The sequence below is a fragment of the Lygodium microphyllum genome, unplaced genomic scaffold, assembly GCF_053477565.2.
Source record: "Lygodium microphyllum isolate KBCC unplaced genomic scaffold, Lygodium_microphyllum_v1.1.10 scaffold_98, whole genome shotgun sequence".
In the NCBI taxonomy this organism is placed as follows: Eukaryota; Viridiplantae; Streptophyta; class Polypodiopsida; order Schizaeales; family Lygodiaceae; genus Lygodium; species Lygodium microphyllum.
In genome coordinates, this window is record NW_028229581.1 from 145,094 (window position 1) to 217,182 (window position 72,089).

Consider the following 72,089-nt stretch of genomic DNA (forward strand, 5'->3'; position numbering starts at 1 on the left):
TCCAGCGAGACGAGCTTCGTCATCCGCGCCTCACTCCCTTCCCTCCAAGACGGCCTTTGGCTGGGGGGAAAGAAGGTTAATAATTTTTATAAAGAAATTAAAAATCCATATATCCATCCATTATCCCTTTGGCCTCCTACCAAGAGGATGTTTCCCCGTAGGTGATGCGGTTTTTTGATCCTCGGTCCCAGTTGACCAATGCGGAGTACTCCTTTGCGTACGGTCATAAGTCAACTACAGGAAATGGAGATAATATTTTCACAAATTTACGGTGTGCGGGAGGTTGGTCTAGTAATATTTTTATTCAAACGGAAATATTACATTCTCTCCCCCTTGGAGGAATCGAGATGTCCTCATCTCGAGATGAACTGGGGATTTTTATGGTCGAGAGTGCTTTCATCTATCCAAGTGACATCCACTTCAGGATAATCTTTCCATTGGTCGAGGCATTCTCTCAAGGTTCTGGATCTCAGTTATCTCTCCCTAACATCTAGGACCCTATCAGGCCTTAGTTCAAGGACTCCTTGACTAGGCATTACAACTTATTGGTCATCAAGTAAATGGTTAGGATTAGGTATATACTTCTTCAATAGACTGATATGGAATGCATTATGAACCCTTAGGTTCTCAGGGAGTTGCAGTCTATACGCATTAGGTCTTAAGTACTTGAGGATCTTGTATGGTCCACATTACCTTGGACTTAGCTTCTTGGAATCTCCTAAGGATAGAGAACTCTTCTTTGGGCATACATGAATGAAGACCATGTCTCCTTCCTCAAATATTCTATCTTGACACTTCAAATCCGCGTATGCCTTCTGTCTATCCTTTGCAGCTTGGATGTCCCGAGAAAGGGAAATCATGAGCTTCGCACAATATCTTCTGCTTACGTGACTGGCTTGCTGGTATACATGCTCTCATTCTATAGTAGACAAGTCCACTATTGATAGAGAATTCATGATACTTAGCCTATAGCTTTTATTCATGGTCCTTAATAGAGATCTCCCTTAGCATCTTTTGATAGGCTGGATCATGGCATGCTTCTTCTCTAGCTAGCTCAAGTATTGGGTTGTTCGGCATGGACACCTTTGTGGCTAGAGATCTAGCTATTGATGGATTTTGCAAGATTAGGGAATTTAGGAATGCCTTGCGACTGAGTGCATCGGCAACTACATTCTCCTTCCCTGGTCGGTACTTGATTTCAAAATCATATTCCTCCAATACTTCAATCCACCGACGTTGCCTCATGTTGAGCTCGTTCTGGGTAGAAATCCATTTGAGACTCTTATGGTCAGTCACTAGTGTAAACTTGTTACCCAGCAGGTAGTGTCTCCAAGCTTGACAAGTAAAAGTTCAAGATCATGGGTAGCATAATTCTTCTCATGGCTCTTCAGTTTCTTGAAGATTATGCTATAGGATGACTTTCCTACATGAGCTTACATCCTAAGGCAAGCATGCTAGTATCAGTTACTACCTCAAGCTCCTTACTGTGGTCTAGAAGTTCATGCAATGAACGTCCATTACTGTGGTCTATCCTTTGTTCTGTAGTTGACCATGCAATGGACGTTTGCTTCTTCAGTAAGTCTATCAAAGGTGCTGCAATCAAAGCATAGTTTTTTATGAAGACCCTATACCATCTTGTCAATCAAGAAAGTTGCGTATTTCTTTGACAGTTGTTAGTATTTGGCCATCCTAGAACATTTCTGACTTAGGCCGGCTCCACTGAGATTCCTTCTGCTGATATGATGAATCCCAGATAACCAATCTGATGTTTGAGGAACGCACATTTCGTCATCTTAGCATACAGCTTGTGTGACCTCCTTGTCTCAAGAAAAATCCGAAGTTGGGGTTCATGATCTCCTTCCTGTTTGGAATAGACTAGAGTGTCATCAAAGAAGACGAGCACGAAGTTATCAAGATATGGTCTAAAAATATCTTGCATTAACCTATTGAAGGTGGCCGGCGCATTCGTAAGCCCTAATGACATAACTAGAACTCAAAGTGTCCATATCTAGTGTTGAAGGTCGTCTTTGGGATATCTTCTTCCTTGATTCTTATTTGATAGTAACCAGACCTAAAATAATCTTGGAGAAGATCTTGGCACCCTGAAGACTATCAAGAAGTTCATATATTGTAGGAATATGATATTTGTTCTTGATTGTTGATTGATTCAACCCACTGTAATCACTACATAGTCGAAGTGTTCCATCTTTCTTTTTCTGGAACAGTACTGTTGCTTCCCAAGGTGAACTGCTAGGACGGATGTAGCCCTGATCTAGCAGTTGTTTGAGTTGTTCCTCTCAGCTCAATTGCTTTCGGTATAGACATTTTATAGAGTCTCTTCGCAATTGGCGCAGCTCCTATTACTAGCTTGATCTCATGATCTAATTCTCTTTGAAGCGAGAGTTCTGTTAACTTTTCAGGAACTACGTCCGCGTATTCCTTTAGCCAAATGACCAAATCACTTTACTTATTTATCAATATTCACAGTCAAGACAATCGTTGATTTTTAACAAAAATTTATTCCATTCATATCAGCATAGCCCTTACAATTATTTCTTTGGGCGATGGAACAAGTTAATACATTAATTCGAGGAGAATAAGATGTTGTTGTATTCAGCTACAGGAACTGAGTAGTAGTATGGGTTGGGGTCATCGATTTTCAGGAATCGATAGTTCATTGGAAGATTAGGGTATCTTTTCCTTTGATATCCATTCTTCTCATGACGTCCCAAAACCTTGATTCGGTCGGCAGGGATTCTTTGAATCACTTCCCCGTACACATACTTATTCTGGTTAACCCTTCGACCCCCGACCTGTAGGGTTGCGTTTGCGTGAGCCTCAACAAAGACGAACAGCTTCACGATCTTGAAATCTTCCATCCACTTGATTCTCTTCAAGTTAATTTGAAGGTACGCAGGTCGATAGGCAGTTATGTAATAGATCCCTGAAACACCCATCCATCTCTATTCCATGTACACAGGTGATGGATTGTAAATGCGTCTAGGATGTTCATAATCTCAACCCTTTGTCGATAATTCGTGGAATGCATCGCGGTCATAAACATGACTCGGAACACTAAGAACCTGTTCCATGCTTTATAATTCTGCAAGACAGCATTGAAAGTAAGGAAATGTTTGGGACAGTAACATTTGCTTTACTTCTTCTTATTAAAATTTCTTAAAAATAAGTCTTTTGTTGGTTTGCTCTGATACCAACTGTAACGTGCCTAGTAGAATCATCCAGGACACGTCTTAGCAATCCATCGGAAAGGATGTCTAGAAAGCTCCGCCTGGCATTCCCATGGAATGTTACGGGACTTGCGATCTAGGTCTTCCCGCATCTGCCACGTAGCGGAAGTATACTGGTCGTTCCCACTTAGGATCGACCTGAATTAGGGTTTTCCTGATTTGGTCATCAACTAACAGCAACTAGCGTCAGACCCGAGCGAACTACTTTACGCAAAAACGCCAGGTCCGAAGCAGATTCACACTGCACTTGGTTTAAGGAGAATGGGAAATGAGAGGGATGCAAAGCTCAACCTCTCTGCCATAAGGCATAGTCCCATTCCGTTCCCCTAAAACAGCATAAAATGACGTAACTCTAGGTCATCGCTCTCGTTATTCGTTTTGATGATGATGATCATCCCGCTGTTCTTCGAGATTTTTGAGAAAATTTCCCGGCTAACCGGGACCACCCAACCACAGGACGGTCCCATGGTCCATCCTCCGCACTTTCCTCGGTTTGTTTTAGTTATGTAATTATCTAACACATTAATTTGACATATAACAATCAGCTTCTTTAATTAATCTTGTTAAGCACTGGTTCCTTCACGTAATCTTATCACGTGACATAGAAAAACAATATCAGACAAATTATTTATTATCATTTCATCATATTATCTTTGAAATACAAGGAGTTCCGCCCGTAGGCTTGTCCATAATCCGCCCGAAGGCTATCCAGTAATCCGCCAGGGATCACTAATCCAAGCTTCCGCCCGTAGACTAGTATGCGGGCCTCGAGATCCAATCCCGAGTCACGTTAGCCTCTTGTGCAGGACCCGGAAGGCGAGGGATTTAAGGCCAGAGCCCCCCTGGCACCCAAGTGTCCTCCTGCTCCAAGTAGAGCTCAACGGAGAGACCTCTCGTGGTGGGTTCGGTCCACGTTCCTGGCGCGGTCAACAACCCCCTTGGTTAGGGTCAGGCAGGCAGTCGGGGGTAACTAAAGCTTCCTCTCCCTTCAGGCCTTCAACCTGAAGCTTTAGATATCTTTTCATCCTTTAGTTCCTTGAGCAAACAATGCAAACAGTGCTTTCTAAAGTGTTACAAGCACAATCAATTCCAGTGGTCGTTTATTCGGCCAACTGTTAAGGAGTGAATCCTTCTCTCCGAATGCATCCAGCATTCGATCCGGGATCAATTGCGACTTGGCAAGATCCCCAAGGTTTTGTTTGTTCACCCTTTTGTCCTTGGGTTAGGGCCATACCCAACTTAACCAATACCTTAGGTTTTATTAACAGTAAATCTTGGCGACCATGTCGCTTCAATTTATTGATTGATCATTTTCTTCTAAGCAAATACCTAATTTCCCTTTACTTGGCAATTATTCCCCAAGAAAGGTGATGTAACAGGATGATTACTCATCCTCTTGCAAGTTAAACTTGCGCAAGAACTTGCCAACCTCATTTCAAGAAATGGCAAAACTCTCTTGTGAACAAATCACAAGTCTATGCGACGTTGTGACTTTTTGCACAAGTGTCACATCTATTCCATGGGATCATTTCACCCATTGAATGGCGTTTTCTGGTCACGGAATTATCTCCAAACGAGAAGCAAGATTTAGGGTGTCTTCTTACCCAACATTCCTAATTACACTAGGCCGACAACGTTCGGTCCTAGGAATTCCAACTCAATCCGAGTTTCATCATTTGAACGAGTGATTCTCAGGGTAGAAACCTTAGATCGTCTTATGCATGAGCGTCCAATTGTGCCCTACATTCCGTGAATGTGGGTAGGACCTTTGGTTTAAGGGTTCGTCTTGGTAACAGGTGCCTGAAACTAGGTCAAGTCCTTAATGTGCTAAACCCTAGCTAGCACTTGGAGTATATTGTGTCGATTTAACCATCCTACATGAGTCCTTTGCGGTTTAGGTGTTTTGGGTAAACCCATTTACTTGTCTTACGACAAGGACAAAACATTCCTAAAGATATTGTCTTGAACTAAGAGGGGAAAAACTAGTTGCATTACGTCATAACTCACGTAAGCACGCGATTCATTTCCTCTAGATTCGCAATCCCTAACTACTCTTTTTAAGACCAAGCACCTGCTAAAATTCACATAACTTCCATTGATCCTACTAGGACCTGGATTCACGATTCATGCTACTAAGCTTTTAGGGTTTTATGTTAAAATGAACCGTGTAGCCTTTCCCTAACTACATTTACACTGAATGAATAAAATTCTTACGTGCGATGAGTGTGCAACATGCAATCCTTTCCTAACTACACATAGTTAAATGAGATTTATGCCAATTGAAGTTAGAGTTAATCTATTTAATGCAGCCCTTAGAATTATTCCCATGCTTTGCTATTTCCTACGGGTGATAACGACTTCCTTAATGAATCATTACCAAGAAGATTTATCTAAAAATGTGACATGCCATTAATCTTTCCATGCCTAGTACAAAAAAGTGTACCTCAATAATTTCAACCTTGTAATGAGGCAACAGTTGACCTAGGCTCATCACTTTTGAATGCACAAAAGGAAACTTACTGGTAAGGTCCTAAAAATGCATAGACACCTTATGTTCTTTCCATTCATTCCATTTAACATACCAATGACCAATTTTCATATCTTGAGCTAATTCTAGTAAATGTTCAAATAGCCAATTTATTTTCCACTTGCATTTAACTTGACTAGTTGAATTTGAACATGCATGAGTGCTTCCTAATCCATGAAGTTATCGTGACTAATTCAATAATTTTGTGTGGAATCCAAATAGATAAAACCTAGATATGTGGACTCCGGGAAATATCCACGTATATACTAGGAGAAGATCCTCCCGCAGGCGCGCCTTGTGACTTTTTATGGCCATTGTAGGCATGATCTCGGCTTGTGGTTTGCCTTTGCGGTCTACCAATTTACTCACCTTGGTATGCAGCCTTATGATCTTTGCCTTTCCCCATCGTACATAGGAAATTCCTTCGCGGGACTTCAGATAAATGGTGCTTGCGAAAAAAGGGGCTTTATGAGCTTCTTAGGAAGAAACCGAGGTGGTGGCTAGGAATGGGTTTACGGACGGCTTGTGGGCTTTGAAGCCTATTTGCGGAAAGGCTCTTACGATGGGTCTCACGGGAAGGGAGCTTTATAAGCTTCTTCTTCTTCTCTTCAAAATTCCGAGGCTAGGAATGGGCTTGTGTGTGTTACAATGGAAAAGGGGTTTAAAAAGAACCCGTGGGGGTAAAATGGGCTTTATGGGGAATCCATGGGAAGGGGGTTAGAAAACGGAGGAGGGGTATAAAGGCTTGTGAAAGTTGTAATGGAAAAGGGGTTTAAAAGGAACCGGGTGGTAAAGTGAACTTAAGGGGGTTTAGTGGAAAGAAAGGGGGTTTAAAAACCGGCTAGTGTGAGTCTACGAGAAGGGGGTTTAAAAAAACCTGAGCTAAGGTGGGCTTTATAGGGGATGCAAGGGGGGAAAGGGGGCTTAAAGAGCCCCTTAGAAGCTTCCAAGAAGCTTCTTGGAAGCTTCTGTAATGCTGTACGTGGCGTGGAGGGAAGAGGATTCGATGACGGCTCTTGGCGACTGGATGGTGGTATACTCCAACACGATGATGGAGATTCTATCAACGACACGCTCCACGAACAATAGTGGTTCTTCCCTCCTCCTCGCGGCACCACGACAGCATCCACAGTCAGGGCGTCGTTCTCCCTCTCTCACCCCTCATGCTCAGAATTTCCCACCCTCTCTCTCCAATCCCTCTTTCCTCCCACTACTTCAGCGCGGCGTCCTCCTGGTCCTGCAGCATGGCCGCACGGCATCGACTTCCAATCCTCCTCTCCTTTCACAAATACGGCACAGTTTCTCTGCTCCCTCCCTTCACACGACGTAGCACGGCCTCCTCCTTCACGGCAGCCAGCGTGTCTTTTAGCTCTTTTTTCCCCCTCATGATCATTCCTCATGATTTATATAGGTGAGGGGAGGGGATTCTCCCTCCCCCCATGCGGCATCCTGCATGGGTTTACCCCTTGTACGAGCTCCAACGAGATGTTTTGATCAGCTTGTTATCCCACAGAGTCAGTCTTATTCTAAGAGTGACGGCTCTTCCACTTGGTTAGCACCGTTAAATCATAGCAGACCAACTTTCTAACTATTTGACTGATAAGTATTGCAATCAATCTCCCGCACTCTTTGGCTGATTCCTGTCTTCTGCATTTTTTCATTACTTTCTATCTAAAAGGCCTACGCGCCAATCGCTTGCCATCACTGCATATTGCTTTGCCAGGCCAGACAATGCAGTTGATCGCAAATATGGCTTATCGCATGAGCTTAGTCATCAGCGCCTCACTCCCTTCCCTCCAAGACGGCCTTCGGCTGGGGGGAAAGAAGGCTAATAATTTTTATAAAGAAATTAAAAAGCCATATATCCATCCATTATCCCTTTGGCCTCCTACCAAGAGGATGTTTCCCCGTAGGTGATGCGGTTTTTTGATCCTCGGTCCCAGTTGACCAATGCGGAGTACTCCTTTGCGTACGGTCATAAGTCAACTACCGGAAATGGAGATAATCTTTTCACGAATTTACGGTGTGCAAGAGGTTGGTCTAGTAATATTTTTATTCAAACGGAAATATTACAGCCATGGATGAAGAAATGGATGCCTTGGAAGCAAATGCTACATGGGAATTGGTACCTTTGCCTAAAGATAAGAATGCAATTGGTTGTAAGTGGATTTATAAGGTGAAGCACAATGTAGATGGTTCTATGAATAGATACAAGGCAAGATTAGTAGTCAAGGGGTATGCACAAACATATGGCATTGATTATGAAGAAACATTCAGTTCAGTTGCAAGGATGGCAACCAAAAGAGCAGTCATTGCTATGGCTGCATCAAAGGGATGGTATTTACATCAGATGGATGTAAAGAATGTATTCTTGCATGGTGATTTGCAAGAAGAGGTCTATATGGAGCCGCCACCAGGTTATGTGCATGTTGTTCATCCTGAGTTTGTTTGCAGGTTGAAGAAAGCCTTGTATGGCTTGAAGCAAGCACCTAGAGCATGGTCTGACAAGATAGGACAGTATCTTGTCACTATTGGCTTTCAGATTTCCAAGGAAAATTTCTCACTTTATGTGAGAAAAACAGAGAAATGTATTATGCTGCTTGTCATTTATGTTGATGGTATGATTATGACATGTAATAGTGATGAAGATATCCTTCATGTGAAAATGCTAGTGAAGCAAAAGTTTGAGATGAAGGATTTGGGAGAGCTGCGTTATTTCTTGGGCATTGAGGTGATTAGATCACCAACTGGGATTCGGCTCTTGCAGAGGCAGTATGGATTGGACATGCTGTCCAAATATGGGATGACAGGCTATAAGCCTATTTCAGTTCCTTTGGAGCAGAATGTGAAGCTGAGCACAGATGCAGGTGAGCTTCTGGAAGACCCTACTATGTACAGACGCATAGTAGGAAGTTTGATTTATATTACTATTATCATGCCAGATTTGAGCTATGTTGTTGGATTGGTAATTCAGTTTATGCAGGATCCAAGGAAACCGCATTTGGATGCGGCTAGACGCATACTCAGGTATGTGAAGTCCACATTGCAGTATGGACTATTTTATGAGACTGGGGTTCAGATACAGTTGCATGGATATAGAGATGCTGATTGGGCTGGTCGTATTTCTGATAGACGGTATACTAGTGGATATGTGTTCTCTTTTGGGAGTGCTTCAGTCACTTGGAGCAGCAAGAAACAGCCTACAGTTGCCTTGTCGAGCACGTAGGCTAAGTACAGCGGTGCAGCAATGGCTGCATGTGAGGTAGCTTGGTTGCATAAGCTACTTTATGATATGCATCAGCCCCTACAGATGGGCCAGTTGTCATTTATTGTGACAACATGAGTAGTATACACTTGGCAAATAACCCAGTCTATCATGCTAGAACAAACCACATTGAGGTGCATTATCACTATGTGCGGGAGAGGGTATTACTAGGTCTTATTGATCTAGTTTATGTCAGCACAGAGGATTAGGTAGCTGACATATTCACGAAGGCATTGGGCGTAGAGAAGCTGCGCAAGTTCAGAGACCTGCTTGGTGTGCATGAATTGGGATTGAGCTCGAGGGAGAGTGTTGAGATATCGAGCTCCACTCGTGATATGCCAGGGTGACCGTTGTGCATTTATGTCACCAACTTGTTAGCTGCAGATGTGGTTGGTACACCACCCATGAATAATAGCTAGATGACAGCTATCCTTATCTACTCTAGTTCATGGCTCAGTTAGTATGCCACCTTACTTAGTTGAGTTTGGTTTGAGACCCACATATAGGGTTCCTCTATTTCTTTTGTACTTGAGTTCTTTTGGCTTACACAACTAAGAGGAGGAAAATTGTTTTCAGTCTCCACCTGTGTGTGTATTCCCCCATTGTGCAAGCAAGAAAGCTACAAGTGAAAATCCTTTCTTCTCTCCCACAATCTTAACAAGATGGACCTCACCGAACGGTTTTCCCAGCTCCTTTCAATACCGCTTTGAACCACTGTACATCGAATATGATCATGGAGAAGCTACCGTAATCCATTGAGATAACACTTTGCAAGTTCCCAAAATACTCAATCTAATCTATAACAATGTTTGAATCCATGGATCACCGTCAGGTCTCTTGCTCGAATTTTGCCATGACACCACAATCTGTTGTGGAGTGCATTTTGTCAATGCGCTCAACATAGCAATGTCACCCATGCAACCACAATGCACTGTAGATTTTGAATTGTACATTGAAACAGTTAGATTAGTTGTCACATATAAAATCTAGATATGATAGCTTATAAAACATGCGGTCCTTCGGACTACATCCTCTTAAGAATTCCCACTCCTTAGTAGAGACCTCCACCCCATCGCGAGAAGCTCCATGTAACCATCGCATAGACATAAACCGCGGCATGTCCTCCATGCACTCACGATATCGAATTGGTCAATGGCGCATATTGCATCAAAATTTTAATCATGCTCTTTTTTAATCTTTTGTGGCTTGCTAGTACCTAGCGAGCCATGTCTCCATGGATGCATGATGCAACATACAAAAATGATTCACTTTCTCCTCCATTGTAGCATCCATTCTTTTTTCTACCTCATTTCTAACCATCATATCTCCAGTCAGCCTATCATCGTCCTTCAGCAACCATAGCATACTCTTGTCTAAATCCACTGTTGATAGCTACTGTGAAATATGTACTAACGTCTCTGACACCAACCAACCTTTAGTTATGCTATCTTCTAGTGATCGAGCTCGTTGTCACACAAAGTCTTTGGGGGTTTTCAAGAAGTCCTCCAAGAAGAATATCTATCGCGTATGGAGGGGTCCAACAATCTCCACTTCATCTACAAGATGCATAAGAAGGTGGGTTTGTATCGTGAGCATGCTGGTGGATAGGTACTTCTCAAAGAGACAGACTCTGTTATCGCTCCCTGCCTTGTGGATTCAATAGAGGATACCTTGATCTCCTTCTCTGAGATCCATGGTACTAAATTCGACAACCTGTAAATTTCCATACGTATTTCTAGAGTGAGACATCATGTGATCGTGATCGGTAGTCTTGGGTAAGTTACTCATGAATATATGTGTGCATCGCGTGGGTTCAAAATAAGGTATTTTTAAAATAACCTTTTTATACATTTTTCACATACAGAAGGGTGTAATATAAAGGGGTTATTTACAGATTGAATAAAAAAGGGTTATGTTTTATTTAGCAAAATTTTGCAGATAAGGATATTTATAAATAGTCCTTGAGCACACGTGATGTAGATGATATACATATAGTAGCTTCCCCAAGCCGGTAGTACAAACTACCACAAATGAAGAAGCATTAGAAACACTGACTAGACACTAAATAGTAAAATACGTAGGCCACTTACAATCACGGCTAGTACAAACGTGATAGTTCTTATGCCAAACATGGGATTTTAGCCCTAATAGTTTATTGTCTTTAGAAAAAGTGGATCTAAGAGAACGCATCATGCCCGTCATGGTGTAGATACACCTAATAATTTGCTTCACAATGTGCTCTTCTTTAGTGGATAGAACCCAAGGAGCGTGTGGTAGTTGCAAGTGACTATCATTGCTTGAGTGTGGCCAAAGCACCTCCATCTTGCCTATCTCCTTATAATCTATTCGTACCCCTAAAGTGTTTGTCTTTCTTATGATGTGGTCCCATAATAAGCTACCCACATTCTTGAAAATATACATGGGATCCAACAAGTGGTTGATCTGTAAGTGGATCCAATATGAAAAATTGTAGAAAATGAAGAACTGCTCCATTCCATTTGGATGTGACTCCATGTGGACCATTTCTAACTCATACCAACTTTGGGCTTTCATTTGCACTAGAGATTGTCGAAGAAAACCTTTCCCCACTTCATGAACCTTCGACAAGAAAGCGGCATGTCCTTGATGTACCATCTTCTTCATGGTTCATGACCTTCAGGAGTCTAACTATGGCCCACACAATGGACATGTATGATAACCTGAGGTAACGAGAACTGCCCCAATATCCTTATTAAGTCAACACAAACTTGAACGATCTATGTTAGATATCACCAACCAGAATGGAAGTCTACCTACTTGAACACTCTCCAAATGCCATAAAGGCATGCATGAACCACATGAGAATAACTCTTCCATAAGATAGAGTATACCCCATTTTCACACTTCATATCAACATTCCCATGTTAGCAATAAATACAGTGATGAAATTGGTAACTTTCTATGACTAATTCTAGAATAGAAAATAGAGGAACATCATTTGGTCCCCACATTTTGCAATTCATTATGACCTCAAACCATTAAGGATTTACTAGCACTCGAAGCGAAGGCAACAAATGGTAGCTCATTCAACATGTATAGTACACCATAAGAATCATGATGGCTGAACTCGAAAGTTAGCTCATGACTATTTTAAAGAAAAGATGAGCCATTTGGAAATCCCAAATCGGCCTAACATATGTGGCTCTAACTTCCCTCCAAGTACCTACCATTTTGTGCAAAATCGTGCTAGCTAGATCACTCTTAGACATTCCCTTCACAAAATCCTCGCAGAAGAAGAGCTCCATGTTGTGAGTTGATTGAATCAAAGAGGTTTAGTACTTGATATTGTTGCATATCTAATCTTAATATGGCAAAATTTCTACATCCTCTTCATAAATTTTTTGTGCTCTAACATAATCTCTATGTTTTATTAATGACTCATGTCTTGGCAGAGTAACCCTATACCATAAAAACTTATAAATTTCTATAACCAAAAAATACAAAAAACATCAAACAATATATATACATGATGCTATTAGTATCCATGCAATGCATGTAAGCATTGGATCATTTTTCGTACAAGGAGGGAGCAAATGAAACCAATCGATGGTTAATAACACAAACATGTAAGTAATATTAACAAGTTTTAAATTTTCTGTAAGTCATTGTTAAACTTGATTGCATATGCTCTCAAGTTCCATCAAGTGAATGTAAACAAGTAGGTAGCGAATGATATGCTTAAAGCAACAATAAAGAAGTAGCATGTCAATGAACTATGGATGACCTAAATGACAAAAGAAATACTAGAGCCATTGACATGTAGGATTCTTAATAAACTCCAAGAGAATGAAAAAAGAAAAGATGATATCAAGGAGTCCAATTCGCTGAGCAAATATCATCCACGATGTCAAGCTCTCTACCATTCTAGCATCTCTGAAACTTTCCACTCTTTATCAAAAACAGGTCTTTCACAGCTTTGAATTGATACTAAAAAGATAGAACAAATCTACTTCCTCAAGAAGTAATCATTTTCAGCTTTTCAGAACATGTACGACGATTTGGCGAGTTTCAATCTAAGATCATTGATCAGGCAATTGCGGATTTTCAGCAAACGGTAAGAAAAGTTAATATCAATCATGCATTGTACTCGCAAGCTAATTGAATACCATATACAATAAGATTGGGTCTGGCTGGCAAATTTTCTATCTAGGGAGGTGATGTCTCATCCCGAGGAGTGCACCCTTTACGGCCAATTAGAAGAGTTTGTGGGCATGCGATGGATGGAGTGCATGAGCCAATCCACCACTTGCAAGGCCAATCTATACCGTCAATGCCAGAGAAGACATGTAGCCTTCCAGGCCTACCTACAATCTTGGAGCCTGAGATGGAGGCAATGATCAATGCATTGATTCCCATGGATGTCGAGACTTCTGATCCATTTAGAGAGGAAGCATCCATACCATTATATGATGGGTGCCGAGTATCTCGCCTAAAGACACTGCTTGCACTCTTAAGTGTGCAAGCAAAATATGGGTGGAGCGATGCGAGTGTGGCCAAGTTGTTCAGGTACCTTGTCCCTAGAAATTTATAATAACGACTATCATACAATAGAAATAAAGCATTCTGCTCAAAATCCTTAAGCTTTAAACATCTATCATGCCATGCTTTCCTTCATTTATAATGAGCTTCAATACGTTGTAAAGCGAACATACGATCCTCATCCAATTTAACTAGCTTGCACAAACGGTTAGTAAGAGTTTCCTACTCACCAAGATTATTAGAAAATGCCACGCATAACGTAGGAACCTCCAATTCGATAGGAAATACAGCTTTAGTCCCATAAACCAAACTAAAAGGTGTGTTATTAGTTGTGACTTTATAAGTTGTCTGATACTCCCAGAGTGCTTTTAGTAAGCGCTCATCTCAATCCCGTCTATTCTCAGTGACTGTTTTGGTTAAAATTGCCATCACAACACGATTATAATCTCTATAGCACCATTAGCATGTGGATAATATGGGGTAGAATTACGATGCTTGATCTTATAAAGATCCATCAATTCTGAAATTAAATTATTCAAAAAATGAGATCCATGATCACTAACTAATTCTAGTGGGCAGCCAAAACAAGTAATAATGTTCTCATAAAGAAAGAGAGCAAATCCTTGCTGCGATTAGTTTTGAGTACTTTTGCCTCCACCCATTTGGTGACATAGTCCGTACATACCAAAATATAACGATTAGAATGATATCGTGTAGGTGGATCAATGGGATCAACAAAATCTATACCCCATTTTTTAAAAGGTGTCAAGGCCAATACATGACTCAATTGCATGGCAAAGCGCTTAGTTGGTCACCTAGTACATTGGCATTTACCACACTTGCGACAATGTTCATATGCATCTTTGTATAAGGTAAGCCACCAATAACCAGCAACTAAAACTTTCCATGCTGTCATATCTCCTACAAAATGACCCCCACAGGGTTCATCATGTAATGCAGTTAACATTCCTGGTACCTCATCTTGACGAACACACCTTCGATAAACTCCTCACATGAGAGAAATATTTACATAAATAACCTAACATTAAAACATACGAGTGTGACTGCAACAAAATATGAGAGCATTCAATCTTAGATGCAATTGGTGGATACTTAGCCGTACTAAGAAAATTAGCAATATCCACATACCAAGGTAATGTAGTAGAGATGTCAAATAATTGAGCATCAGGCAAGTCATCATCTACACCTTTCTCTCTATCATCCGTAATTAATCGAGACCTATGGTCTGTAAGAACATGGGATTGGCCCACACGAGTAATAACTTCAAAATCAAATTCTTGAAAAAGCAACATCCATCGAGTAACTCAACCACTAAGCTCGGGTTTATCAATAAGTATTTTAGTGCCTCATGATCCACATAAAAAATAAACTTATTGCCCAACAAATAATGCCTAAACTTGGTAATAGCAAACACCGTCGATAAACACTCTTTCTTAGCTGTGGTATAGTTTTTCTTGTCGTCACTTAAATTATGACTAGCAAAATATATTGGATGATCAATGTTCTTATCATCTGCTTGGCATAGAACCACTCCCACTGTATCCGGTCGGCATGAATATGAAACTCTTTAGACCAATCCGATGAAACCAAAATGATATGTTGCATTGATTTATCCATTCCTAAACGAGTCCCTCACCGTTTAGGTGTTTAAATTAAACCAATTTACTTGTCTATTCTTGAAGATATTTATGATACCATTTTCGTAACCACATGATTCATTGCCTACGTATGAGTAGACTTACAAACCCTAGCTTTTCTGGTTAAGATCAAAGCATATGTTAAGTTATGGCATAATTTTAACTGATCTTTTTCTATCATGCATTCAAGATTCATGCTACTAAACTTTAGGGTTTTATGTGAGAACCATGCAGCCTTTTTCTACTTTCATTTCCGAATGAATTATTCGTATGTTGAACTTACACAACCTTTCGTAGCTACTTACGTAATTTGATTTGACTTTTATGCCAATTGCCTAGAGTTTAATCTTCTTCACGCAACCCTACCAATTTCCTACAGTTGTTAGCAATTTGCTTTAAAGAATCATTTCAAAGAAAAGATGTTCAATAATGCAACATGTGATTTATTCCTTCCATGCATAATCAAAGTGCACTATCATTATTTGTAAAGATGGTCATTAGTTGATCTAAGTTCGTTACTTTGCAATGCATAAAAACCACTTGCTAGGAATGCATAGAGATCTTATCCTCTTCTTTTTCATTCGTTTAATACAAATGACCGATTCTTTGATCGTAAGTTATTTCTTTCAATTTACCCAAGGTATTTCAATCGAAAAAGTGCATCCTAATTCCATAAATGATCCATGCACAATCGAAACATTACGATGTTAATCAAAGTTAGGAAGAGAAACCTGGACTTGTGGTGAAATATCCACATGGATGTTAGGAGACGATCCTCCTGCGGTTGCACCTTGTGCCTTCTTAGGAGCCATCACGTATTCGATCTTCTCGACTTGGTCGCAGACTTATGATCTTGGCTTGTCTCCCTCGCACGCGAAACTCCCTTTGAGATTCGGCTTCCTTGATCGATTGCACCGTCTTTCGGAATCAAGCTTTAGAAGGCTTTAAAGGCTTCCTCCTCGAAGTAGTGATTTCACGATTTGGACTTTACAATCATCAAAAATGACTTTGGGGAATGTAAGGGAAAGGGAAATTGGAAATTCCGGATATAATTAGGGCTTCACGAAAAAGGATATAATGGTTTTAAAAGGCTTGTGTAGGAATACAATGGGAGACCTTAAAAGACTTGTATGGGGGGTGAAAATCAATGGAAATGACTTTGTGGAAATGCTAAGGGAAAGTACTCAATTTCTGAGGATGCAAGGTGAAAGGATGCTTAAGTCCTTGGTTTGTAAAAACCGCTTTGTAGGGGTAAAGGGAAAAGGGTCCACGGAAAGGGGGTTTAAAACCGGGACTAATGGAATGACAAAAAAAAGGGGAAAGGGGTTTATTTCTCGGGGTAAATGGGCTTTTAAACCCACTTGAGAGGGCAATAGGAAAGGCCCATGGGAAGGGGGCTTTGGATCCCGGGGGGGGGGGGGGGGGGAGAGAGGGGGGTTTATTAAACCCACTTGAAAGGCCCTTCTGGAAGCCCACAAGAAGGGGAGCTTCCGAAAGGCCTTTAGAAGCTTCTGTGGACGTTGCCCCTCCACGTGGAGGAAGAGTAGATGTTTTTCAATGGCGGCTTATTGGCGGGTAGGGCGAATTGACAGCTTCGGCAGCGCTCCTCTCTCACGATGGGGCTCAGAGCAGCATGGCTCCTCCACGACTCCTTCAGCCTCAGACTGGCGGTGTCAATTCTCCACCCTCTCTCCTTCTCGCAGCGTTATGCTTAGCTCCTCCCTCACTCCCCTCCATGCAAGGTATTTATAGGTGAAGGGAGGGGAACCTCCCTCCCCCACGCGGCCTTATGCATGGCTAAACTCCTTCTACGAGCTCCAGCAAGGAGCTTGGTCATAGCGCCTCCCCTCCCTCTCCTCCAGCACGATCCACTGCGAGGGGATAATTACAAAAAAATTTGCCATTATTCCAAATATTATCCTTTTGGCCTCCTACCAAGAGGAGGTTCTTATGAAGAGCGCGGGTTTTTATTAACCCATAGTCCTAAGTCTCGATTGGCCTGTGGAGAGTGTACAATTAATGACCGAATTGTTCGCAACCACAATGCCGATATTGTCTTTTGCCCGAGACTTCACACGTGTACATAATAATTTTCTGCATGAATATTACATTCTCTCCCCCTTGGAGGAATCGAGATGTCCTCATCTCGAGATAAACTGGGGAATATTGATGGTTGAGAGTGCTTTCATCTACCCAAGTGGCATCCTCCTCAGGATAATCTTTCCACTGGATGAGGCATTCTCTCAAGGTTCTGGATCTCAGTTGTCTCTCCCTAAAATCTAAGATCCTGTCAAGCTGTAGTTCAAGGACTCCTTGACTAGGCATTACAACTTGATGGTCATCAAGTACATGGCTAGGATTAGGTACATACTTATTCAATAGGCTGATATGGAATACATTATGAACCTTTAGATTTTCGGGGAGTTATAGTCTATAAGCATTAGGTCCTAGGCACTTAAGGATATTGTATGGTCCACAATACCTTGGACTTAGCTTTTTGCGATTTCCTAAGGACAGGGAACTCTTCTTTGGGCGTATGTGAATGAAGACCATGTCTCCTTCCTCGAAGATTCTATCTTGATGCTTCAAATCCGCATATGCCTTCTATCTATCCTTGGCAGCTTGGATGTCCTGTCTTATTGACTTTATTTGGTCATCCATCTCTTCCAGCATCTGCCTTGAAGCTTCAACCCTCAAGGTTGGATCTGAGAAGTTTAGGGTACTTCGACAGTCATGACCATACAATGCTTGAAAAGGGATCATCTGAATGCTTTGTTGGTAAGAAGCATTGTAGGAAAATTCATCCAAAGGCAAGTATTGAATCCACCTTTTTGGTTCGTGACAACAGTGCGCCCTTAACATATCCTCAATGACTTGATTTACTCACTCTGTTTGGCCATCAATTTGGGGATGGTAAGCTGTACTAAAATAGAGTTGAGTCCCAATGGCTTCAAAGATAGATCTCCAGAAGTGTGATGTGAAGAGAGAATCACGATCACTAATGATTCTTCTGGGTAGCCCATGTAGCTTGAATATTTCCTTGATAAAAAACCTTGCAATGTCTGAGGCTTTATAGTTTGTCTTTATTGGAATAAGGTATGCAACCTTAGTAAGCATGTCAACCACAACCATGATGGAATTGTATCCTCCGTGAACTTGGGGTAGGCCAACAACAAAGTGTATACTGATGAATTCCCATTTCATTTGGGGAGTGTGAAGTGGTTGCAACTTCCCTGGCATATTGACATGTTTGGGTTTGATACGTTGACAAGACAAACACTCAGTGACATATTTGAGCACGTCACCTTTAAGCCTCTCCCAATAGTAGCTCTTCCTAACTGCATTGAGAGTCTTGGCATAGCCAGGATGTCCTGAGAAAGGGGAATTATGAGCTTCCCACAATATCTTCTGCTTAAGTGACTGTCTTACCAGTATACATACTCTCGTCCTATAGTAAAAAAGTCCACTATTGATAGAGAATTCATGATACCTAGCCTATAGCTTTTGGTCCTGATCCTTGATAGAGATCTCCCTTAGCATCCTTTGATAGGCTGGATCATGGCTCAAGTATTGGGTTGTTTGGTATGGACACCTTTGTGGCTAGTGATCTAGCTGTTAATGGGTTTTGCAAGATTAAAGAATTAAGGAATGCCTTGCGTGACTGAGTGCATCAGCAACTACATTCTCCTTTTCAGGTCGGTACTTGATTTCAAAGTCATACTCCTCTAGCACTTCAATCCACCAATGTTGCCTCATGTTGAGCTCATTCTGGGTAAAGATCCACTTGAGACTTGTATGATTAGTCACTAGAGTGAACTTGTTACCCAAAAAGTAGTGTCTCCAAAGCTTTAGAGCGTGGATGATAGCTAACAGTTCTAGATCATGGGTAGCATAATTCTTCTCATGGCTCTTCAATTTCCTTGAAGAGTATGCTATAGGATGACCTTCCTGCATGAGTACACATCCTAAGGCAAGCGTGCTAGCATCAGTTACTACCTCGAACTCCATACTGAGGTCTGAAAGTTTTAGGATAGGTGCTGGTATCAAAATTTTCTTCAATCTATCAAAGCTAGATTGTTTGGCAGTTGACCATGCAATGGATGTTTGCTTCTTCAGTAAGTTCGTCAGAGGTGCTGCGATCAAGGCATAGTTTTTTATGAAGACCCTATACCATCCTGTCAATCCAAGAAAACTACGTATTTCTTTGACAGTTGTTGGTATTGGCCATTCTAGCACATCTCTGACTTTGGTTGGGTCCATTGAGATTCCTTCCGTTGATATGATGAATCCCAAATATTCAATCTGATGTTTGAGAATGTACATTTCTTCATCTTAGCATACAGCTTGTGTGATCTTATTGTCTCAAGGACAATCCGAAGTTGGGGTTCATGATCTTCTTCCTATTTGTAATAGACTAGAGTTTCATCGAAGAAGACGAGCACGAAGTCATCAAGATATGGCCTAAAGATATCCTGCATTAACCTGTTGAAGGTGGTAGGGGCATTCGTAAGCCCCAATGACATAACTAGGAACTCAAAGTGTCCATATCTTGTGTTGAAGGCCATCTTTAGGATATCTTCTTCCTTGATCCTTATTTGATAGTAACCAGACCTGAGATCAATCTTGGAGAAGATCTTCGCACCCTAAAGATGATCAAGAAGCTCATCTATTCTAGGAATAGGGTACTTGTTCTTGACAGGTGATTGATTCAACCCTCTGTAATCAATACATAGTCGAAGTGTTCCATCTTTCTTTTTCTGGAATAGTACTGGAGCTCCCCATGGTGAACTGCTAGGACGGATGTAGCCCTGATCTAGCAGTTGCTTGAGTTATTCCTTTAGCTCAATTGCTTCTGAGATGGACATTCTATAAGGTCTCTTTGCAATTGGCACAGCTCCAGGTGCTAGGTTGATCTCATGATCCACTTCTCTTTGAGGCGAGAGTTTTGTCAACTCTTCAGGAAATACGTCCACGTATTCCTTTAGCCAAGAAGGTTATTCACTAGACTCCTGCTTCTGATCTAGCTTATTGAGCTTAATCAAGTAGACAGGTAGTCCCTTTCTAACTCCCTTTATAATCCAAGATGCTTTGGCCAATTGAATTTTTGGCACTCCAGGCTCACCTTGAGTTATGACTAAATCCCCTTTAGAGATCCGAAAGGAAATTTGGCCCTTTCCACAATGAATGTGGGCGTCATTAGGCTTAAGCCAATCCATTGCGAGTAGACACTCATGGATACCTAAGTTCATGAATCTGAATTTGACCGAAGTCGTCTTTCCTCCCAAAAAGAATTTCACCTTAGCAATTTGTCTAGTACAAGTGACTTCACGACCATTTGTTAATTCCACAAGTAAGATAGGTGCTTCTACTATGGCTATTCCTAATCTTCTTGCACAAGGTGGTGAGATAAAGGAATGTGTACTGCCACAATCAATCAAGGTCTTGAAACCTTTACCTTGATAATCCGGTGGTGTCTGATTCACCGAGAATACGCGATTTGGCCCTTTCTTGTGAAGAGTGGCATGGACTGTTGCCCTTTCAAACTCTACTTCCATGGTCGGATCTTCTTCTTCGCACATTTTCCTGTTGGCAACACAGGCGGTTCTTCCTCTGCCTCGGGTAGCGGCTCCCTGTCCAAGGCCAGTTCCTTGGAAAGAAGCTTGGCGATGTCCTCCTCCAAGCTTGGGACAATGCCTCTTGAAATGACAGGGCTCATTGTAGTGGAAAGAACGGAGGTTTCGGCCATTGCTTTGGGTAGGGACAAAGTTGTTGATATTATTAGTCCTTGCCTTCTTTCTTTGACCCCGATTCTGACCTTGAACTCTCTTCATTTAAGGCCTATATGCTCCTCTGTTTGGGTCATTATAAGACCAAGTTTTGTTACCTCTTGGTCTAGCCTGCACCTCCTGAATTATAGGAGCAGCTCGAATGAGTGCATCCTGAAGATCTGATGGGCGCATCAATTCAAGATGGGTATTCACTGGTGGGTTTAAACTAGCACAAAATTTTGACACCTGCTGTGTCATGTCCATCTGTGGCGCATACTTAAGAAGTGAGACGAATTTAGAGTAGTATGCGTCAAGAGTGAGTCCCATCTGTTTCAGCTCGTAGAACTCATTAATTTTCTGCGTGTGATATGCAGGTGGTAAGTATCTTCCCTGCACGGCTTTCTTTAGCTTCTCCCAGGTAACAGATCCTTCTGCTATCCCTTGATCTCTACACCATTGCTTCCACCAAAGCTTGGCTTCGCCGATGAGCTTTAGCTTGGCGAGCATAGCCTGGTTGGCGAGTGCAATACCGGCTATAATCCAAATTTCAACATCCGCTTGGACAATTCTACCTTTCCCATCAAATTCAGGCAGCTTAATCTACTTGAGAAGAAACTTCTTCTCCTCGATTACAGCAGTACTTGATATAGGAGGCAAACTGGGAATCTGTACCTGGGGTTTTGCCTGGATAAAAGTTTCTTAACGTTATTACTCGTTAATCATTACGATTTATATTTCATCTCCATTTCAGCCTATCAACCAAGAATCCTAACCACTTACCTTTTAATCAATTCTCATCGACAAAACAAACATTGATAAAAAGAAGTCTTATTCCATTTATATGGGTCTAGCCCTTCGGAATACAACATTTCTTGATATGATAGAGTAACCGTTACATTTAGTTTGGGAAGAATAATGTTGTATTACATTTATCTATGGGAACTGGATAATAGTATGGTTTCGGGTCATGGATCTTCAGGAATCAGTAAGTCATTGGAAGATCACGGTATCTTTCCTTTGGAACCCATTCTTCTCATAGCGCCCCAACACCTTAATCTTGTCGAGGGGATTACACGGGTCACTTCCTCATATACATATGAGTTCAGCTCAACCCTCTGACCTCGAATATGTAAAGTTGAGTTTACATGAGCCTCCACAAAAATGAACAGCTTCACGATTTTCAGGTGTTTCAACCACTTGATCCTCTTCAGGTTGGTTTGAAGATATGCAAATCGGTGGGCAACTATATAGTAGATTCCTGAGGCACCCGTCCATCTTCATTCCATGTACAAAGGCGATGGATTATAGATACACTCTAGGATGTTCATTATCTCAACCCTTTGTCGATAATCCAGGGAATGCATCGCAGTCATAAACATGACTCGGAACACTAAGAACTTGTTCCATGCAACATTTACTTTATCTCTTTTTATTTTACCTCTTTTTATTAAGATTTCTTACAACAAATCCTTCGTTGGTTCGCTCTGATACCAACTGTAACGTGTCCACCTGTTATCATCAGGACACGTCTTAGCAGTCCATCGGAAAAGATGTCTAGAAAGCTCCGCCGCCCGGCACTTCCATGGAATGTCACAGGGTTTGCGATCTAGGACTTTCCGCGTTTGCCACATAGCAGAAGTATTCTGACCATTCCCACTTAGGACCGACCTGAATCAGGGTTTTTCCTAACGGTCATTTCCTAAACAGCTCCTACGGTCAAATCCGAGCGGACTACTTTACGCAAAAATGCTAGGTCCAAAGCAGATTCACGCTACACTTGGTTCAAGGAGAATGGGACACGAGAGGGATGCAAGGCTCGACCTCTCTACCATAAGGCATAGTCCCATTCCGTTCCCCTAAAACAACGTAAATCGGGATTATTATCACTTAGACTCTAGGTCAGCGCCCTTGCTGTTCATGTCCTTTGAAACGATCTTCTTGCTGTCCATCATGATTGAGAAAAGTTCTCAGCCAACTAGGACCACCCATCCGTAGGATGGACCCATGGCCACATCCACCACACTTTCCTCAGGTTATTTTAGTTGACTAATTACCTACCACATTTAGTTGGACATGCATCAAACAGCTTCCTTACTTAGTCCGTTAGGCACCGGTTCCTTCACGTAATCATAGCACTTGACATAGAAAAACAATATCAAACAAGTTCCTTTTCAACAGGTTATCATATTTATCTTTGAAATACATTTATAAAGTCCAACCCGTAGGCTTATCCATAATCCACCCGAAGGCTATCCAGCAATCCACTGGGATTATTAATCCAAGATTCTGCCCGTAGACTAGTATGCGAGCCTCGAGATCCAATCTCGAGTCACGTTGGCCTCTTGTGCAACAGGGCCCGAAATGCGAGGGACTTACGGCCAGAGCCCCCCTAGCACCCAAGCGTCCTCCTACTCCAAGTAGCGCTCAATGGAGAGACCTCTCGCGACGGGTTCGGTCCACCTTCCCAGCGCGGTTAACAATCCCCTTGGTTAGGGTCAGGCAGGCTGTCGGGGGTAACTGAAGCTGTCTCCCTTCAAGCCTTCCACCTGAAGCATTAGTTATCTTTACATCCTTTAATTCTTTGAGCAAACAAAGCAAACAATGCTCTATACAATTGTTACAAGCACAATCATTTCCAGTGGTTGTTATTTTTGGCCAACTGCTAAGGAGTGAATTCTTCTTTCCGAATGCATCCAACATTCAATCTGGGATCAATTGCGACTTGGCAAGATTCCCAAGGGTTTGTTTGTTAACCCTATATCCTTGGGTTAGGGCCGTACCCTATTAAACCAACTTAACCAATACCTTAAGTTCTATTAGCAATAAATATGTTATTCCAATTTACTGATTGGTCCTTTGCTTCCAAGCAAATATCTAATTCCCTTATCTTGGTCACTTTTCCCAAGAAAGGTGCTACGTCAGGATGACTACTCATCCTCTTACAAGATAACTTGCGCAAGAATCTGCCAATCTCATTCAGAGGAATTGGCCATTCCCTTGTGATCAAATCACAAGATCATGCGACTCTACAACTTGTTGCACAAGCATCGTATAAAAAACCATGGGACTATTTTACTCATCAAATGGCGTCTTCAAATCACGAAATCATGATTAGATAAGAAACAAGGATTGGGGTGTCTTCATAACAATCCATTCCTGATTGCACTAGGCCGACATTGTCAGTCCTAAAGGTCCAAATCCAAATCGAGTTTCATTCTTTTAGCGAGCGATCCTTAGGGTAAAAACCCTAGATCGTCTCTCGCAAGTACGTCCTAGTGTCCCTACATTCCGTGAATGTGGGCAAGTCTTTAAGGTATAAGGGTTTCAGATTTGGCAATAAGAGCGATTAGGTCACGTCCTCAACGTGCTAAATCCCAGTTAGCACTTGGGATATGTTGCATTGATTTATCCATTCCTAAACGAGTTCCTCACGGTTTAGGTGTTTAGGTTAAACCAATTTACTTGTCTATTCTTGAAGATATTTACGATATCATTTTCATAACCACATGATTCATTGTCTACGTATGAGTAGATTTACAAACCCTAACTTTTCTCGTTAAGATCAAAGCATATGTTAAGTTATGGCATAATCCCAATTGATCTTTTTTAATAATGTATTCAAGATTCATGCTATTAAACTTTAGGGTTTTATGTTGATCCAAGAAAATCACAAAAAAATATTTTTCTAACACTTTGTTGATTTTTTGTACATTTGGAGCTTTGAAATAAAGAAGAGGGTGGGAACAACCTCTTGGAAAATCCAAGAAATCACTAGATGGAAATATTTCATGGACCGGTTTACCAAGGGGGGGTGAAGAGTAAAGATCAATGGAGGAAGGTGAAGGGAAAATGTATAATGTGAAAAGAAAATATATGAAATGGATTTGGAGCCATCCAAAGGGCATGTGAGGCTCATAATGTCATGACTTTGGAGCCTTATGATAATTCAACCAAATGGGACTCTTCTTGGAAGCATTAGTGGAAGAAAAATCAGGCACATGATTTTGTAAGATTTGTTAAAAACACTTCCACTCCGATCCAAAAAAAACTTTCCAATATCAAAGTTGTAGCGTGTGAGCTGAAGTTTCGGTTGGCATTTTTTAATAATTTTTTGGAGCTACGAGTCAGGAGATATGGCCAAAATGGTGGATGCCAACTTTTTCCAATTGCGGTGGAGACCACCTCCCAATTTTATACACACCCATACTTTCTTCCCACACTTAACGCTTCCATAAAACATCATTCATTAGACTCCCAACCCTTTCCCCTCTCGTCTCCTCTCTCTCAAGCTAATAAACCATTAGAATTCCCCTCCTAAATCACCCTCAAATCATCCTTAATTGTAGTAGTAATGAATGAACTCTCACTACTCTCTCTCTATCATTGCTAGATATGATCTTATTTTATGATGATTCTCTATATTTTTTTATAGGAGAGCTCTTGGACTCAAGCTATGGGGGGGAGAATGGAGACAACTCACATATGATGGAGCTTGATTAGGTACAAATTGGTCAACAAAACATCTAGATGGAACTTCCACATTGATGGAACTGCCTTAATGCAGCTCTGGTGGCGTTAATTCCTATTATATCTTAACCTCCTCCCTAAACACCCTCAAGGCCTATATAAAGAGGCCTTCTCCTTTGTAATTTACAAGAAGAGTGAGAGCCAAGATGCCTTCTTCAGCCCTATTGAGCCTTCCCCATTCTCTCTCATGAGCTTATGCAATTTATTCCCCTACTATAGCTTATGCATGTTCTACAATGTAATAAGCCCATGCTATTGATATCCATATTGTGTATGTTGGTTATGTCTCGAGGGTTCTCCATCTCTTAAGTTTATTGATTCATCTATTTTTTTGTAGTTCACTCTCACTCTCACTCACTCTCTCCCTCTCTTAGTTTTCCTCTATTCTCCCTCATAAGCTCCTCTCCCTCTTGCATAGCATCCTAGTCCGCTCTTCCATGACTAGGTGGTGCCCTTACCTCATTCACTTTGTGGAAGAAGGGAGTTTGGCATAGTATAGAGGCTGCCATACTAAATTTTCTTCATCATAAATTGGTGCCCTTGCTGAGGACATTCTCATCCATGCGGGATGATACAATACATGGTGGTGCATCCTCTACAACAAGTGCTCCAAGTAGCTCTTCTCCAATGCCTTCACCAACTCTTTTCGAAGCTGGTCGAAGTCCACGACTCCCACAATGGTCTCCCAAGGAAGCCCAAGAAAGGAAGTATGCCTATTGGATGACAACATGTATGCAGGTAAAAGGTGTTCATCTTAGAAATTCAATTCTCTCACAACAGAAAAAATCATGTTACCATCAATTGCTAGGTTCTCATAATTGTGGTGAGTGTTTTGCAAACAAATTAAAGGCCCTTCTGGGAGGTCCTCGTCTCCAAATCATCAAATCCCTCTCTCTCTCTGGCCTAATCCACATCAAAGGAGGACAACTATGCATGAATGGTGTGGAGTTTTGTAGAGGTGCAAAGTATGGAGAATACCTTCAACTATTGTTAGCTCGAAGGTTGGGTGTGGTTGAAAAGGTGGCCATCACACCTTATGAAATATATGTCGCCGAGGATGGACACACTAAGGCAAGAAAAATCACTGGTGAGCAAATTCTCCATATAGCAAAGTTGGTGGGTTCCAGAAAGAGACACTCTGGGGAAAATCCTTCATAATTCAAGAAAGTGCATTCCCTCTAATTCCTTAAGTAGTCTCCACTCATGAATAATAATAATGGTCCGAATTTCTACACCTTCCACTCTGTACAAAACATCCAAGTTAATGTATGCATCAGTAGGAAGATTTTCTTCCAGCAGCGTCTTATCATGTACTTTGGGGCTGAAAGATTAAGGGAGATTCTTGTATCACCAGAACCTATAATCTTCCCAATGCTAGACTACAATGCATCCTTCAATGTACATGTCTTTATCTTATTATAATAGTTTCTCACGAATCACCACGAATTGTATGGACCTATCTGCCCACTTGCTATGCAAACTGCGTATATTGTAGCCAACACAAAGCTTAGATTCCAAGGCATTATTAGAAGCATACTGGGGCCTAGACGTCTTGCTGAAATCAATGCATCTGTGAACCCATTCATCCTTCCCCTCATAAAATATAACTTAAGTCTAGACGTGTTCATCTTTGTACTCTACTAAGGCAACATGGCATTTCCAAGCTTCTTTGGGCGCAATGGAAAAAATGCAGTGGATTTTTTGGACAACCTTGAGATGGCCTTCCTTGTCTCTGGGAGGGATGATGAAGCATTAAAGATGAGGGCTTTTCCTTTGGTGCTTAAGGAAGAAGCTAGAATGTGGTTCCAAACTCTAAATCGGGCCCAAAGAGCTTAATGGGAGGGATTGAAGGCAGGTTTCTTGTAGTGATTTCAACAAACTAACTCAGCTGAAGAGTTATGGCAACGACTTTTGGCCCTCCATCAAAGTGATACTTATGGTTATACAACTTATGAAGAAGGGTTTTTGAAGCTTTGGGGGTGCTGGTCAGACTCATTGAACCCTGGAGAGAGAGCTCCAAACTGCCTTCAAAAGGATCGATTTATTTCAGGTTTGTACCCCTTGCTCAGGGAGAAGGTAAAGGTAAAATTTCCTAAGACTTTTGAAGATGCTTTGAGAATCACTAGGGAAAAGAATTGAAAGATTCTCTACCAAGCCCAAGCTAGCCAGGCAATTTTGGGAAACAACATCACAACTATGGAGGCCTCTCAAGTTCCCCCAAATGTATCTAATGCACCAGGCCTTGTTAGAGGTCAAGAAGACATGATCCAACAAATAAAAAATCTTACTAATCAACTAGAGGGTTTGAGAGTGAATCTCATGCAAGGTGCAAGAAGACCTATCGAGGGGAATGGTGGGAATCGACCTCAAATGCAGTGACAAGCAAGGGAGATGTTGTGTTACAACTGTGGAGAAAATGGGCATGACATATACAATTATCCTCACCCTAGAAGATATGATCACCTTGCCAGAGGTCCTTGACAACAAGTAAGCCCTCCTCGTGCTAGGACTCAAGAGCAAGAGCAGTCACGACCTGCAATTTTACAACCACCTTATGTTCAAGATGAAACCCCTGCTGTTCAACCAAATGTTAATGTCATAAAAATAGAGGAGGTGTTCAGGGATAAAAGGCTCTAAGAAGAAATAGCGAGAGATAAGATGAAGGTAGATGTAGTAGAGACCATGCCTATCAGGCGGGTACGTGTCCAAACTGAGGCAAGCAAGGAAGCAATCAATGAGGCAAGTACATCACGGGCACCTAGAGATGAAGGGAAGAAGAGAAAGACTCAAGCTAGGTCTAAAATTGATATCTCCGACTTCCCTTTGGGTTCTCGGATACAACCTTATGATCTGGTAGTAGATGTGAGCTCTCAAGGGCCAAAATTTACTTGGCCACAACTACTTCATGTCTCTCCAAAGCTACGATAACAATGGTCAAAAATGGTAAGCACAAGGGCAAGGCAAGGTAAAATGGTTAATGCAATCAAGGCATATGGCCTCAAAGATATAGTGCCTTTAGTGGAGGCTCAAATCAAAGGTCAACGGATTCAAAAAACATACATCGATAATGGAGCAGAGGTTTGTCATGATAGAAAATCTTATGCATCAATTAGGTTTAGAAGTAATGGAATCCTCAACCTTTAGGGCAAAGATGGCCAACAATGATGCTGTCACATGTGTGGTGTAGTGAAAGCTTTGAGAGTTTCTATTTTTGGAACCACTGCAGCAGTGGATGTTTATGTGATTCGAGTAACGGCAGAAGGATATTCCCTCATCCTAGGGAGACCTTGGCTTATGGGCATCGGAGCTAGGCAAGATTAGGCAACAGGAGATCTGGAGTTGAGGCCACGTAAGGTGGGTGGCCACGATCAAAAGGTGGTTTACAACTTGAAGAGTGGGTGTTAAGAGAACCTTGAACTAGAAATGTCTGCCGATGAGTGGAGCTCAAGTGGATGTTCCTCATCGGTAGAAGAGGAAGAGAGTTCAAGTGGAGAGAGTGATAGCACTCTCAAAGTTATGGGCGTCACCTTAAAGGAACCTACCTCATCAGAAGACAACCCAAGAATCCAAGGAGAAGATGTGTGGGATGCTAGCCTAGAGAAGATGATATCCAAGGATATAAAGGATTAAGAAAGGGAGGATTATGTGAATGTTATCAAAAAGCATGCATCATTGTTTATTTCTAATTATACTCACATTACAGGTGTCACTGCAGTGAAGCATCACATCCAACTCAAAGAAGGAAGCAAACCTATAGTACAAAGATTGAGAAGACTGGGAGTTGTGCAACAGGATGCATTGTTGACAGAGGTGAAGAGACTCTTGAATGCAGGATTCATATACCCAGTGGAAGATTCAGAATGGGTCTCCCCAGTAGTAGTGAGGCCAAAAAAAAAAGGTAAGTGGCGAGTATGCATAGATTACAAGCCACTAAATACTGCAACAAAGAGGGACCACTTCCCTCTCCCATTTCAGGATGAAATTTTGAATGAAGTAGCGGGACATGAGCGGTATACGGTGTGTGATGACTACTCTGGCTACTTCTAGATTCACATTGCAAAGGAGGATCAAAAGAAGACTACTTTTATCACACCGTGGGGCTGTTTTGCCTTTCGGGTCATGCCCTTTGGTCTCACAAATGCCCCAGCAACCTTTCAACGATTCATAAATATGGTCTTCCAACCTTACTTTGGTAAGTCCATATGGGTTTTCATAGATGACTTTTGTATTTACAGCTCAAGGAACATACATCTACACAAGGTTGATGAAGGATTTACTTGCTTAGCTAGGTTGGGTGGACAACTAAACAATGATAAATGTCACATTGAGGAAAGCAATGTTACACTATTGGGGCATGTAGTATTAATTGAAGGAATTGAGGTAGATCCAAATAAGGTAGAAACATTGCTAGCTCTACCTTTCCCAACCTCCATCAAACAATTAGTCTCCTTCTTACAAAAGCTAAGATATTTGGGTAGATTTATACACTTACTCTCTTAGGCCATATATCCCCTGCAGCAACTGACACGCCAAGAAACACTCGTATGGAGTGAACAAAGTGAAGGACATTTTAAGGAGATAAAGAAAATGTTGGGGTCAGTTCCTATAATCCTCCAGCCTTGTTGGGAAGAAACATTCTTTGTAAACCCTAGCATGGGAGAAGAGGCCATTGGTGCTGCTCTCCTAAAAGGCTTACACCTCCATGGAACAACTAGTGTTGGCCCTCATGTTTGCAGTAACCAAATTTCGGCCATATTTGCTTCCAAAGAGGTTTGTGATCATCACTGTGGAGGATATGTTTCCCTATGCACTACAACATATGGAAATCTCTGACAAAATAGAAAAGTGGGTGGTCCGACTTCAAGAGTTTGATTAGACAGTGCAGGTTGAAAAAACAACTCAGGCATGCTTGGCTGATATTTTGACAAATAGGTGCTATGAGAAAAATCTCAGGGTGAAAAGAAAGAACCTTCCACCACCCCCATCCATAAAAACTCTTGTAGATGCTTATAGCCTCTACTTTGATGGTGTATACAAGAGAACTAAGGATAAGGCAGCCGCAGGCATCGTCGTTTTCTCTCCTTTAGGAGAAAAACTCTATGGTGAAGGAATCATCTTGGAAGGTGTCCACTCTAACAATGAGGCAGAATATTAAGCTTTAATTCATGGTCTTTATTGGTGTTTTAGTAATTCAATCGAGAGGTTGAATGCTTTTGGAGACTCCATGCTATTGGTAAGGCAGATGCAAGGTACATGGACATGCAAAAATACAAATCTCTCTATTAAAATGAGAGAGGCCAAATCTTTTATGAGAAGATTTAGGGAGGCACAAGTACATCATGTGCGAAGAGACCAGAACAAAGATGCCGACCATCTAGCATCATCAAAGCTGAATAAGTCAATGGTGGGAGCAGTGGCTATCAAACCCCCACTTCGACAAGGCAAGGAAGACTTAGAAGATATTCTACATCTCTTAGAGCAAGGAGAAGCTCCCAAACACCTGACTAAGGGAGAAAGAGAGTGGCTAGCTTGGAAGGCTACAAGATATCGCATGGTAAATGGTAGTTTGTTTTGTCTTGGTAAGGATGGTGTGCTTAGAAAAGTGCCTTCAAAATAGGAAAGTGCCTTCAAAGCCGGCTTTACTTGGCCTAGTCTACACAAAGATGTCAAATATTGGTATCAAACATGTGAAGAATGTCAGAAATTAGGACCACGATGGCTCATAGCAGAACCCCAAACCCCAATCAAGGTCTATGGACCCTTTGAGAAGTGGGGAATTGATGCCATAGGGCCTCTACCACACACTCCATCAGGAAAAGAGTATATTATCATGGGGGTAGATTACATGACTAGATGGGCCGAGGCTATGCCAATTAGAAGAATCACTGCTAAGGAAGTGAGTAAATTCATATTTGACCACATTTGTTGTAGGTTTGGTACCCCTCTTGAGATACTATCAGATAGAGGACCAGGATTTAGAGCTAATGTGGTGGGTGAACTCATGTAAAATCTAAATATTCAATGACGATACTCTACCTCCTACTACCCTCAATGCAATGGATTGATGGAAAAGGTAAATGGAATGATTTGTAAAATCATCAGCAAACAAGTACATTCAAGGCCCCGGGATTGGGACAAGCACCTTAGTGGAGCTCTATGGGCTTACAGAAACTCCTTCAAAACCATGTTAGGGTTCACACCTTTTCATCTAGTTTATGGACAAAAGGCTCTTTTGCCTACTGAGGTGAAATTAGCTAGCCTTCGGGTATTAGGTGGCATAGTAGGCTCTCAAAAGGAGAAGTTATATCAAAGATTACTGGACCTAGAGAGGCTACAATTGGATCATGAAGAAGCCATTGACCACTACTTCCAGGAAGCTGAGAATCATAGAGAAAAGTTCAACAAGAAGCTAACAGATAAAAACATCAAGGAGGGATCTTTAGTGCTTCGATATGATAATCACTTTGATAAAAGAAAGGATGGCAAGTTTCTCTACCGGTGGGAGGGACCGTTTTGGGTCACAAAAAAATTCAACAATGGCTCATACAAACTTCAAGACATTGAGGGAAAAGTGCACAAGACCAGGGTAAATGGATGGCGCTTAAAACCCTATCACATCAGGATGGGGTCAGCTCAAGATACCAAAGAGTGTCTAGAGACATAAATACCTCTAGCCAGGTTGGGGAGGGCTATATGATCCGAGGAAATCACAAAAAAATATTTTTCTAACACTTGGTTGATTTTTTGTACATTTGGAGCTTTGAAATAAAGAAGTGGGTGGGAACAACCTCTTGGGAAATCCAAGAAATCATTGGATGAAAATATTTCATGGACCGGTTTACCAAGGGGGGTTGAAGAGTAAAGATCAATGGAGGAAGGTGAAGGGAAAATGTATAATGTAAAAAGAAAATATATGAAATGGATTTGGAGCCATCCAAGGGCGTGTGAGGCTCATAATGTCATGACTTTGGAGCCTTATGATAATTCAACCAAATGGGACCCTTCTTGGAAACATTAGTGGAAGAAAAATCAGGCACATGATTTTTTAATATTTTTTTAAAATACTTCCAGTCCAATCCAAAAAAACTTTTTAACATAAAATTTGTAGCGCGTGAGCTGAATTTTTGGCTGGTATTTTTTTATAATTTTTTGGAGCTACGAGTCAGGAGATATGGCCAAAATGGTGGATGCCAACTTTTTCCAATTGCGGTGGAGACCACCTCCCAATTTTATGCACACCCATACTTTCTTCCCCACACTTAACACTTCTATAAAACATCATTCATTAGACTCCCAACCCTTTCCCCTCTCTTCTCCTCTATCTCAAGCTAATAAACCATTAGAATTCCCCTCCTAAATCACCCTCAAATCATCCTTAATTGTAGTAGTGAATGAACTCTCACTACTCTCTCTCTATCATTGCTAGATATGATCTTATTTTATGAAGATTCTCTATATTTTTTTATAGGAGAGCTCTTGGACTCAAGCTATGGGGGGGAGAATGGAGACAAATCACCTATGATGGAGCTTGATTAAGTACAAATTGGTCAACAAAACATCTAGATGGAGCTTCCACATTGGTGGAACCGCCTTAATGCAACTTTGGTGGTGTTAATTCCTATTATGTCTTAACCTCCTCCCTAAACACCCTCAAGGCCTATATAAAGAGGCCTTCTCCTTTGTAATTTGCAAGAAGAGTGAGAGCCAAGATGCCTTCTTCAGCCCTATTGAGCCTTCCCCATTCTCTCTCATGAGCTAATGCAATTCATTCCCTTACTATAGCTTATGCATGTTCTATGATGTAATAAGCCCATGCTATTAATATCCATATTGTGTATGTTGGTTATGTCTCGAGGGTTCTCCATGTCTTAAGTTTATTGATTCATCTATTTTTTTGTAGTTCTCTCTCACTCTCACTCACTCTCTCCCTCTCTTAGTTTTTCTCTCTTCTCCCTCATAAGCTCCTCTCCCTCTTGCATAGAGTCCTAGTGTGCTCTTCCATGACTAGGTGGTGCCCTTACCTCATTCATTGTGTGGCAAAAGGGAGTTTGGCATAGTATAGAGGCTGCCATACCAAATTTCCTTCGTCAATGTGAGAACCATGCAGCCTTTTTTCACTTTCATTTCGGAATGAATTATTCGTATGCTGAACTTACACAACCTTTTGTAGCTACTTACGTAATTTGATTTGAGTTTTTATGCCAATTGCCTAGAGTTTAATCTTTTTCATGCAGCCCTAGCAATTTCCTACGGTTGTTAGCAACTTTCTTTAAAGAATCATTTCGAAGAAAAGATGTTCAATAATGCAACATGCAATTTATTCCTTCCATGCATAATCAAAGTGTACTATCATTATTTGTAAAGATGGGCATTAGTTAATCTAAGTTCGTTACTTTGCAATGCATAAAAACCACTTGCTAGGAATGCATAGAGATGTTATGCTATTCTTTTTCATTCGTTTAATACAAATGAATGATTCTTTGATCACAAATGATTTCAATAGAAAAAGTGCATCCTAATTCCATAAATGATCCATGCACAATCGAAACATTACGATGTTAATCAAAGTTAGGAAGAGAAACCTGGACTTGTGGTGAAATGTCCACATGGATGTTAGGAGACGATCCTCCTACGATTGTGCCTTGTGCCTTCTTAGGAGCCATCGCGTATTAGATCTTCTCGATTTGGTCGCAGACTTATGATCTTGGCCTGTCTCCCTCGCACGCGAAACTCCCTTTGAGATTCGGCTTCCTTGATCGATTGCACCATCTTTTGGAATCGAGCTTTAGAAGGCTTTAAAGGCTTCCTCCTCGAAGTAGTGATTTCACGATTTGGACTTTACAATCGTCAAAAATGACTTCGGGGAATGTAAGGGAAAGGGAAATTGGAAATTCTGGATATAATTAGGGCTTCACGAAAAAGGACATAATGGTTTTTAAAGGCTTGTGTAGGAATACAATGGGAGACCTTAAAAGACTTGTATGGGGGGGGGGGGGGGGGAATCAACGGAAATGACTTTGTGGAAATGCTAAGGGAAAGTACTCAATTTCCAAGGATGCAATGTGAAAGTATGCTTAAGTCCTTAGTTTGTAAAAAGCGCTTTATAGGGGTAAACGGAAAAGGGTCCATGGAAAGGGGGTTTAAAACCCGGGCTAATGGAATGACAAAAAAAAGGGGGGGAAAGGGGCTTATTTCTCGGGGTAAATGGGCTTTCAAACCCACTTGAGAGGGCAATAGGAAAGGCCCATGGGAAGGGGGCTTTGGATCCTGGGGGGGGAGGGGGGGTTATTAAACCCACTTGAAAGGCCCTTATGGAAGCCCATAAGAAGGGGGGCTTCCCAAAAGCCTTTAGAAGCTTCTAAGAAGCTTCTGTGGGCGTGGGCCCTCCACGTGGAGGAAGAGTAGATGTTTTTCAATGGTGGCTTGCTGGCGGGCAGGGCAAACTAACGGCTTCGGCGATGCTCCTCCCTCACGGCGCGGCTCAGAGCAGCGTGGCTCCTCCACGACTCCTTCAGCCTCAAACTGGCAGCATCAATTCTCCACCCTCTCTCCTTCTCGTAGCATTACTCTCAGCTCCTCCCTCACTCCCCTCCACGCAGGGTATTTATAGGTGAAGGGAGGGGAACCTCCCTCCCCCATGTGGCCTTACGCATGGCTAAACTCCTTCTACGAGCTCCAGCAAGGAGCTTGGTCATAGCGCCTCCCCTCCCTCTCCTCCAGCATGATCCACTGCGAGGGGATAATTACAAAAAAATTTGCTATTATTCCAAATATTATCCTTTTGGCCTCCTACCAAGAGTAGGTTCTTATGAAGAGCACGATTTTTTATTAACCCATAGTCCTAAGTCTTGATTGGCCCATGGAGAGGGTACAATTAATGACCGAATTGTTCGCAACCATAATGCCGGCATTGTCTTTTACCCGAGACTTCACACGTGTACGTAATAATTTTCCGTAGGAATATTACAAAACACTCCTACATAACCACCAATGATATAAGTCTCAAATGCATTAATAATCACATCATAACTTGCTTTTCTTACTCCAACTTTAATCGTGGATGAAGTCCCACAATCATGATATGAAGACTTATATCCATCAAATCCAACAAGAGTATCATCTTCAAGATTCCACTTACAATGAAAATTGTAAATGTTATAAAATTTAAAAGTTGATTGAGAATACCTTTTACAAGTCAAAACAACAACCTTTATACATTTACCTTATTTGCTTCTTTATGGTTCTCTCATCTTCCACTAAAATAATAGGAATGCTTTCTCTGATGCTATGTTTTTCTTTCTCCTTTTGATGTATTTTATCAATGGCATCAAAGATATATTCATGTATCCACAATATAACTAAGTGTCTTATCTATGGCTCCTCTTTGTTCTTGAGAGTGAAGGGCCATTCAAGTTATTATTGAGAAACTCATGCAACCTTGGTCCAACCCACATCTTCATAACTTGAGACAACAAAGCTTTTATATTTGCACTATATCATTGATCTCCCTTTGACTATACCATGTTTGTAGATATATCTTGTAAAAAGCTCACAAAGCGGCTCCATGATTATACATTGTTTATCATAAAAAGTATAAAAGACTACATATCTTGTGGAAATAAGAGTCATCTTATTGCCAAATAATGTGTTGGTTATTGAGTATGGATTAAATGAGAGAATATATATGCAACTATGCTAGAGGGAATAAAGGAAGAAAACTTAGTTTGATTTTAAGTTTGTTCTTATGAAAGATACCTATGATCATGTAACGTTCTGGTCTTTTCACGCGTGAACTACTTCCATAAGACATAGGGATAATTTTTTTAATTAAATAAAGGCAAAATTTTTCCCCTCTCCTCCAGCCGACTGTCGAGCTGGAGGAAGAGGAGAATAGAATGTGAAGCAAGCTCCTTGCTGGAGCTTGCTTATACTTTGAAGCATGCGCCTCAACGCGTGGGGGAGGGAGGATCTTATCCCCTCCCCTATTTAAACCCAGGGGGGTGCAAGCAGATTAGGGGACGGAGTGCTACCGCTTGTCATAAGAGAGAGAGAGAGAGGTTTAATTTGCTGTGCTATTGACAGTAGTCGTGAGGGAGAGGAGGAGCCGATATGGTGGGCAAGTGTGAGCTGGCCGGTCGTCGCCGCCGAGGTGATCAAGATACGAAGCCACCCTGCCACCATCCGTTCGCCTACAGGCCTCCGAGACAGTTTTTTTACGACTACCTCCACCCCCCCCCCACGTGTAGAAGCTCTCTGTAGCTTCTAGAAGCTTCTAATGGGGCTTCATAAGCCCCCTTCCCCCCCCCTCCCCCCAAAAGGTTGACCTTAAAGGTCCTTTTTATCAACGTGTTTTTAAATCCCCCCCTAAGGACCCCCTTTCCCATAGCCTTTAAAACTACCCTCCCCCTCCCCCCCCTGGAATTTTTCCCTTAGAGCTTTATAAAGCCCCCTTCCCCCCCCCCCCCAAAAAAGGGTTTTACCCAAAGTTCCCTTGAAAGGCCTTAAGTGGTCTTTAAGGCCCCTTTTCCCCCCCTGAAAATTTCCTCTAAGGGCTCCCTTAGGCCCTTCTTCCCCCATGTAAAAATTACCCCTTTTACCTCTCTCATACCTTGTTTTTTTTTCCCCCACACATAAAAGAAAAGGGAGTGTTAAGGGTCTTTTGACACTTTTCTTTCCCCGTACAAAAGCCCTCGTAAGGGTTTTTACACCTTTTATTTCCCATTCGTGTGAGTCTTTATAAGGCCATTAAGCCTTTCCCATGGCTTTAATGGACCTTATTCGCGAAAGATTTTGAAACACCCTCTTTTTCGAAATCCCTACTTCAAGGAGGAAGCCTTCTAAAATCACTTCCAACGGAAGGTGCAAATTATTGCAAAGGAAGCTACGGTGGAATTTCAAAAAGGAGTTGCAAAGCTGCATCCACGACGGAAAGGTTGCATTCGCGATGCCTCCTAAGAAAGCCCAAGGCGCAACAGCAGGAGAATCATCTCCTAGTATCCACGTGGACATCTCACCCCAAGTCCAGGTTTTCCTTCCTAATTTTTATTTGTTATTGTTATTATCGTGCGAGGATAATTGTTGGAAATAAGGATGCATTTTTTGTCTTAAATGCTTTAGAAAATTGATATGCATTTAGTCCATATTTACAAAAATGGAATTAAGATAGTGCAATCCGTTTAGGCATGGAAGTATAACATTGCATGTCATATTATTAGGCCATATCTTCTTCGCAATAAGTCATCATGGGAAGTGCTAATAACCCAATGGGAATTGCAAGGCACTAAATGACTCTTACGTTGCATAACTCTAGTCAATTATCATTTTTCAATTGCATAATTACTAGTAAAAGGTTTCTTGTTTGGCGTAAATCTTGTTCGTAAATTATAGGATGATTAGTTGGAATTAGGTTATAATCTAACCTTGATCTTAAAATCGATAAGTTAGGGTTGAAAAACAATTTACGCATAGACAATGAGCCATGTGTTTATGGAAATGATAGCATAATTATCGTCAAGAATTAAACAAATTGGCATAAACCTAAACACCTAAACCAGCGGAGTACTCAATTTAGAAAGAGTTAATTCAATTCCAAAGAACTCTCTAGGATTTAGTGCGTGACCTAGTTGCATGTATTGCTAAAACTGAAACTCCTATACCCTAAATACTTGCCCACATTCACCGAATGTAGGGACATCGAAACATACTTGAGAAGTGATCTAGGGTTTGTCCCTAAGAATCTTACGCTAAAAAGAGGGAACTTGGAACCCTAGGACTGACAATGTCAACCTAATGTAATCAGGAACAGATTGTTTCGTAGAATAGTCCCATTGTTCGATGCGACACTTATGCATCAAGTGCAGAGTCGTATGATCTTGTGATTGGATCACAAGGGAATGGCCAATTCTCACAATGAGGTTGGTCGGTCCTTACGCAAGTTATCTTGCAAGAGGATGAATAATCATCCTAATATAGTATATTTCTTGAGTAAAGATAATTGCTTGGAAGCAAAAGACCAGCTGAAAAACTGGAATAATCTATGAACTTAAGGTTTGACCAAGTCGGGTTAATAGGTTACGCCCTAACCCAGGATATAGGAGATCTTGCCAAGTCGCAAGTCATCCCGGATCGAGTGTTGGACACATTCAAAAGGAAGGATTCATTCCTTAGCAGTTGGCCAACAATAAATGACTAATGGAAATGTTTGTGCTTGTTACAAATTTAAGAGCACGATTTTGCTTTGTTTGACCAAATGAATTAAAGGATAAATAGATATCTAATGGTTCAGGTTGAAGGCCTGAAGGGAGAGGTAGCTTGAGTTATCCCCGACTGCCTGCCTGACCCTAACCAAGCAAGTTGTTAACCACGCCGGGAAGGTAGACCGAACCCATCGTGAGAGGTCTCTCTGTTAAGCGCTACTTGGAGCAGGAGGACGCTTGGGTGCCAAGGGGGCTCTAGCTGTAAATCCCTCGCCTTCCGGGCCCTGCACAAGAGGCTAACATGACTTGGGATTGGATCTCGAGACCCGCATACTAGTCTATGCGCAGAAACTTGGATTAGTGATCCCTGTGGATTGCTGAATAGCCTTCGGGTGGATTGTGGATAAGCCTACGAGTTGGACTTTATGTATTTCAAAGATAAATATGATAACTTGTTAAAAATGAACTTGTTTGATGTTGCTTTCTATGTCAAGTGCTATGGTTACGTGAAAGAACCAGTACCTAATGGGCTAATTAAGGAAGCTGATTGATACATGTCCAATTAAATGTGTTAGGTAATTAAATAACTAAAACAACCCAAGAAAAGTGTGGTGGATGGGCCATAGGTCCGTCCTACGGATGGGCGGTCCTGGTTGGCCGGGAACTTTTCTCAAATCACGATGGATAGTCAGGAGATCATCAAGGAACACGATCAACAAAAACGTTGACCTAGAGTTATAATTGATCCCGATTTACGCTGTTTTAGGGGAACGGAATGGGACTATGCCTTATGGTAGAGAGGTTGAGCTTTGCATCCCTCTTGTTTCCCATTCTCCTTGAACCAAGTGTAGTGTGAATCTGCTTTGAACCTGGCGTTTCTGCGTAAAGTAGTTCGCTTGGGTTCGACGCTAGTTGCCGTCAGGAAATGACCAATAAGAAAAACCCTAATTTAGATCAGTCCTAAGTGGGAATGGACGGAATACTTCTGCTACGTGGCAGACGTGGAAAGCCCTAGATCGCAAACCTCGTAACATTCCATGGGAATGTCGGGCGGAGATTTCTAGACATCCTTTCCGATGGATTGCCAAGACGTGTCATAAAGATAACAGGTGAGCACCTTATAGATCAAGACTCCACTTTTCAAGTTGATTGGAATAAAATAGTTGTAAATAACTAGAATCCAATAGATTCATTGTCTTATGTTGATGGATTTATATTTTATGAGAAAAGGTCATGTGTAATTATTCCATTTAGATCATTTGTATTGTACGAAATTCATTGTCCCCCATATCAAGACCATAGAGGTATTATTTCCACTTTATGTATATTGGTTGAAGATTTTTACTGGCCACAGATGGAATTTGATGTTTCTAACTTTGTATCTAAATGTCTAATTTGTCAAAGAGTTAAGCGACACCATAGTAAGCAATATGGTTTGTTAATGCCTTTACCAATTCCAGAACGACAATGGGAACATATTTCAATGGATTTTATTACTGGTTTGCCTAACACTCAACCTAATCATGATATGATTTGGACTATTGTAGATCGGTCTAGCAAACAAACATATTTCATTCCATGCAAGAAAGCGTTAACTGCATCTCAAACTGCTCAATTATTTTTGAAAACTATTTTCACTAACCATGGTTTGCCAAAAGTTATTATTTCTGATCATGATTCTAGATTCTGCAATAATTTTTGGACCACTTTGTTTGCTAATTTAGGCACAAAGATTGATTTTTCATCTGCATTTCATCCTGAAACAAATGGGCAAACAGAAGCTACAAATAATATAATTTTGGATCTTTTGCATGCATATAAATTTCAAAACCACAAACATGGGATACACACTTGCATTTACTTCAATTTGCATACAATAATACCCCACATACAACTACACGAAAAGAACATTTTGAAATCATTTATGGATACATATTGCCTACACCTGTTACCTCATTATCAAACAAAGTTAAAGTTGCCGATGATATTGCCAATATGTATGTTAATATTTTTTATGAAGTCAAAGACATGATTGCCAAAGCCCAGCAATCATACACAAAACAAGCTAACAAGAAAAGAAAAGCTATGAGTTTCATAGTTGATGATTATGTTTGGTTATGCATTGAAAAGAGAAGATTACAAAGTGTTGAGAAATGCGCTGTTGTAAAGTTAGCTCCTAGATTTTATGGATCTTTCAAAATCATTCACAAAATCAATGACAATGTATTTAAATTAGAATTATCCCAACACTGGAAAATCCACAATACTTTTCATATCAGTTTTCTACGACCTTTTAAAGGCCGATTACCTGCCCACCTTGTCTATGAAAACCCTCCTTTGTTAGAAGAAGAAACTGAAATCATTGAACCCGAAATTATTTTAGACATTGATTATATGACCACTAGAACTGGTCGTAGATATTCTAGATATTTCGTAAAGTTTAAAAAACATCTTGTTGAAGAGTTCCAATGGATGCATGCTCCTGACCTAAGTGCTTACCCCTCACTGCTCCCTCGACATTGAGCTCATAGCAATTGAGGACAATTGCTATCCCACCCCGAGGGTATGATACCAGGAGGCATATTCCACGGTCGATTCTGTGAGACCATGGTGGATTCTGTGAGGTTTTGCCATGGATTCTGTAAAACTATATTTATTTGTCGGGGCTCATATATAAAGTGGATTCTTTGTGTGAAAAGTTCATGGGGACACCTGTTCTTTTCGGGCGTCACGTTAATTTAATGTGCAAGTGGGTGATTCCATAGCAGGTGATTCCACAAATTACATATTTAAATTAATGGACGTTTATGAGTTTAGAGTGCACACTCGTATTAAATTAAGGTTAGGGTAGAGTTCCAACCTAATTATTTATTTTGTAGCTAAAGACTACTAGGTATTCACTTTTGCCGGTTTAATTTTATTATTTTCTAACAATTGTGAATGCTTCAATTGATGTGTAGAGCAGGCGACGGTGGCATTGGGAAGCACTGAGCGATAGCATGTATTCAAGTTACTTAGAAATTATCATTTTTGATGGGCGCGCATCTTATCATTAAAGACATGGTGCTAATATTTATTTAGGCGTGCTTATTTATTGAAGCACTTGATATATATCTATTATTTTGTATGCGCATGGGCGCACGATTTAAATATTCATTATTAGACATTGTATTTGGGTATTGCCCGACTCTTGGGCCGCCCAATCACTTTATTCTTTATTTGAACAAAAGAAAACACAAAAGCTAAAGCATGTTAATAGAAAAATTGGGCTATTTTTGAGCTTTGAGATGAATAAATTTATAAATACATGCTTTGTGGAGAGCGCTCACACAAGGCATGGGGGGAGATTGTATCCAATTAGTCTTTTTTCCTCATGTCGTGCAACTCTATTCTCTTGAATTTTGAGCTTAAAGTAGAGTTCTTTGTTCTTAGGGACCTTCTGATGCTCGCTACGTACGCATACATCATTCGATTTGCGCACCAAGAAAGCATGATTTGTGGGACCTTTTACAAGATAGATCTACAAACATGGTATAGTCAAAGGAAGATCAATGACATAGTGTAAATACTCGGGGGATTCACTATATATATATTCTCTATATAGCGTGCGCTCATGGCCTATTTATAAATATCCTAATCTGTGAATTTTTCTTAAATAAAACACAGCCCTTTTCTATTCAATCTGTAAGTAATCCCTTTATATGACACACTTATGTATGTAAAAAATGTATAAAAATGGTGTTTTAAAAACCCCTTATTTTGAACTCACTTATATTTACATATATTCATGAGTGACCCCCCTGAGTGTAAATACAGAAGCTTTGTTTCAAGTTATAAAGATGTTGGATGGACCAAGGTTGCATGAGGTTCTTAGTAATAACTTGAATGGCCCTTCGCTCTCAAGGAGAAAGAGTAGCCATAGATAAGACCCTTAGGTATATTGGAGATACATGGATATATCTTTGATGCCATTGCTAAACTACATCAAAAGGAGAAAGAAAAACATGGCATTAGAGAAAGCATTCTCTTTATTTTAGTGGAAGACAAGAGAACCATAAAGAAGAAAATAAGGTAAATGTATAAAGGTTTCTATTTTGACTTGTAAGAAGTATTCTCAATCAACTTTTAGATTTTATAACATTTACTATTTTGATTGTAGGTGGAATCTTGAAGATGATACTCTTGTTGGATTTTAAGGATACAGGTCTTCAGATCATGATTGTGGGACTTCATTCATGATTAAATTTGGAGAAGAAAAGGCAAGTTATGATGTGATTCTTAATGCATTTGGGACTTGTATCATTGGTGGTTATGCAACAGTCTGTGTTGAAAATCCAATTCATGAAAAACTTTCATGCTTAGTCATGGTTACTCATTGTAGTTGTTATCAATTTATTGTATGTTTTGTTTAGAGAAAATGAAGTGAAATTTTGGCATTGTGGAATGAGAATCCCAAGCCGACAATAGGTCCTATTATTGGACATGCATTATATAGAGATAGTTGATAAAGAGAATTGGTGTTGGATGATTATGTAAAAAAGCATGACACGGAATAGAAGATTAAATTGGATGGATGGCCCTTTTTAGATAGCTTATCAAATGGAGAGCTTTCAGACATGCATGATAAAGTTTTTATACACAATGCAAAAAGGCTATTCAATATTGTTGACAAACCAAAGTGTGAATTAGCTTTCGATGATGTCTCGGTTACTTTGAAAAATGTTACCATTGTTTATGATTCTTTTTCTATTGATAATCATATGTTTAAAGAATGAGATATCAAACAAGATGATCATCAAAATTAGGCTACTGGAGTACAAGGAATAAGTACTAGGCAAGCTCAATGGTGTTTGGGAGAGCTACCAAGCAATAGGAAACATAGAAAAGTGTTGGGCATGGTAGGAACATAAGCTTATCTCAAGTTTTCTAGGGACTACATTGATACTTTCTTTTTCTCACACTTGAACTTGGTAGAGAGACTCTATTTAGTAGTAAAAGTGGCATTCTTCTTCTAAATATAGAGATCTTGGATTATAAAACATGACTCCTATGTGCAACTCGCATGTCACCTCATTGTATTGCTCATAAAATGTTTTAGAGACTTTCATCCAAATAATATGCTTCCAATACATTTGAGGATGTAATTCACTTGAAATCTTTTTCAGCAAGGTTGGTAGCGTGGTTCGAAAAGAGCATACTTATGACTCGATGGACATGTTGCAAAGCATAGGGATCTTGAACATGCTTTCACATTTGAATGCAAGGAGGATGGTGTGATATTTGCCTCATTCACTATTTTTTGGCAAAACCGAAGAGTTTTGGCTCTGTATTATGTATTATTTTTCATAAATTTTAATTAAAAATAGGGATGTAAAACGGTATTTGAGCAGTGCTAGGGAAGGATTTAGAAGTTGAGAGTTACAATATTTTTTAGTGGAGAATTTAGAGAATGGAAAAATATTAATTTGTAGAAGGTGAATGCAGGAAAATTTTAAGTGGAAAGCGTAGAAAATTTGAAGATGGGTATAATTTAGCATGCACACACAAATTTCACGTTAAGAAGCTATGAGCGGGGGACCATTTAGGTCTAGAGATATAAAGAGATGCAAAAAGAAACTGGTTCAAGTGGGAAATGGTCAATTTTTAAAAAGAGGTTGATCAAGAAGTTATGTGGAGAGTATCTTGTGAGGAGAGAGGTTGAAGGAAGGGAGAAGAAGACACAAAAAATGGACGCCATCTTCCAAGAGTATGTTGATGATTTCTCTAATTTCTTTGCCTCATTTCCAACAATGGAAGGCTGCATTTGATCCCCTCTTGCATCTCCTTTAGCCTCATTCCATTCTTGGCAACCATTCTTAGGTATTGACAGAGAGAATTCTGTAAGATTTAGACATGATTAGTGAATATTAGTGAGAGGAGTGGAAGATTAAGAAGTTTTCTGATTTCTTGAAGTGAAGAGAGTGGAGGAGCAAGCACAAGCACTCTCGAATATGGCGGAACGACTCTAATTACTTGCTTAATTAGGTATGTTGATTTTCATTGAAATTTGATCAAGAAATGGAAATAATTGATGTTTTTTTATCATATGCATTCGGTTTCTAATTTTAGAAGGTGAAATGGAACAAAAGAAACAAAGTTCTTGCATTAGATTCATTAAAATGATAAAGAAATGCCTGAAATAAGAGTAAAAACTATATTTTTTTACCATAATTAGTAAAAATTAAGAATTTTTCATAATGTTAATAAGAGATGAGTAAAAATAGAGTAAGAAAACATTAAGAAGGACCTAAAGAGGAAATTTCATAACCTAGAAATGAGTTTAATGAGAGAGATATACATTTTAGTGCTAAAAATGGTTGTCTTTGGCCCTAATTAGTGATAATTAAGAGTATTAATGGACGATTAGGGATAAAAACCAAAAATAGAGTTGATTTATGTGGTAATGCATTCGCTCATGAAATCTTAGGTGAAATGGATGTTTGGAATTTAAGTTATTGAGTTTTTAAGTGTGAAAATGGTAGTTTTTGGGTATTTTTTAGTGATTGATGATTAGTGAATATTAAGAGAAAAGGAAGGATTTTATGGTTGTAAACTGGTATATAAACTACATGTATTATGGTGGATGTATGGTTAATTGGTCTTGATGATTTATGGTTAGATATAAATTTTATAAATACTTTTAGTTTTCTAGAATGTAATAATAGAAAATTAATAACTCTTTATAATGAAGGAATTAAGAGATGAAGTAAAAAGACAATGTAGTTTATTTTCTTTTAGAACATTATCCTAGACTTTTATCAAGAATGGATTCCGTTTGTAGGTACTGCTTTTGTAAAATGATGCTTACGGCTAGTGATAATTAGTAGATATTAGGGTTTATATTAAAGGATTAATAGAGATTATGGATGAAATAAGAGTTTTAAAATAATTTCTTTCTTTCATTTTACTCTTGAGTTTATCGAAGTTTATAATCTATGAGTTGTAGTTATAATTGAGAGGTTAGATGGTAATGATAAAAGGATAGTAAACAAGTAAAGAAAGTTATTATTGGATGATAGTTGGACTACAGAGATAAATGAAATGATAATTTTATGTTGGTAATTTAGAAGTAAAGAAAACATAATTTTCCATCCTAAAACCTTAATTAATACAATGGCTTCACACATAGTCATTTTTCCCACGTATCTGGGGGCTGTCATTTTTTGTGTGTTTACTGGGAGGGCCAAGCGTGTTAATTAAGGAGAAGAGGGGGTGACTGTTTGTTAATCTAAAATAAAAGAAAAAATGAAATAAATTTTAAGTGGAAGATGAGGCATTAAAAAGGAACAGAAACGGAGGGGAAGATCTAGAAGATTATTTAATCATTTGAAACCACACTCTCTTTGAAGTTCAACATCTCGAAAGGGGCCAATAACAAACTGCCACAAGTTTGGTACCACTATAACTTTTCTTACGAAAATTATTTCTTGAATTTCCCAAGGCTATTCAATGTATCATTGTCAACAAGGCAAGCGATATCGATTTGGTAGATGGGGGTAAGAATTTTGGACCTCAACAATGGGCCCGGGTAGTTCACTATATGTATACCCTCTATATCACGTGTGTTCAAGGCCTATTTATAAATATCCTTATCTTACTATGAATTTTTTCTTAATAAAACATAACACTTTTCTATTCAATCTGTAAGTAACTCCTTCATATGGGACCCTTCTGTATGTAAAAAATGTGTAAAAATGGTATTTTAAAAATCCCTTATGTTGAACTCACATGATACATACATATATTATGATAGATCTTCCCAGGACTATGGATTGACGTTGAGCAATTATGCACTTGGAACTAGATATTAAAGATGAAGCAAAGGGAATTGTCTTGGTAACAACACACTTTAAGTTAGTTGATAAAATTCAACTGAATACTATTAGCATTAAACATCATTATGATTGGTTTATGAGAGAGGGATACAAATCGTTTAGGCGAATAGGTTGGGCTAACATGTCAAAGTGGGTAGTATTAACTAAGGGTGTTAAAGTAACATTCGATACTAGGGACACAAGAGATGTGGCTAAGATTTTGGGCATAGTAGAAAAGCCTAGTGAAGAGTTACCTTATGGTGTGGAAGACAAGGAACTACCTCATATCTTGCGCAAGTTACAATCGGTCGATCAATGCAGTGAGACCATGTCTCTCTCCACATGGAGTCTCTAGGCTAGTGGGATCGCAGTTTGTAATGGAGTACTGCAAAGAAAACAAAATACAACTTTTCGAAACATGATTGTTAGTACAAGTAATATTGCAAAAAAATAAGCAAGAAAAACAAAAGAAAAACTTACAAAGTCCTCCAGATAAGTCATGTGGCCGCCACTCCCAAGATGATGGACCACTCCTACCTTCAATCGTGTCCTCGCTGCTCGCACTGTTGTCTCCAACATCTTTGAGAATCTATAGCCTCCTCCCTGAGTCGATGCCAGTTATCTACGTCTAGCCACTCGGGCTTTGAGGCCCCACTCTTAAGTGCCTTACGTGCATCTGATGGTCTATGTGACATATACGCACGCATGCACTCCATCATCCACCCAGTGGGAAAACCTATCTACTGCGCTGGGTAGTAGTACCGGAATTTCCTTATACAAGGATTCTACTATGTATTCCTTGCTCCCCTCCGGTATATTCTTCCAATGATCCAATATGTTGTGTTGAAAAACTTGTTGGCACAACTCTCTCATATGAGCCATCACCCTCCTCCCCTCATCATTCATGAGATGATGGCTCATGTCCTATCATCTACAAGGTATCCATATTCCTCTAAGGTATGCCTAACATATATCCTCTCCCACTTGCGACCACGTTCTTGGGAATATCTAAGAGACCCCTATACATCTAGCGTACCTATGGGGGTACTATCTCTTGGAGTAGCATCCATACGGGTGCCACCGATGGACGACTGAGCAAAAGCTGGAGTGACTAGAGAAGACATCCCCACAAGTGTGACAAATCCCATAGGTGATGCAACTCCAGCAGAATGACAAGACGAAGACACTGCGTCAGTACCTCCACAATAACCACCTAAGCCACGCTCTCTCGAACCTATACGAGAGTAAGGAGTAGCACTTGTATCCCAAGCCGACTACAGGCTCATTGCATCCATGTCTCCACAGCATCCCCCAGAACCACTTCCTCCGTTCAACAGCCCAAGTCTGGAGCGTCGACCTCATCTATTGGAGACTAAGCATCAGAGCGCATAGAAGGAGATCTAACAGAACGGCCTAATGGTGTCTAAGGGAGATAGCTCTTGCTCAGCTATATCTGTGAGACGAGCCATCTGATCTAGAGACATACATGTAAAGATCTCCTGTAGCTCATCGTCTCTCATCCCTTGAATCATTGTATGAATCCAAATATCCACAAAGGTCACCTGTAGATAAAAATTGATGTTAAGAAAAACACAATAACATAAATCTTTTAAAAAGATCTTACTTAAAACACATATCTTATGTACCCTTATAAGCGATTTATCAACAAATTGAGTAGGTGAATGCTCCAAGTATGAAGTACCCTATGGTTCCTTGTCAATCTCTTGACACAACTCTGCATACACTAGAAGGTCGATAGATAGGTCACCACAAAAGGATGAGTCCACCTCGTTTTCAAAGAATACTTGGACTCCTGTATTTTCATCATTGTTACCCGATTCAGGATCCTTTACATGCTCCAAGCTTTCGACGACCTCCACCCCTTGCAATATCGACCCCTCTATTTGCATAATGTTCTCATCTACACTAGGAACGTTGTTACGCGAGCGGTGATTGAGAGTAAGCCTCACTCACAACTCGATAACGAGATGTTAAGGAGTGCCGGTTGGGGTAATTGACTTTGTTGAATACACAACACAACTTTAAAAATTCAATTATTCGATCATATACCACAAGCCACACAAAAACAAAACAAAGCCTCTTATAGCTCAAAAAATTTTTAAAACCCGTATACGGGTAGAGCATCACACAACCACAACACAACAAAAATACCAACAATTCGAAAATAAACCAAGTGAAATATATTCTTGTACCTTAACAACCTTGAGCCAACACTCGGCGCTTCGACATCCAAAAGCTCCAACTTTCAAATTAGCATGACAAGAGCTCACTCTAGCATGCGACCCTCCACTCTCCTCTCTCACATAATACAATTATAATCAAGGGGGAAGGCCCTTAACTCTTCAAGCTCCTCTCCTTATATAGTTTTCTATCCACACACATACACATTAGGCTTTTTACTTTCAACTTTTGGCTTTTTCTTTTCTACTGCTTTTCACTATTTTCGTTTTTTTTACCCTATGCCTGTTTGCAACTTGTTTGAATCATAACTTCGTCATTTGAACTCCGAGTATAGTTGTTTGGGTACTCAAAACAATCAGAACACATCTGGTCGACAAGCCAACATGGGAAGAATTATGAAAATCCATCAAAATCGAGCAAAATTACTAATTTTTGTAAATCGCATCATTTTTTCTCCATCTTTTATCTTGGACGACTTATTCCCTTCCTTGGCCTATTGTTCTTGTAATTGCATACACTTTCAGCACACATGTCCTCTTTTTCTTCAAGAAATACTCATTGACGATGTAAAACGTATGATCTTTTTCTTTGATCCTTGAGTCTTCAAAATAAACATTCTCTGGATATGAACCTGTTTTTTAATGCAGTGTGCCCTAGCAGAAATATGGTTTTTTGAAATGAACTCTGTGCCCAATCATTCATGATTTGGAAAAATATGCATTGTTGGATCTATGATGTGCAATCTATCAATCCATGCTCACACAAAAATAATGTATACATTGAAGAATCGTGTCTAGCCTATCTAGATGTGATCGTGCGTTATGCAAAATGCAAACAAAATTCCATATTAATTTAAAATTCCTTATCCTCACCTCTCAACTCTCATAAGAAGATATGATATACTCCGCTCCACCCATCCAATATCACTCTAGAAAATACTGGTCCTCAAGATGTTGACCAAATATGAACAACCCTTCTCACAATTGATGGCGTCCTTCACGACCCTCGAACTCTCCCAATCACCTTACATTCTCAACCAGAGGTTCCTAACTTTGTGATGAACATCCCAAATGGTGCATCCTCAATGACAGGTGCTCTCTCATGTGGACGCGCATCTAAGATTTACTGCATATAGTTGCAGCGGACCTCATGCCGTGCTAGTGCTCAATGATGGTGCAAAATGTGCATAATCCCAACCCATGGCATGGAAGTATTTGATAAGAATAGGAGACGACCTTCGATTGTTGCAGTGCATCAATAAGTGCAACGTGAAGTGCTCATGAATCCATAATCCATGTGATGTGCAAAAGTCTCGACAGGAAAACATACCTAGCTCCACAATGTTTAGTAGCTATTAACAAACACAAGCTTCATCCTGTTCGAAAAAAATACCAAGCTCGACCAAGGCTATCAAGTTTCACACTCAACAAATCAAACAAAATGACAGAAGCAAATCCTAGGCTAAACAAACACAAGAAATCCAACTACGAAATAACAAAACAAATTGTCACACAAATAACTAAGCTAGCAAAAATCAAACCTAACTACAATTTGACTAGGGGGTTTTAGTTTTCACAAAAACACTTGACAACGTTGCTTTCATCATATACCCTTGCACTTCGGGAAGTTGAAGGTACAACATACTACCCTCGAGGTTATCAGGGATTTGGATAGAAAATTATATGTTCAAAATCACACAAAAGAGATATTTAACTTTTGTGACATGTACCACGTCGTAATAAAATTTTAAAAAATATGATTTCATGCACCTGTTCACAATGGGCCGGAAATACAAACATGTTGCGTAAATCCATCAAATTTTTTTGAAATCTATTTCGAGAAATCTAGATGGATCTCATCGAACTCTTGTTCCTGCTTCTTCAAGTACCACTTTGAACCACTGCACATTGAATAGGATCATGGAGAAGCTATGGTAATCCATCGTGATAATACTTTGCAAGTTCCCAAAATTCTCCATCTCATTAATAACAGTGTTTGGATCTGTTGCTTGTCGGCGGCTCTCTTGCTCAAACTTTGGCATGATACCACAATCTGTTGTGGAGTACATATTATCGATACACTCCACATGAAAATGCCATCCGCACGACCATGCTGCAGTGTATATTTTGTACTATACATTGAAACAGCTAATTAGTTGTCGCATATGAAATCTAGATATGAAAAACCCTAAACATGTCGTCACCTTTGGACTACAACCCCTAGAGAATTTCCACTCCTCAGTTGAGACCTCCACCCCTTTGTGAGATGCTCCGATCAAAGCTCCATGCAACCATTGCATTGACATAAACCACGGATTCCCCTCCATGCCCTCGAGATATCGAATCGGTCGATGGCGCATACTATGTCGAAATTCAGATCAAGCTTCTTCCGATCTTTCTTGGCCTGCTCGTACCTAGCAAGCCACGTCTCCATGGAGGAATGGTGCAACATACAAAAATGATTCACTTTGTCTGCCATTGCAACATCCATCCTTTTTTCTACCTCATTTCCTACCACCACATCTCTGGACAAGCTATCAGCGTCCTTGAGCAACCATAGCATACTATTATTTGAATCCACTGTTGGTAGCCACTATGAAATATGCACTAACGCCTTAGACACCAACCAACCTTCAGTCATGCTACCTTCTAGCCGAGCTCATTGTCATAGAAAGCCTTTCAAGGTTTTCATGAAGCACTCCAAGAAGAACATCCATCGCATATGGACAGGTCATGCAATCTCCACTTTATCTACAAGATATACCAAGAGGTGGGTTTGTATCGTGAGCATGCTGGTGGACAAGTACTTCTCAAAGAGACACACAATCTCCACTACTCCCCGCCTTGACGATTCAATAGAGGATGTCTTTACCTCCTTCTGTGAGATCCATTGCACTAAATTTGACAATCTGTAAATCGCCTCGTGTATTTTTGGAGTAAGGAATCCCGCGATCGCGATCGGTAGTACAAACTGCCACAAATGAAGAAGCATTACGAACAATGAATAGACTTCAAATAACAAAATACGCAGGCCACTTACAATCCATTCGTAGTACAAACTTGACATATCTTATGGCAATCATGGGATTTTAGCCTTGATAATTGGTCCATCTTTAGAATACACGAACCTGAGAGAATGCATCATACCCATCAGAGTGCGGATAGACTTGATAATTTGATGCACAATGTGCTCTTCTTTAGTGGAAAGAACCGAAGGAGCGCAAGGTAGCTGCAAGTGACCATCAGCACTAGAATGCAGCCAAAGCGCCTATGTCTTCCCTACCTCTTTCAGATCCATTCGTGCCCCTGCAGCAGTGTCTCTCTTTCCTGTGATGTGCTCCCATAGTAATTTTCCCACATTCTTGAAAATATGCATGGGATCCAATAAGTGGTTGATATGTATAAGTGGATCCAATACGGCAGCTTGTAGAAAAATGAGAACTGTTGTCATATTCCATTTGGATGTGACTCCACATGAACCATTTTCAGCATGTACCAGCTTTGGGCATTCATTCACGTTGAAGGTCATTCAAGAAAGCCTTCCCTAAGTTCATGACCCTCCGGCAAGAAAGTGGCGTGTCCTTGATATAGCATCTTCTTCATGATTCATGACCTTCGGGAGTCTAATTGTGCCCCACACAATGGACATGCATGATAATCTAAGGTAACCAGACCTGTCCCAACACCTCTATCTAGTGAATACAAACTTAAATGAGCTATGATGGATATTACAAACAAGAATGGCAGCCTACTTACCTAAGTACTCCCCAAATCTTGGAAATTCATGCATGGTCCACATGAGAATGGCTCGTATATCAATGGACCATTGACCATCATACTTGCTCATATCTTCCACGGCGACCCCCTCCTCCCACAATATCTTAAGCTCATCGACTAATGGACGAAGATAAACATCCATATTCTTGACTTTGTAGCGGCCGAGGAACAAAGCAAGCTAAGGATGAGGTGTCCTTTCTTCTTAGAAAGCCATGGAGGGATGTTGTAGTTAACAAGGACTACCACTACTACTACTAGTACTCGCCTTCCCGAAGCGTCCAACACACTCAAGGTGCACCTTTAACAAAACCTCTCTCTCTCTCTTTCTACCACTACTACCACTACTACTACTAGAGCTCGCCTTCCCGAAATGTCGAACACAGACTACTACTACTAGTTCTCTCCTTCCCGAAGCGTCGAACACACCAAAGCTACACCTTTAACAAAATCTCTCTCTCTTTCTCTCTACTACTACCACTACCACTACCACTACCACTACCACTACCACTACCACTACCACTACTCCCACCACCACCACCACCACCACTACTACTACTACTACTACTACTACTCGCCTTCCCGAAACGTTGAACACACACAAGGTACACCTTTAACAAAACATCTCTTTCTCTCTCTCTACTACTACTACTACTACTACTACTACAACTACAAACAAGAAAAGAAGAAATTAAAGAACAAGATCTTAACCTCTCTTTATTTTTTATCCATTCCTTCTCCTCTCTCCCTCTCTCTCTCTCTTTCTCTCCTTCTGTTTCATGTTTATTCCCTCTCTCTCTCTCTCGTTCTTTCTTTCTTTTTCTCTCTTTCTCTCCCACTCTCATTTTCTCTCTTTCTCCCTCACTATGCATCATTTCTTAACCAAAACAAACAAACAAAATGTGAAAAAATAAAAACAAACCAAGAGGGAGCAAATGCATGCTCACCGCAAAGGCCCAAAGATTGATTTGGCAGCTCCTCTTTGCAATGGCGGCTCCTCTTCGCCCTTCATGCACTTCCTTCTCTTCTTCATAAACGGTGGTGGTGGTAGTGAGAAGCTCTCATTCTCCCTCATTCTCTCTTTCTCTCCCTCTCCCTCCCAAACACACGATGTAGTTCGCTCCCTCTTTCGCTCTTTTGTGCAAAATATTGCGCTCGGGTTTCGGCCCACTTTTTTTGTCTGAGTATCATGGCTATTTGCATCACAAATAGCAACACCGCTAATTTGCGTAAAAAAGGGCCGTCACTATTGCCCTATATCCTTGTAGTCTATGGGACTAAGTAATCGATTAGGTCATGTATCTATGAAGAAATCCGTTGAGGTACCATTCATTAAACCTAACAAGGTTCAAACAACTTATGTGTGCAATTTTGAAATTGAAACAACCCGTTTTGAAGTGGCACCAAAGAAGTTTCTCTTGTTGGATAGTTAGTTGCAAGGTGCTGCTTTGGAGAAATTACAGAATGTCCTTAAGAAATATACACATGTATTTGCTTGGAGCTACACGGATTTGAAAGGTATGAAACCTGAATTGTGTCAACATTATATTGATATTGAACCAAGTGCCAGACCTATACATCAATGTCATGTCGCACAAATCCTAACTATGGAGATAAGGTGCATGCTGAAATTTCTAAATTATTAAATATGGGTTTTATCTATCTTTTTGTGTATAGTGATTGGATATCACCTATAGCCATTCTTTCCAAAAAGAATTCTAATAAAATTTTCATATGTATGGATTATCCTGCATTGAATAAGCACACCCATATTAAGGATCATTTTTCTTTGCCTTTCTTTAATCAATTATTAGATAGAGTGGCAAGACATAAACTATACTCTTTTATGGATGGGTTTAGTGGTTATAATCAAATTTTGATTAATCCTGAAGATTAGACTAAAACTACTTTTGCTACTAAATGGGGGAATTTTGCCTATAAAGTAATGCCATTTGGTTTGTGTAATGCACCTGCTACTTTTCAGAGAGCAATGATGGAAATTTTTCAAGAATTTCTAATTAAGTGGATGAAAGTTTTTTTGGATGACTTCTATGTGCATGGCAATGGCGAAAGTATGGCTGATCAATTGGAAGAGGCATTCCAATGCTAACTGGGATTTAGCACATTGAGGACGTGACCTAATCGCTCTTATTGCCAAATCTGAATTCCTTATACCTTAAAGACTTTCCCACATTCATGAAATGTAGGGACACTAGGACGTACTTGTGAGAGACGATCTAGGGTTTTTACCCTAAGGATGGCTCGCTAAAAGAATGAAACTCGATTTGGATTTGGACCTTTAGGACCGACAATGTCGGCCTAGTGCAATCAAGAATGGATTATTATGAAGACACCCAATCCATGATTCTTATCTAATCATGATTTCGTGATTAGAGGACGCCATTCGATGGGTAAAATAGTCCCATGGTTTTTGATGCGACGCTTGTGCAACAAGTTGCAGAGTCGCATGATCTTGTGATTTGATCACAAGGGAATGGCCAATTCCTTTGAATGAGATTGATAGATTCTTGCGCAAGTTATCGTGCAAGAGGATGAGTAGTCATCCTGGCATAGCACCTTTCTTGGGAAAAGTGACCAAGATAAGGGAATTAGATATTTGCTTGGAAGCAAAGGACCAATCAGTAAATTGTAATAACATATTTACTGCTAATAGAACTTAAGGTATTGTTTAAGTTGGGTTAATAAGGTACGGCCCTAAGCCAAGGATATAGGGTTAACAAACAAACCCTTGGGAATCTTTCCAAGTCGCAATTGATCCCAGATTCAATGCTGGATGCATTCGGAAAGAAGAATTTACTCCTTAGTAGTTGGCTAAAAATAATGACCACTGGAAATGATTGTGCTTGTAACAGTTGTATAGAGCACTGTTTGCTTTGTTTGCTTAAAGAATTAAAGGATGAAAAGATAACTAATGATTCAGGTTGAAGGCCTGAAAGGAGAGGCAGCTTCAGTTACCCCCGACTGCCTGCTTGACCCTAACCAAGGGGATATTTAACCGCACCAAGAAGGTGGACCGAACCCGCCGTGAGAGGTCTCTCTGTTGAGCGCTACTTGGAGTAGGAGGATGCTTGGGTGCCAGGGGGGACTCTAGCTATAAATCCCTCGCCTTCCGGGCCTTGCAGAAGAGGCCAATGTGACTCGCGATTGGATCTTGAGGTCGCATACTAGTCTACAGGTGGAATCTTGGATTAGTAATCCCTGTGGATTGCTGGATAGCCTTCAGGCGGATTATGGATAAGCCTATGGGCTGGACTTTATAAATGTATTTCAAAGATAAATATGATAACCTGTTGAAAAGGAACTTGTTTGATATTGTTTTTCTATGTCAAGTGCTATGATTACGTGAAGGAACCGGTGCCTAACGGACTAATTAAGGAAGCTGTTCGATGCATGTCCAACTAAATGTGGTAGGTAATTATACAACTAAAATAACCTGAGGAAAGTGTGGTGGATGTGGCCATGGGTCTGTCCTACGGATGGGTGGTCCCAGTTGGTCGAGAACTTTTCTCAATCATGATGGACAGCAAGAAGATTGTTTCAAAGGACATGAACAGCAAGGGCGCTGACCTAGAGTCTAAGTTATAATAATCCCGATTTACGTTGTTTTAGGGGAATGGAATGGGGCTATGCCTTATGGCAGAGAGGTCGAGCCTTGCATCCCTCTCGTTTCCCATTCCCCTTGAACCAAGTGCAGCGTGAATCCACTTCGGACCTGGTGTTTCTGTGTAAAGTAGTTCGCTTGGGTTCGACGCTAGTTGCTATTTAGGAAATGACCATTAGGGAAAACCCTGTCCTAAGTGGGAACAGCCAGAATACTTCCGCTACATGGCAGAGGCATAAAGTCCTAGATCGCAAACCCCGTGACATTCCATGGGAGTGCCGGGCGGAGCTTTCTAGACATCTTTTCCGATGGACTGCTAAGAAGTGTCCTGATGATAACAGGTGGACACATTACATGTTTCTTGAAAATCCAATTCATGAAAAATTTTCATGCCTAGTCATGGTTAGTTATTGCAATTGCAATCAATTTGATGCAAGTTTTGTTCAAAGAAAATCGATTGAAATTTTGGTATTGTTCAAAGAAAATGGATTCAATATTCTTGACAAACCAAAGCATCAATTAGCTCTTGGTGATGTCTAAGTTACTTTGAATCATGTTGTGATTGTTTATGATTATTTTTCTATTGATAATCATATTTTTAAGGAAGGAGATATCAAACAAGATGATAATCAAAATTAGACTGTATAGAACGGATAAGTAGTAGGCAAGTTCAATGGTGTCTGGGAGAGCTAGCAAGCAATGGAAAACATAGAAAAGAGTTGGGCATTGTAGGAATATAGGCTTATCTCAAATTTGCCAGGGACTACATTGATACTTTTGTTTTCTCACACTTGAACTTGGTGGAGAGAGAGTCTATTTAGTAGTAAAAGGGGCATTCTTCTTCCAAATATGGAGATCTTGGATTTTAAAGCATGCCTACTATACACTATCAAAGAATTTTATTAGTAAGGAGGAATTCTTAGATGTGCAAATCTCATTTCACTTCATTGTATTGCTCATAAAATATTTTAGAGACTTTCATCCAAATAATATGCTTCCAATACATCTAAGGATCTAATGCAATTGAATTTTTTTAAAGCAAGGTTGATAGCATGGTTGGGAAAGAGCACACTTATTACTTGATGGACATGTTACATAGTATAGGGACCTTGAACATGATTTAGCATTTTGAATGCAATGAGGATGGAATGAAATTTACATAGGCTTATAAGAAGCAAGAACATGTATGGAGAGAGTTAGATCTCAAAGATACCATGAAGGAAGTGGATTTAGGTGATCATAAATGTGTTTCAATTGATGATGAGAAGATCATCGATGCCTTAAAAATGGAACTATAAAGTGCTAAAGAGATTTGTGAATATTTGCAAATGAAGCAAATAGGTAAAAAGGATAGGATAGTGTGGTAAGAGTCGTGGTATAAAGGATTTTATGAGTCTTATACCAATTTAAATCTATGAGATTCTAATATAGATGAGGAATCTTTAGTTCTTATACATAATGGAGTGGATTTGGAGGAGGTGGTATTGAGATAAGACATGTAGTAGATTCTATCTTGGATCAAAAAAATGAAGTGAACTAGTAGTGGAGCTTGAGAACAATAGTTTTCTATTTAAGTCCACATTGGTAAGCCAATTCAATGGCAAACCCACGTTCTCCAAGGATAGGCTTACAAGGGTGTGACAAGGAATATACTATAGTAAGAACGAGAAGTATTAATATGAAAAAAATGATAATTATTTGGTATGGATTCATATTGTGCTATGTTCTTCTAAGAAGAGAATACCAATGGAGGAGAAGTATCACGGCTTCCAAGATTTTCCAAGATTATGCGTCAAAGAGTATATTATAATAGTAAAGATGAGAAGTATCAAGTTCTTCCAAGATTATGCAACGACTATACCATAGTAAGCAGGAGAAGTATCAGAATCAAACAAACCACATATTCAAGAATTTGAAACTTTTCATAAAGTTTGGGAATTCCTAATGTGATTAATATTTGGACATGTGGTCAAATCTTATCCCCTTGAAGGTGAATTTTTTTCTAGATACGATATAAGCCATCCCCCAAAGTCCCACTCTTAAATGTGAGATTAAGATTTAGCCACTTGGTCAAAATCTTTACTTCTTATTTGAAAGTGAAACTTGGGAGATTTGCAAAATCTCTAATATGGTATTAAAACATGATAATATATTTGGTATTGGTTCAGATTGTGTTCTTTTTTTCCAAGAAGAGAATATCTAGGCTTACAAGGATGTAAGGACGAGTATACTATAGTAAGGAGGAGAAGTATCAAACTTAGAAAAATGATAATCTCTTTGGTATTGATTTAGATTGTGTTGTGTTCTTTCAAGAAGAGAATACCAATGGAAAGATCACAAGCTCATCAAAAGCAAGCTCTTCAACAAGCACAAGAAAAGATGAAAGAAAAAGTGTATGGTACTTGGGATGAGTTGGAAAGATGAGAAAATAGTTGGATATGCTTATGTGGAGTATAAGAGAGGATTTAGCCTCTCAGATAAGCCATCAGGGGTAGAGGTTCAGCCTAGATGGTATATAAATCAAAGGGACTAAGTAGTTTTACATATGATTTGATAGACCTTGATATGGTAGATATTGAAAGTATCATGGCTCTCTCAAATCTCACGTATGATTGCAATAATAGAAAAATATAAACTTGATGAAAATGATTTGAAGATCTTTAATGAATTTGTAAAGGACCATTGAGAATAGGTAAAGGAACATTATTTTTTCTATTCTTCAATAATGCTTGCTATGTAAAATGACTTTTAAAATTTTCTTATGAAGCTCTTTTTTTAGAATTTTCCTTGATGTTAATTACTGTTATTTTTATTTTTTCTTCGCAAACATGAGTAATGGATATGGTGATGCATGTACAAATGTGGGAACTAGGATGAACTCCATCTTTAACAATGTTGAGACGCTAACTAGAACACATTTATGGGCTTGATGTAAATTTTGCATATTCACCTTTTTTGTATAGCTATATCTACTTCATTAAAAAAAATCAAGTTTTGCAAAGATGTGAACGTAAAAATTCTTGCATCTAATTAGATCATGCAAAAAAAATTAGGATTCATGGGCCATAGAAAGCCAATATGTTTTCACTTTAACATAGCTACCTTCTTCGACTACTAATCAAGCTCATACTCATTGTATCTTTTTTTATGGCTGGATGGTAGCTCGAGAGTTAACATGATGCCTAAGACCACACTCTCAATATTAGGGCTTACAATTACTTGACCCACTCCTTTTGCCATTCACAAGTAGTATGAACAATGCTTCACAAGGACTTAGTTTGAATGAGGGCTAAAAGAAGGCTTTAGTATCTTAGTGTGAATGTAAGATTCAAGAGGTATTAAGGTTTCCAAGACTTGGATATTGGTCAAAGACAAGGATTGCTTCTAAGTGAATCCTTATTTTTCCATGTTCTGAGTTTGTGTGGTAAAATTTAGGTTATGAGTACTATTAGGCATGATCATATTTTATCAATAAGCAATGGACCTGACTCTGTTGCAGCCCTTGCTAGGAATCTTATACGTGTCTTTACGGTGCAAGAGAGCTTGTTGGAGGCAAACCTAGCCTTTTGCAGAGTCACGAAACCTAGCATACACACTTGGAATGCAATCATTTTAGCATATGTTCATCTCGAAAAGATCACAAAGGCCCTTAAATTGTATACGGTAATGCAAGAACATGATGATTTGGATCCCAATACGCATATTCATCTCTTAGGACTAAAGTGGGCAGCCAAACTAGTTAGATTAGTTGATTAGAAGGCAGGAAGAGAGATGGTTTGTGTAGGATGTGGTGTAACAACAATTTTGCTTATACTCTGCCAGGTCTGTATTGTTAATTCAAATAAATAAGACGGTTATGAATCCTCGTGTTCCATAAGCAAGATTTATGGACTATGTTCTCAATAAGCATGTTCTGAAATAGCATCATCTAATATGTTTATGCTATATTTCAATGTCTACAACCATCCTTTTCCTTTAGCATACATAGTAACATTCACAACAAGACTTCAAGCATCTAAAGTAAACGTGTGGCCAACTCCCAAGGGATCCACCTTATAGAATATGTAAGATACCATATGAGTTTAAAAGAAATATTATTTTATTTAGTAAAATTTATAGGATTATATTTATTAAAGAGAAGTTTTAATTATAATTTTTTAAAAATCTCATAAGTTTAATATATTAAAAGGGACCATTTTAGTAAGGCCTAATAACATGTAAAAAATGATATTTCTTAATATCCTTTGAACACACATTATATGTTTTGTAATATATAAGTTTAACTAAAAGTTAGGATTGGGTATCATTCTTGGGAAAGAGCAAATCTCATTGCCAGTGCACTTACATCTATGATGAGCTCAAATTCTTCAGAGAGTTCTAGAAGCTTCAAACCTAGGGTGGTGGTCAAAAGCCTTCCTTTAGCTTGTCATAGCTCTTTCGCTCCACATAGGTCCAAAAGATTTGGAATGTTTTCTTGAGCATTTTGTAAGGGATGTGCCTATTAACACATAGTCCTTAATGAGAATTGCATACCATCCAATTAGTCTAAGAAGCCCTAATTTGACATCTAAGGTAGTGAGGATTCCATAGCATTCAATTAGTTCGAGGAGATCTTTGACTTTCCTAATTGTCATCGGGGATAGTGAGTCCCATTTGTTCAAGGATTCCATACTGTCCAATTAGTGAGAGGAGCTCTTTGACCTTCGCAATTAACATTAAGGGTAGCGAGTCATGACTATATCTTACTTTTGCTACATCTATTGTGATCCCTTCTTTGTAGACTATGGATCAAAGGTATCTAGTTTGGCATTTAAACAATGCACATTTGTTCTTTTTGGCATACAACTTGTTTTCCCTTAGTGTCGAAGATGATGCATAAGTGTACCATGTGTTGTTCTTGTTCCTTTTAAGAGATCGAGATGTTGTTAGAGAAAACTAGGATGAACTCATAAAACTATGGTGATAATATTTCTTAGAGTAACCTATTGAAGGTACCTGAAGCATTTTTCAATCCAAAGGACATTAGTAAGTGTTCCTAGTGTTCATATCTTGTGTTGAAGGCTATCTTGAGAACATCCTCCTCTTCAATTCAGATTTGATAGGATCAATATTGATGGAAAATCTTTGAGAAAGTATTTGCACCCTTGGGATGGGATTTAGAAATTCTTCAATTTGGAAAATTAGATACTTTTTCTTGATCTTGACATGGTTTATCCCTCAATGGTCAATATACATACTTGGTGATTTGTCTTTCTTTTTCTAAAGCAAGATGGGTGCTCCCTAAGGTGACTTAAATTGTTGAAGTTGTTCCTTTAACTATCTTCAGTATCGACATCTTATTAGGCCTCATAGCAATGGATCATACTCTAGGGATCAATTCGATCTCATAATCTACTTCCCTCTTGTGTAGAAGTTTCATCCATTCTTCTAGAAATATATTGAAAGTCCTTTATCTGGGAGATATAATCTTCTTGAGTGCTCATCTTCTTAGCTAAGATCTTACTCCTAGCTTATTGAACTTGATCAAATAGACTAGAAGTCTATTTCTGATCCCTTTAATTGGCTATGTAGGAGACCTTGGTGTTGGAATCAAGGTTTTCTCATTTCTCATTGTAAAACAACTATATTGCATTGGAAGTTCCAAATGGAAACTAATCCCTTTTTACAATGAATGTTGCTATAATTAGACATGAGCCAATCCATGTCTTTGTTGAAATATTTGTGTGTGTATGTAAGAATGGTGTTTTCTTTATATGAAAATATAATGTGAACTAGACTTTAGAGTATGGAGAGATGAGTTGGAAGGATAAGGATATGATATGAAAAGTCAAACTATACCCAATACAATGTATCTAATGTACTCATGTGCCTATTTAAGAGGCAAGCTCTATGCAATGACACATGTGGTTTTCTTTACTTTCTCACGTCCCTATTTAAGAGGCATGCTCTATGCAATGACGTGTGTTTTTCTTTGCTTTCTCAAAACCATGGGTATTTTCATCTATGAGCTTCCATGAATCTCTTCTTCCTTCACTTGATATCATGGCCACCATCCTTGTAGTTGTGAGGTGTGTATCCATCATCCAAGCAAATCATTGATGATGAAAGAGAAGAAGAAAATATTTCTTGAAGAAAATTGAGAGGACATCATCACTCAAGCATTGAGGTATATTGGGTTCATTCAATTCATCAATCTTTTCAGCTTTCATTTGGTGGTTACCAAGTGTTATTGTCAAGTAATGGGGTTGCTTAAGGGGATAGCTTAAAGGGGCCTAGCTCAAGCTAAGGCGATACTTGTGCCACAAGTAGAGGGAGAGCTTGTGAAGACAATAAGGGTTATGATTTTCATATATAGATACAAAAGAGGAGAAAGAGAAGTCCAATACGTTTGCTAAACAAGGATGTCCTAATAGGATTTGATGTAGCAAATCCATGTAGGGGATTCACACTAAATTATTGTCTCACTATGATAGTTTGATAGCCATTTCTCCAAATGGACATGTTTTTTAAACCTAAAGAAATAACCCACTTCTAGAAATCCCCTTTCAAACTATCTCCTCTCAACTCTGTTAAACCTTAAGCCTTGGTAACATTGACTGTCAAAACTAGATATTGTTAAGTCATCTTCACACTTCTCTCATTCAAACTGGTATATTTTTAGTATCATTTTCATATTTCTTATTGTCTTGAATTAGCATAAACTATGTAAATTGCAATCATATAAAGACCATTCATTAATTCTTATACTTTATGCATCTAGCCTTTTGAAAATCACATTTTGTAATTAGAGTTAGACATTGTCATGGAAAATAATCTAGTAAGACCTATCCATAAAAATCATGGCTCAAATTTTAATATTTCATTTGGGATCAAAAAATTTGAGGGTAGGGAAAGGTATTGCACTTGAGAAACTCAAATGCAATTTTTGCTGATGCATTAAAAAGTTAGGCATGGTAGTCTGGGATAGTACAGCATAAAAAATGACTAGATAATGTGTAGAAAAGGATGAATAAGCACTCACTTTAATGGTTTTGCATCTTGCTCTAGGCCTTCTCCACCATATCAATGTTAAAGGAACAAAAAAAGAAGCGTAGAAGGAGTTGAATAAAACTCTTGATACTAAAGTGAAAAATCAAAAGATGTATTTAAAGATGGATTTCTAAAGTTTGCATCATGAATACAAAGGTTTACTTGTAGATAATGTATCAAAATTAAGAACCTTAATCAATCAAGTTGAAGGAATCCAAGTCAAAATTCTTGAGAGGGATACAATAGCAATGGTACTTGTAAGCCTACCTAAAGAATGTGCATCCTTAAAAGATTCACTACTTATACATGAAATAATTAACCTTGAAGTCTACATAACTTCAATTCTTTTGAAAGAGAATGAACTTAAAGGGTAGATTAATCTATCTATAAGTAAGAGCATTGTGTTCTTTACAAGAAAGATCCTAAGGAATGCTATTGTTGTGGAAGCAAAATACACATCAATATCTGATATAGATTTGAAAGGTAGATCCTGAGTTGAAGCACACAAGCATAAGTAAGAGAAAAGTAAGAGCTATGGTGGATGGAGCAAGAGAGAGAGAGAGACACCATATGTGGGAACTCCAATAGTCTCAATGTGTGACCCACCTTCCCTTAGTCAATAATCACGCAAAGAATAAATAATAAAGTGGCAGTGATGGGTGCTCACCACTTGTAGTGTATGCATGTGCGGTCCCTATGTGTGAAGTAAATTTAGAGTAGTATAGACATAAGTGCCTTTACAGTCAATAACCTCCTAGTTAAAGGCACGAATGTGTCTCTAGTGAACAGAGAACAAGCAAAAAATGACAAAGTACAAATATACATAAAGTACAAAAGAATGAGGAATAGATGTCATCTTATCCCACGCCTATCATCTTCCTAAGCTGGGAAGGCAAAATGTTTAGTTGAGAAACTCTTACTGAGTAGATCTATAGGATTCTGGTTTGTCAATATTTGTCTTCGTAGCGAAGACCAGATTCTTAGCTAGTTGAGTAGCACTCATAGAATCCACATGCAATGTAGGAGTAACAGTACTAACAAGGTCTACCACATAGATAGCCTAACCATTGGGTCTCCTTGTAAGCCTCAATGATTACAACATACTCTGCCTCAATATTAGATAAGACCATGCATTTATGTACCTTGGACATCTAAGAAATAACATCTCTAGAAAAAGTGAAGACATACCTAGAGGTGGACCTTCTATTATCAATATGTCCTCCATAGTTTGAGTTAGTGTAATCCATGATTGTAGTATCCTAGCCATTATAGCAAACGCTTATATTTATATGCCTTTCATGTACCTCATGATATCCTTCACAACATCCCAATGTGGTACCACATAGCCTTATAGCATGTCATAACTGCCACTACAAATGTTATATTAGGGCAAGTGGCTATCATGGCATACATCAAACTGCCCACTACAAATGCATATAAGATATCTTGGCCACCTCATCCTTGTGCTCATCTCTGATTGGGGAAAATTGGCTTGATTGACATTCATATGGAAAGGTAAATAACAACCAATATGCTTAATATTTTGCATATGGAATTTCTTAAGTAGCTTATGTATATACTCATATTGTGGTAGGTAAAGGAGCCCCTTAGAGCCATTGCATGTGATGTGCATATCAAGAATATGTGAGGGATGCTCCATGTCATTCATTTGAAAGCTCTTCTTGAGACAAGTCTTTAAAATCTAACTCATCATGAGCTCTCTTAGAAATCAATATATTATCAACATCTTCTCGAACTTATGATACCATTCCCTAGGTGTTTTCTTAAGGCAATAAAGAATCTTTCTTTTCATAAATCCATTAGGCTACTACATATAGATATCCTTATGTAAGTCCCCAAGTAGAAAAGTTACTTTCACATCTATCTCATAAAGGTAAAGATCTAACTATGCAACTAAGGCCAAAATCAATTGTAACATAGTCATATTGGCTATAAGAGAAAAATATTATATCAAAGCTAGGACCATGATCTTGCTTAAATCCCTTAGATAGCAACAACCAATGTGGCCTTAAATGCTAGCTTAGGATGTCTAGGGTTACTCTTCAACTTGTATACCTGTTTGCATGGTAATGCATGTTTCTCATCACACTAACCAAATGAATCAAGTCCCATGTATGGTTTTTTAAAGTGAATCAAACTTAGACTACATGGCCCTCTCCCAAGAGTAGCTATCACCTCCAATATTGGCCTCCTTAAAAGTAAGGGACTCACTAGAATCTATCACCATAACATAGTCCATGGAGGGTGTAAACGGATTACCTAATGTCTATCTCTAGTAAACTATCTCAAAATGGGCTATGGGGCCTATATATCCTATCCAACATCATGATCATGGGCTATTGAAACATTATCTACATGCTATCTAGCTGGCTTTATAATAATAAGATGATTCTCTTGAAAGATCACTATGTGTATCTCAACTATCCACCCAAGTTACTTATACATCTTCTCCACATGGATAATAGCATCATGATTGTAGGTGTCCTTCCAAAATTGTGGATCCCATAGGAAATATGCCATCTCACTTGCATCCCCATAATCAAGAAAGATACATTTCACTAACTTAGGATCCATCTTATTTCATTTTGTTCTTGGATATATAGCAGAAAGCTTCACTTCCAAAGACTTTAAGATAAAAATATGGGAGGTTTATCTAGACCATATCTCCTTCGCAACCTAATAACCAATAATAACATTTTCATTCCCTTTAAGGACATGTGCCCAAGGTGACAATGCTATAAAGATACATGTGATATGTTAGCCACATCCAAAACATGGTCAAAAGGCCTAGATATAAATAAAGGATAGAGACTGCCAACCTTGGCACCTCGAGCAAAGACAACATTCCCATAGGTAATCATTCATGTAGATTCACCAAAAGATACATAATATCCTACATTATCCAACTGCCCAGCGTAGATAGAAGGCTTTTGGTCAAAGCTAGTACATGATGTAAATTATATAGTATTGGCATAAACTATGTAAATTGCAATAATATAAAGACCATTCATTAATTGTTATACTTTATGCGTCTAGCATTTTGATAATCACGTATTGTAATTAGAGTTAGACACTGTCATGGGAAATAACCTAGCACTACAAGATACATGCCTTATACCGACGTTCAAAGTGACAAAAATGTTCATAAAGAGATTTGGCCCCATCATTGCAAAAAACATCAATATTAGCGACTCCATAAAACAGTTCCTATCAGCGTCGCTATTTGCGTCACTATCATGCTGATAACAATGCAAATAGCCATGATGATAGCGACACTAATAGCAACACATGCAGTAAATTTACGATGCTAATACCAACGATAATAGGAAAAAAAAAGGCAGGGCAGCTTGTGCTTTATTTGGGCCATAAAAAAGAGTTTCAGTAATGTGTACAATGCTTGTCTAAATGAAGGTAAAGTGTACTTGAATCATAAGATTGATACATAAAATAAATACAAGATCGCATAATGAAAGCGACGGTACAATCCTGGCAAGATACATAGTGCATAGAAAATGCCTACACAAATCACATGACCAAAAAAGAAGAGGATGTGATCCAAGGGCGAGGTATAGATCCTCCCCATCTGAAAGCTCCTCCTGCCCCAGCAAAGGAACATCGAATGAACTCTACAAAAAAAGAAACAACTACATATCAGTCCACCATACAATAATACATTTTAATTAAAATTAGTAACTACAGACAAGAAAGATGAGTGTCTTATAAGGCCGCTGCATCCATACAATCAGTCGATCAATGCAGTGAGACCATGTCTCTCTACATATCAAGTCTCTAAGTTAGCAGCATCGCAGTTTGTAAGTCCTGCAAAGAAAATAAAATACAAGTGTTAGAAACATGATTGTCAGTACAAGGGATATTGCAAAAAAATAAGCAAGCAGAACAAAAGAAGAACTTACAAAGTCCAACAGATATGTCCTGTGGCCGCCACTCCCAAGATGATGAACCACTCCTACTTGCAGTTGTGCCCTGGCTGCCTTGTGCTATTGTCTCCAACATCCTGGAGAATCTATAGCCTCCTCCTTGATTTGGCACCAATCATCCGCATCTAGCCACTCGGGCTTTGAGGCCACACTCTTAAGTGCCTTGCGTGCATCCGATTGTCTATGTGACATGTACACGCGCATGCACTCCATCATCCAGCATGTGGAAAACCTATCTGCCTCGACAAGTACCAGAAACTCATGCAAGGATGCTATTATGTAGTCCTTGCTCCCCTCCGATATGTTCTTCCATGATCCAAGATGTTGTGCCGAAAAACTTGTTGGCACAATTCTCTTATATGAGCCATCACCCTCCTCCCCTCATCATTCATGATGATGGCTCATGTCCTATCATCTACAAGGTATCCATACCCCTCTGGGGTATGTCTAAGATGTGTCCTCTCCCACCTGCGACCACACTCTTAGGCATATCTAGGAGACCCCTCTACATCTGGTGTACTTATGGGGGTAGTATCTCTCCGAGTAGCACCCATAGGGGTGCCACCTGCGGATGGTTGAGCAAAAGCTGGAGTGATTGGAGTAGACATCTCCACAGGTGTGACAAATCTCATAGGTGGCACAACTCTAGCAGAACGACGAGACGGAGACACTATGTCGGTACCGATACAACAATCACTCGAGCCACACTCTCTCAAGCCACCACGAGAGCGAGGAGTAGCACTTGTTTCTCGAGCCAACCGCGGACTCACTGCATCCATGTCTCCGCAACATCCCCCATAACCACTCCCTCCGTCTGGCCCAAGTTTAGAGCGTGACCTCGTCTACTTGAAATTGAAGCATCAGAGCGCATCAAATTAGATCTAATAGAATGGCCTGATGGTGTCTGAGACAGCTCTTGGTCTAGCTCCTAGACCGAAGTAGATGTAACAGAATGGCGTGATGTTCCCCGTCTTGTGATATTGCACTGGACCTCACCGAACCTTGCCACCACCACCACCACTACTACTATTACTACTACTATAAACAAGAAAAGAAAAAGTTAAAGAACAAGATCTTACTCTCTCTTTGTTTTTTATCCAATCATTCTCTTGTCTCCCTCCCTCTCTCTCTCTCTTTCTCTCTTTCTTTATTATGTTGTATGTTTATTCCCTCTCTCTCTCTCTCGTTCCTTCTTTATTTTTCTCTCTTCCTCTCCCTCTATCATTTCCTTTAACAAAACATCTCTCTCTCTCTCTCTCTCTCTCTCTCTCTCTCTCTCTCTCTCTCTCTACCACTACCACTACCACTACAATAAACAAGAAAATAAGAAAACATAACAACAACAACAACAAACAAGAAACAAAAAAGAAACAACAACAATAAAAACAACAACTACTACTACTACTACTACTACAACTACTACTATGACAACAACGAAGACAGCTATGATCACGACTACGACTACCACAACAACAAATAAGAAAAGAAAAAATTAAAGAACTACTACTTTTCCACCTTCATTATACGACTACCCTCTCTTGCATTTTTGCCTATGAGGTTGCCATTATCAAAATTTTTCCCCTCCTTTGCTCATATTAAGTTGACAAATACTCATGGTTCCACTAATTGAAAATAATCCCTTTTGATTAGATAAAACTATCGAGTTCTACTTGGTACTTTCCTAAGTCCACCCTCTAGCACAAAACTCCTTAGGATTTTCCACTTTCCGGACTACAGAGATAGGTCCTCCAAAGACAAAATTACGATCGCATCTGCATTAAACTAATGTGAAAATTTGGTAACAATGTGTCAATTGTATACAATGTTGCTAAAAAGTTTTGCAATGTTGGGCATTGTTTCTAGATGTTGTTAGGAGAGGAAGAGAGAAAATGAAAGAAGGATCGAGAGAGAGAGGGAGAAAACATTAAACATAATAGGGAAATAGAGAAAGAGATGGAGAGGGAGTGAGGGAGAGAGAGAGAGAGAGAGAGAGGGAGGGAGAGATTGTTGTTATTGTTGTTGTTGTTGTTTTATTTCTCTATTTCTTTATTTCTTGTTTGTTGTTGTTGTGGTAGTCATTGTAAGAGTAGTGGTAGTGGTAGTGATAGTAGTAGTAGTTTTTGTTTAATTTCTTCTTTTCTTGTTTGTCGTTGTTGTGGTAGTCATAGTCGTGGTTGTATTAGTAGTACTAGTAGTAGTAGTAGTAGTTTTCTTGTTTGTAGTAGTAGTAGTATTTTTTCTTTTCTTGTTTATTGTTGTTTAGTTTAGTTTTTTTTTTTTTTTTTTTGTAGTAGTTGTTGTTGTTGTTTTTTCTTCTTTTCTTGTTTGTAATAGTAGTAGTAGTAGTTGTTGTTGTTGTTGTTTTTTCTTCTTTTCTTGTTTATTGTAGTGGTAGTCGTTGTAGTCGTGGTTGTAGTAGTAGTAATAATAGTAGTAGTAGTAGTTTTCTTATTTGTTGTTGTTGTTGTTGTTATAGTAGTTTTTTTTCTTTTCTTGCTTATTGTAGTAGTAGTAGTAGTAGTAGTAGTAGTAGTTTTTTCTTCTTTTCATGTTTGTTGTAGTAGTAGTAGTTGTTGTTGTTTCTTCTTTTCTTGTTTATTTTAGCGGTAGCGGTAGCAATAGTGGTAGTGGTAGTGGTAGAGAGAGAGAGAGATGTTTTGTTAAAGGAAATGAGAGAGGGAGAGGAAAAGAAAAAGAAAGAAGGAATGAGAGAGAGGGAATACACATACAACATAATGAAGAAAGAGAAAAAGAGAGAGAGATGGAACGAGAAAAGAGAATGAATGGATAAAAAACAAAGAGAGAGTGGCAGCAAGGTCCTGTGCAATACCACGAGATGGGAAACACTGCGACATACGTTAATATTTGGGTGGGTGGAGACTTTACATACGTTAATTTTTTTGAGTTACAAGATAAGAAATCCCTTCTCAAACAATTTAAGAAAGAAAAAAAGAATGATAACAAAAAATATATATTTATTGTAACATAGACCAAATGGAAAACGATGAAGTTCGTGATGTTCAAGATTGTGAGGCGTATCTTAATCAGCGTGTCCCATGTCCTTGCTCTCAATGTAAGCTAGCAATGAGACGAAAACATCGATTGTCTATATAACACATACGACGCTTCGGCGAGTTTCAATCTGAAATCATTGATCAGAGAATCTTAGATTTTGAGCAAATGGTAAGAAAAGTGTATATCAATCATGCATTCGCAAGCTAATTGAATACCATATACAAAAACATTGGGTGTGGTTGGCAATGTTTCTATCCAGGGAGGTGATGTCTTGGCCCAAGAAGGAGTGCACCCTTTGTAGCCAGTTAGAAGAGTTTGTGGGCATGCAATGGATGGAGTGCTTGAGTCAATCCATCACTTAGAAGGTACCACCCAATCTATACCGTCAATACCAGAGGAGACAAGTAGCCTTCTAGACTTTCCTACAATCTTGGAGCCTGAAATGGAGGCAATGATCGATGCATTGATGCCCATTGGAGTATAGTCGTTGTTCATAATGCTTCCTTCTTTGTAGCAGTTTGTACTACTGATCACGATCGCAGGATGCCTTACTTCAAAAATACGCAGGGCGATCTACAGGTTATCAACTTTAGTGTAATGGATCTCACAGAATGAGATTAAGATATCCTCTATTGAATCCGCAAGGCGGGGATTAGTGGAGATGGTCTATCTCTTTGAGAAATACCTGCCCTACCAGCATGCTCACAATACAAATCCACCTTCTTGTGCATCTTGTAGATGAAGTAGAGATTGCTGGACCTATCCATACACAATGGATGTTCTTCTTGGAGCGCTTCATGAAAACCGTGAAAGGCTTTGTGCAAAAACGAGCTCAGCCAGAAGGTAGCATAGCTGAAGGTTGGTTGGTGTCTGAGGCATTAGTGCATATTTCACAATGGCTACCAACGGTGAATTCAGACAACAAAATGCTATGGTCGTTGAAGGACGATAATAGATTGATCAGAGATGTGGTGGTTGAAAATGGGGTAGAAAAAAAAATGGATGCTGCAATGGAGAAGAAGTGAATCGCTTTTGTATGTTGCACCATGCCTCTATGGAGACGTGGCTCACTAGGTACCAGCAAGCTAGGAAAGATCGAGAGGAAGCACGATCTGAATTTTGACGTAGTATGTACCATAGACCAACTCAATATCTCAAGGGCATGGAGGAGATGCCACGATTTATGTCAACGTGATGGTTGCATGGAGCTTTGATTGCAGCATCTTGAGAAGGGGCAGAGGTATCATCCGAGAAGTGGAAATTATCGAGGGGATGTAGTCCAAAGGTGATAATGTGCTTAGGGTTTGTCATATCTATATTTTATATACGACAACTAATTGAGTTTTTCAATATACAATACAAAATATATAGTGCGGCATGGTCGCGTGGATGGCATTTCCGCATGGAGCATATTGACAAAATACACTCCACAACAGATTATGGTATCATGGCAAGGTTTGAGCAAGAGAGCCGATGACAAGCAATGGATCCAAACACGGTTATAGATGAGATGGAGTATTTTGGAAACCTGCAAAGTATTGTCACGGTGGATTACCGTAGCTTCTCCATGATCCTATTTGATGTGTAGTGGTTCAAAGTGGTACTTGAAGGAGCTAGAGCAACAATTCGACGAGGTCCATCAGGATTTCTTGAAATAGATTTAAAAAAAAAGGACAGATTTTTGCGACATGTTTGTGTTGCCGACTCATTGTAAACAGGTGCATGAACTCATGTGTTTTTTAATTGTATTACGACATGGTACATGTTACAATAGTTAAATCTCTCTGGTACGTGATTGTGAACATGTAATTTTCTATCCAAATCCCCGACAACCTCGATGGTGGTACGTTATACCTTTAGCTCTCCGAAGTGTGAGAGTATATGATCAAAGCGATTTTCTAAGTATAGATGAGGACAATATGCAAGTAG